Below are 72089 nucleotides of genomic sequence, written 5' to 3'. Positions count from 1 at the left end.
TGCAACTGTAGAAGTGAAGTTTGACCTACGTGGACCAGAAGATCTCCTCATCTAAAATACGCTATAGGTTCATCTGAACCTCCTCTGGAAGCCGCAACATTTGGTGGTGGAATCAAGCCGATCTGAAGGTCGGTTTGTGAGATATTGTTTGCCCTAGTTTGATGATGAAGTTGCTAATGCTGATGCTGCTGATCTAGGGTTTGCTACTGCTAATATAAATCAGATTTATTGTACTATTTCTCTTTGCTGAATTATTGAAGATAAAAGACGATTTTATCAAAGGGTTTCCCCACACATTATGGGGTTTGTCCCTAGCTAGCCACCACATCTTTTGTCTCTTGTCTTGGCTTGTTTTCTGTCGATCGTTTAACGTTCTATCTACACTTTACTTTATGTACATGTGATTTCTAATCTATGGAATGTAATAAGAAAAAAGAAGTAAACTTTTATAAGCATATAACATACCATACATTAACAGATTTCCTAGCTGATGTGTGAATTCATGGTACATCCATTTGTTTATTTAGTTCATATCCTATAATTGGCATGGGTTTTTTAGGTATGGTTTCAACATTTCCTTGTCATTTCCTGGATAGCCATGGTGTAATGGGATTATTTTCTAGTTGAGCTTTGGATTACCAAAAGGTTTTGGAACTGGGTGAGGTGGTCTCAAGAAAATTCCCAAGGGTTGGGGGTGGAAGTGGTTTAATCTTTGGGAATCCCTCGAAAGGTGGGTGGAGACAAACAAATTCCTCAAGGTAATGGTGAAGACACTTTGAGGCATCCAAGCTTGTTTTGGGCTTTGTGATCTCTTGACTAGTTTTGGTGAGATCACGGTAGCCTGAGGGTGAAGGTGGTTTAATCTTTGAGAATTCCTAGTTGTGTATGTCTTGAGATCCCACATCCATGCTTGGAATACGACATGGGAGTGATTGGCTAGAAGAAAGATTTTGTTCAACCCAATCTATGGTCAGGTGGGATGTGGAATTACCTGACTTGGTTGGCTTTTTCATAAGTTAATAAGAGTTATTTTTCCTATTGTAATCTATGAGCACTTTTACTTATTGTTATGGTCATTCGATGGTTTCTCTATCATGGTTAATAATCTGATTATATGCTAGTTATAAGCATGGATTCGTAATGTGATCTAGCTATGACTTATTTAGAATTTGATAAGTATTTGTTGGTTAATGAATGAATGTGATAACAAGTGTTATTGCAACTATTATGAGAGGTAATTAAACATTTTTGGTGATTATTAGATAAGTTTCTGACTCTTATGATCAAATATGCATTCATGACATGTAGTTTACATGTTCACCATATATTTGACTAAATGACTGTCATGGTTAGGTCTGGTTAGGTGATTTCTTGTTTAAGTTTTGTATGAATAGCATTGTCATTATGTCGTTTATCACTCTAGAAATTTTTAGGAAGTTATGGGAAGTGATCTGTAGGTTAGCCTAGCAAAGTGGCTCGGATCTTAGGACCAAACCCTCTGAACTGGAAATTTTGGGCTATAACCGTAGGGAAGGAAGCGTGTGCGTGTGATTGGAGGGATATAACCACACCTTTGCCTTGTCATACATGTGGTTATGGGCCCACATTAGTGAAAATGCTATCCAACTCAGGGCTTGGTCACCTGGGGTGGTTCTTTGGCCCCTAAGTGTCCTGTAAGCCTTGAGGTATATCTGTAAGTTTCCAATTGTTTGACCCACTTAACTAAATCTTGGAGGTCAGGTCATATCATAGTAGATCATCATCTCATGTTTACCCTGGTAGGCTAGTGAAATTGGATAAATCTGGGATGGGGTGGTTACAGATTGGTATCAAATTATGGTTCAAATAGATGGATTGGATGGGCTTGATGCATGTTGTTATGTATGAATTGTCATGGTTATGGATTCCATCCATGAGGTCCTTGTATGTAGTTAGTGATGTCATGCATGATTTTGATATATTGATATGATTAATGTATATATATGTATCGTGCTAATATGGACTTATGTGTGTAGATGAGATAGCCTCCCATGAACTTCATTGAGGTATGTTGATTATGTTTATATTTGTTTATCTGACATGGTATGTTTACAAGAAGAAGAATAGGATCAAATATGACTAGAAGAATGGTGGATTATAGTTCACGAGACTCTCCTTATAAATCCAATGAGCATCCAAGATATGAGTACTCTCTCGACATAGTAGACAATTTGAGAATTTTAAAGGCATAAGTCAGAAGTTGTAAGGAAAATAACAACCAAATCATTCAGTCATAGGAAATACTTACCAAGGAAAAGAGAAACAAGAAAAATTCAAAGTAGTTATCCTTTAGAATTTGTTAGATTTGCAGATACAGGGACAACCATGGATCAGCTATGGATAGGAGGAATGAACTAATGGGGGATATGGTAGCAGGTCTCATGGAGGGCATAGGTCAAACAATGATGACACAATCATAGATGGTAGGTTTTTGGATACACCTGACAAGAGAGGCAGTGGTTATGGGTTCTATTCTAGTTCTAGTTCAGACAGGTATCATGGTCATCATCGTTATCATCCTTACAGGAGGAGTGAGAGGGGATACTTGTTAGATGAGTTTAATAAGGCAAAACCTCCTACATTTGATGGATAGCTAAAGAAACGAGAATATGTAGACGCATGGTTGCTTGGGATGAAGAATTTCTTCGATCTGCATGATTATACAGATAACACGAAGGCTAGGATAGCTATTTTAAGTCTCAAGGGAAAAGCGAACATTTGGTGGGAAGATGTGAAGCATGTCAGAGGCATCAAGACAAAGGATTTGAGTTGGCATGAGTTTAAAAGACTCTTCCAAAAGAAGTACTTTCCAGATAGATACTATAAAATTATGGCTAAGAATTTATATGAGTTGAAGATGGGATATATGACAAATGAGGAGTACATAACTAAGTTCCTGGAGTTGTTGAGGTATGTGCCTTACCTCAAAGATGAGAAGATAAAAGTTCAAATATTCATCAATGGAATACCATTATACTTCAAGGATCAAATTGAGTGTGATGAGCCTTGGTTGCTAGAGGAAGTCATTGGGATGTTGAAGCACTGTTATGAGCAATCGAAGTGTAAGTTTGAGCCTAAGTGAGATTGGGAAGGGAATGAAAATACTAAAGGAAAGTGGCCAACAAAGCAAGCAAGACATTAGAATCCAGGGGAGAAGGAAAATGTTGCTCCTTACAAGAAGTTTAATGTGGTAGGGAAGGGATATGGGCCTCATCTGGGAGAGCAGTAGAATATGGGTGGTGGCAGAGAAATTTTTCAGTGTTGGATTTGTGGAAAGGATCACCGCAAGAAGGATTGTTTGTTGTATCAAGGTAGTAGACCTCGAATCTATAGTGCTCAAGAGGCACCATCCCATCCTTTCTCGTCCTAGCAATAATATCCATCTGCAAACCCGACTGTTAAAATGAATTAGTTTCATTTCAATCCCTAACTCTGGCTAGAATTAAGAATAATATCGTATACAAAGAGATATCAAAAAGAGAAAGGAATATCAAATAGTTGGGGATGTTGGCCATAACATTCCTCAGGTTTATACAACATTTGATAAGTAGGAGGATCACCAATCATCCACTATTGAGATGGAAGGTAAGCTCTTTGGTCTAGTTATTTCCATTTTGATTGATCCTGGATCTAATTATAGTTACGTTAATCCTAACCTATTGGATAAGCATGGTTTGAGAAAATAAGTGCATGCAAATTCTTGGTTGGTATAGTTGGCTACAAGTACTAAGAAACGAGCTTAACATTGGGTGAGATCTTGTGCATTTTATTTGAATGGTATGCCTACATCGGCGCATCTAAATTTTCTTCCATTAGGATCATATAGTATGTTTCTGAGTATGGATTGGTTGTACCTTCACAAGACTAAGGTAGATTGTTATGAGAACAGTATCAAGTGCTTGGATGACAATTTGAGAAAAGAGAATATTGCAGGGAAAGAAGAAGCCTACATCAGTAAGAATGGTTACAACTATGCAAGAAAAGCATAGTTGTAAGAAAGGGGATGTAATGTTCGCAGTGCATGTTTCTAGTGAGAAAGTTAAGGATGTTGAGGATGCAAAAGTCTTGAAGAGGTATCCGATTTTGCAATAGTTTCAGGATCTATTTCTAAAAGAGATTTCAGAGTTGCCTCCTCATTGGGAAGTGGATTTATCTATTGAGTAGGTACCAGGAGCAACACCATCATCAAAGGCACCTTACAGGATGAACACTTCAAAGTTAGTGGAATTGAAGTTGCAGTTGAAGGAAATGCTCAATAAGGGTCACATAAGGCCAAGTGTATCACCTTGGGGTGCACTAGTGTTGTTTCTAAAGAAGAAGGATGGTAGTGAGTCTCAGGTTGTGCATGTATTACAATTAGTTGAACAAAGGTGATGAGCAAGAACAGGTGTATGTACCGAGGATTGATGACTTGTTTGATCAGTTGAAGGGGGAAATAGTGTTATCAAAGATTTATTTGAGATCAAGATATCATCAAGTACACATTAAAGAAGAGGAAATTTGCAAGGTTGCTTTTTGGGTCAGGTATGGGTATTATGAGTTTGTTGTGGTTCCTTTTGGTTTGACTAATGCTTCAAGTACTTTCATGTGTTTGATGAATAGTGTGTTGCATCCTTATCTGGATAAGTTTGTGATAGTATTCATTGGTGAGATATTGATATATTATATGAATGAGGAAGAGCATGCAGAGCACTTGGTAGCAGTGTTAATATTACTTATAGATCATCAATTGTATGCCAAGCTTAGTAAGTGTAGTTTCTTTTAAATAGAAGTTCATTTTCTTGGGACATGTTGTTTCCAAGGAAGGCATAAGGGTGGATCCAGAAAAGATCGGAGCTATCATGGAATGGGAAAATCCTAGGAATGTGGATGAGGTCAGGTCGTTCATGGGGTCAGCATATTATTACAGGTGTTTCATCAGGAACTTCTCACAGATTGTCTATCGTATTATATCTTTGCGGAGGAAAGGAAAGAAGTTTGAACGGATACTAGTTTTGAGAAATTGAAGCAGTTGCTTACAAATGCTCCAGTTCTAAAGATTTCAAATCTAGATAAGGAGTTTGTTGTGTGTACATATGCTTGGAAGAGAGGACATGGTGGAGTCCTCATGTAAGAGGGATGGGCAGTATGCTATGAGTCAAGGAAAATGAATGAGCACGAGAAAAATTATGTGACTCGTGATCTTGAGTTGGAAATGATCATTCATGCATTGAAGGTGTGGAGGCACTATCTTCTTGGTAGGAGGTTTATTTTGATAGTGATCACAGTGGGCTAAGATACTTGTTTGATCAACCTAATATGAATGCCAAACAAGCTAGATGGTTAGTTACTCTTAGTGAGTTTGATTTTGAGATCAATTACATTAAGGGAAATGAGATCAGGGTTGCAGATGCTCTTAGTAAAAGAGTGTAGGTGAATCACAATACAACTATGAGTTCATATGGGGTAGATTTGCAAGAGTGGATCTTGCGGGAAGGGTAGTAGGATTGTAGGTATCAACATCTTAAGCACATGTTACAACAACAGAGTACAAGTGACCAGGATGTGGATTATCATCTCACAATAGATGACTTGGTGAGATTTAAGGACATGATCTATGTGCCAGACAATAGTGAACTCAAGAGACTTATCTTGAGGAAAATTCATGTTAAGCCATATTTGGGTCACCTAAGATATCAAAAGACTCTAGTAGCTATGAAGAAGTTCTACTATTGGTAAAAATCTAAAGAAAGATGTAGGTGAGTTTTTCATAAGGTGTTTGGAATTTAAACAAGTAAAATCATAGTGCAAGCATCCAAGTGCTCTATCACAGTTGATTTTGATTACAAAATGGAAATGGGAGGTCATTTCCATGGATTTCATCACAAGTTTTCCAAGGACACCTAGACAGCATGATTCCATCATGGTTGTGGTTCACAAGTTGACCAAGGTTGCTCACTTCATTCCAGTGAAGTCTACTAATTCATCAATTGAGGTATCTCATGTCTTCATTAGGGAGATAGTGATATTGCATGGTGTTCCTAAGAATATTATATTAGACAAATATTCCAAGTTCACTTTCAGGTTTTGGAAGGAGTTGTTTGTAGGTTTTGGGATAGAGTTGGATTTTAGTACAACCTATCATCCACATATAGATGGAAAGACAATGAGGGTTAGCAAGATTCTGGAGGATATGATGAGGATGTATGTTATGCACCAGTAGTAAAAGAGGGAAGATTATCTTCCACTAGTAGAGTTTGTGTACAATAATGGGTATCATAAGTCCTTGAGGATGAGTTTGCTTGAGACACTTTATGGGCAGAGTTGTAATACTCCCATCAACTGGAGTGATCTAGTGAAAAGGGTATTGATTGGATCATACATGTTGGCAGAGATGGAATATTAAATGTAAGTTATCAATAAGAATATAGAGGAAACATATGACAAACAGAAGAGTTATGCAAATCAACACAGGGAATTCAAGAAGTTTCAAGTTGGGGAGAATGTGTACTTGTTCATCAACCCTAAGAAGAGATCTTTGAGGATTGGATCATGTGCCAAGATGGGACCTCAATATTGCAGGCCTTTCGATATCCTTGATAGGATTGGACCAGTGGCCTATAGACTTGCATTGCCTCCTATAATGAAATTCCATGATGTTTTCCATGTTTAATTACTTAAAAATATGTGAAGGATGTTGATCATGTGATTGACTAATCTATATTGCAAGTGGAGCCAGAAGGATAATTCAATCAGAAATTTTAGCACATATTGTAGCGAGAACAACTCATGCTCTAGAACAAAGCAATTGAGCAAGCTAAAGTGTTTTGGAATCACTTTGGGCATAATGAAGCTACATGGGAGATGGTTGATAAGATGTGGGATTTACATCCTTCATTATTTTTCGGTTGAGGTAAAGGATTTTTGGTATTTGTATATGTATATATGTATATGGTTGTATATACTGCAATGCGTTGTGTTAAAAATCTCCAATAAGTGGTATGATTGTCATGTTGTCATGTTGGTTTTGTTTTTGAGCAAGTTGTTTATTGTAAATACTACATTAAGCTAAGTTTAAAACCTCCATGGCTAGTATGTTTTTGTTTTCAATGGTTTTGTTGGTCATAGATATATTTGAACACCAAGGACAGTGTTCCCCTAAGGGAGAGCGGTTTGTAATAGCCCAGGTTAAAATTTCATGTAATAAAGGATAATAAAGGAAAAATAAGACCAAGGTCATGGGACATGTATTCCAAGTTGAATGTTGGACAAAAACATCACATTGGGGGTCAGTTTTGGTTTAATAATGGCTAACAAAATTGGAAAAGGCACTGGAAATAGAAGAGAGGCAATACTTGGCATTTATTTATGAAAAAAAGGAAAATAGGATAAAAAGGAGATGAAGGGTCACATATTTTCATGAGAGGAAAATTGAAAGAAAATAGAGGAAAATGAATAAAATAGAGGCCTCAATGATAAAAAGGCTTATCAGGATCAATTCACATATTTTTCAGTTTAGTTTTTGATCTCCCTCTCTATTCTCTCACACTCATTCACACATAGAGAATTCTTGGAGCACTCTAGCATTGGAGAAAGAAAGGTAAAGGAAGGACAAGGAAAGTAAAGGAAAATCAAGGAAGGATGGATCAAGCAGCTCCAACAGGAAGATTTTGTAGGTAATAGGTTACATGTGTGATTTCCTAGCTGATGTGTGAATGCATGGCACATGCATTTGTTTATTTGGTTCAGTTACTGTCATTGGCATGGGTTTTTTCAGGTCTGACAATGGTTTCAACCTTGCCTTGCCATTTCCTGGATAGCAATGGTGTGATGGGATTCTTTTATGGTTGAGCTTTAGATTTCCGAAAGGTTTTGGAACAGAGTGAGGTGGTCTCAGGAAAATTCCCAAGGGTTGGGGTGGGATGTGGTATAATATTTGGGAAGCCCTCGACAAGTGGGTGGAGACATGAAAATTCCTCAAGGTAATGGTAAAAAAAAATCTAAGGCATCCAAGCTTGTTTTGGGCTATGTGATCTCTTGACTGGTTTTAGCGAGATTGTGGTAGCTTGAGGATGGAGGTGGTTTAATTTTCTGGATTCCTTAGTTGTTTATGTCCTGAGATACTACATCTATGCTTGGAATATGGTATGAGGATGATTGGTTGAAAGAAATATTTGGTTCAGCCCAATCAATGGTCGGGTACGTGGAAGTCCCTTACTTGGTTGGCTTTTGCATAAATTAATAAGATTTATTTATCCTATTGTAATCTATGAGAACTTGTACTTATTATTATGGTGATTTGATGGTTTCTCTATCATGGTTAATAATATGGTTATATGTTGGTTATAAGCATGGATTTTTAGTGTGCTCTAGCTATGAATTGTTTAGGATTGGATAAGTATTTTTTGGTTAATGAATGCGTTGGATAGCAAGTCTTGTTGTATCTATTATGAGAGGGAATTATACCTTCTTAGTATTCTCAGATAAGTTTCATACTCATGTGATCAGATATGCATTCATGCCCTATAGGTTACATGTTCACCATATGTTTGATGAAATGATTGTCATGGTTAGGCCTAGTTAGGTCAAATTCTTGTTCAAGTTCTACATGAATGTCATTGTTATTATGTCATTTATCACTCTAAGAAGTTAAAGGAAGTTATAGGCAATGGTTTGGAGGCTAGCCTAGAAAAATGGCCCAGATATCAGGGTTGCGCCCGCTGAACTAACATTTTTTTTCTATAACCATAGGGAAGAAAGATTTTGTGTGAATTTGGAGGAATATAAATGCACAGTTGCCTTGTCATGCATGCAGTTGTGGGCCTGGGTAAGTGAAAAAACTATCCAACTCAGGGTTTGTTCACTTGGGGTGGTGCTTTGGCCCCTAAGTGTCATATAATCCTTGATGGATGTTTGTAAGTTGCCAATTATCAGCCCCACTTCCTTAACTAAAGCTTAGAGGTCAGTTCATGTCATAGTAACTCTTCGTCTCATGTTTACCCTGGTAGGCTGGTGAAATTAGGTAAATGTGGGAGGGGGTGGTTATAAATAATATGACACATGTGACTCTTGATATGGATCTTGACAATGATGACATAGAACTTCATGATGATGTGGCATTGCCAAGCTACTTCTTTTGCTACTTTCTTTGCATCTTCATGATGGATCTTGCATGTGTTTCATCTTCATCCTCTAAGGGGTTGATCGATATGGAGTCTTCATGTGATCTAGATCTTTGATATTTTGTGGTAAGATAATGTCCCTTCTCTTCCTCTATTATATCTTATTTGTGGTAAGATATTATCGTATGATCTCCTTCTCTTCCTCTATGAGCATCATCATGTCATGTTAATATGTAGTACCTGCAAGTGGACTCCACTTATGACAAGACGACATCAGTACTAAAATCTTCTAGTCTATCTTTCTTCATGAAAATGATTGATTGAGCTAAGACTAGGCACTAGATAGGGGGAAGACTCAGGGATTCTGAAGTGCACAGTTCTAGAGGCCAGAAGTGATGGACTAAAACTTGAGACTGCATAATGTGCAATTCTGGAGGCTTGGGAAAGATGACTGCACAATTGAGGAGCTCAGTGAGGCAGCCTTGAGCCTTGAAGTTGCCCAATCTTGTAGTACATGAAAGAGAGGCCTAGGGATTACATAATTGTGCATCTTAGGGAGGAAGGGAGACAACTTTAGGCTTGCCAATATGAAATGTGCATAAGGAGACTGAATGGAAGGGTAAAGTGTGCAATTGTGGAGGTAATGAGGGAAATATTGAGCATTGTGATTTTGCAATGTTTAGTCCTTGGAGGCATGAACTATGCATTGCGTGGGTCTAAGAAGTAAGGGATCAACTTGAGGGTTGAAACTATGTAATGCATAATTCCAGGAGGTTGAGTGATGTCAAGTTGATCAGGTAGGAATTTTCTATAATTTTGATTAAGTGTGGGATCAGTGAGGTATAAGTGAGACTAGGATTGAACTTATGAATGATCACACGCACTCAAAACAATTGATGACACAACATTGAATACTTAGTAAACAAGAACAACATGATCCCCTCAATGTGACGACAATATAACAACCCCCAAGTGCAACAGTTAAGATGTAATTTACGACGACAGTGACGACACTAGTATGACAGTGCACGAAACTTTGGGAATGAGTCTAATACATGTCTATATGATAGATAGGACCCATTGGTACCAAATTTTCCTCCTGAAGTGAACCATGACTCTACTTTTACATTGTGCGACACTTCCCACTCCTAGGAAACGAAACTTGCAACAAAAAGAGAAAAGTGTTAACGACACTTGCAAATATGAACAACATTGAGAGAGACACATGCTAGAGAAAATATAACATGAAAACAACACTTACTAAAACGAAAAAAAAAAAAAACAGTCGTAAACATGAAAGTGACATTTACAAAAGCGAAGGTGTGCAAAGGTGACAGTTGGAAAAATCGTTGAAATAGAAGTACAACTGCAACCAAAATTGAGAGACTATCGATGAAAGTGTGCACTGTTGATTTTTCATGTACCTTGGACAATTGGTTTCCCATGGATTAGTCTCTACTTAGGGAAAAGTGTCCAAAATAATTATTTTCCTAAGTGTGACTTTATAAAGTGAAAGTGATTTTATAAGTGGTAAAGTCAATGTTAAATTATAAAGTGAAAAGTGACTTTAGACATAAAGTACAATGTGGGTACTTTATTTAATGGGTGAGTTAAGAAATAGAAAGTGGGAATTAAATGCACATTTATTCTCATCCCTTGATCTAAATGAATCTGAGCCATTAGATCTTAGGGTTGCCCAAAAGTCATTTAGGGAAACAAAAGGGGGAAATAAAAGAGAGATTGCATTCATTCTTCATAAGTAGATTCGAGAAAGGAAGCTAAGAGCTGGAGAAAAGTTATGAAGGAGAAATTTGTTCCAGCAAGCTGGAGGAGCGATTTCTAGGCAAAGTTGGGCATGGAAATCAAGGCATAGAATATAGAAGAAGGTATAGTATGAACAACATTTAATGTTGTGAGTTGCACACCATTCGAGAGAAGTTTTTGAAAAAAAAATGAAAAAAAATCGTACAGTTCGTACAAAGGTACGGAAATCTGTATAGTACAGTATGTACAGTGGTATCCGTACAATACATATTTTCAACTTCAAGTGGCACGAAAATTGAGGCAAAGTGAGCATGGTTTTCAAGGAGTTTTGGGCTAAAGAGATAAGTTGTATTTTGTTGTTTTGTTTTGTCTGCAAATGTGTTTTTCCTGAACTTGAAAGATAGATAAACTTGAAGAGATCTCTAACAGTTTTTCCTCAGAGAAGATTGAAGGGGTTTTCCATGGGTGTAAGTTAACCAAAAATTTGTGTGTATTTTTATGTGTGTTTCTGGTCTATTTATGTCCATGTTTATTTTTAGCATGTGTTGACAGTCCCATGTGTTTTAATCTGGAAAATTCATTTCCATAATTCTATATGTTGAATGTATGTTTATGGGAAAGGGAATTTAACTGAATGGGAGTGATAAGATGAAATTAAAATTGAGTTGGGATGGCAGGAAACATTTTTTTGTAATCAAATTTCAACATGGTATCAGAGCTACAAGCTGATAATTGCAATTTAAAAAGTGGACAGTAGTTTGGGACAACAAACAATAGTTTGGAAATCAAACTAAATTTTTGGACAACAAACTGATATTTTGGGACAGCAAGGTGAAATTTCACACAAACTGAACTTTTGCGACAGAAACGTGTGCTAGAAAGTTCATTTCTCCATTTTATTGGTTTTGTAAATTTTGGATAACAATCATGGTCATGTTATTAAGGATAGAGGATAGACTGGATGGGATATCCATACTATGACATTTGGAAGGACATAATTCAGATAGTGTTTGAGGAGGAAATAATTTGGGACATAGTACGACAAGTGGTTGTACCTCCTACTGCTGCAGATAAACTTGTTGAATTCACAAAAAATAATGCAAAGGAAAAAAGGATTTTGATGAACAGTCTAAAGTATCATGTGGTTCCTCAGGTGAGAGGAAACACATGCATATCAGATGTTGACAGCTCTAACCATTCTCTATCAAAGTACCAATGAGAGCAGGAAGATGTTACTCAAAGAACAATTGAGGAACATTAGGCTAACAAAGGCTAAAAGTGTAGTTCATTATCTTGGCAGGGTCAAACATGTAAGTCATGATTTGACTACTATCGGTGAGGTAATTTCACCCACAGAGTTAGTCAATATAGTTGTAGTATGACTTCCTAAGTCTTGGGAGGTCTTTGGAGATGTTATTACCTCTAGGGAGAATCTTCCCAAATGGGAGAGATTATGGGATGATTGTGTCCAGCATGAGATATGGAAGATCGGCAATGGTGGGGTGAAGATAATAGATGAGGGGAATGTAGCCTTGACAACCAGGGGGAAGAACAAAGGGAAGGCCAAGAAAGGGGCCTCATCAGATGGGGCTAAGGGAAAGGAGAAGAAGAAGATGAAAGATACGGATATGTCCAAAGTCCAATGTTGGGCATGTCAGAAGATGGGACACTATGTTGCTATGTGTCTTGAGAGGAAGAACAAGGGGAAGAAGGGTATTGCAGCTTCAGTAAAGGTGGAGCAGTTTTCTTCACAGTTTGACCAGGACTTTGCATTTATTACTTCTACATCTAGTAGGAGTACATCATTCAATGTGCGGTACATAGACAGTAGGGCTTCCTGCCATATGACAGGTGCTTGGGAGTTCTGTTTAGAGCTTGCAAAGAGGGCACTTGATATTGAGATTGTACTAGGAGATCACCGCACTATGAAATTTTTTGGTGTGGGGATTGTGACCTTTGAGAGGGAATCTTTGCCTCCTTTGAAGGTCATGGATGTTTTGTATGTTCCGAGGATGGAGAAGAACTTGATTTTAGTGTCTACTATGGAGGAGAAGGGATTTGACATCACTTTCTCAGGAGGGAACTTATTGATGCATCCTAGGGGAGCTTCCATCACTTTGGCCAAAGTGATTGGATTCTGCTTTAGGAAACTATACAGGTTCTGTTTTCAGTTGGCAGGAGCATTGGTAAGTATCACATCTTGTAGCACTCACACTAGTACCACCAGTAGTAGAGACTTGTGCGAGTTATGGAATTGGAGGATGGCGCATATGCATCATGGAGATTTGAGAGTACTGAGGGAGATCACTACTGGAGTTCCTGATTTCAGTATCGATCATTATGAGGTCTGCAGAGGGTGTGCTTTGGGAAAGTACACCAAGTTACCATTCCCATCGAGCGACAATAGATCTATATGTATACTAGACTTGATTCATACTGACATTAGTGGTCATATGTCTCATGTGTCTTTGGTTGGTTATGAGTATTATGTTATATTCATTAATGACTACTCTAGGGGGAGTTGGATATATTTCCTGAAGACCAAGAATGAGGTATTCAATCGCTTTAAAGTGTTCAAGTATCTTGTGGAAAAGTAGAGTGGTAGGAAGATTCAAGTCTTGAGGTCAGACAATGGTGGTGAGTACATCGATGGTGGGCTTTTTTACTTCTATGCACAAGAGGGCATTAGGAGAGAGTTCACGGTTCCTCACAACCCCCAGTAGAATGGGGTGTCTAAAAGGAAGAACAAAGCTATTGTTGGGGTTGCTAGAGCGATGATTCATGATCAGGGGTTGCCTTTATTTTTGGGTTGAGGCCTACAATAGTGTTGTTTGTCTTCAGAATAGGAGTCCTCACAGAGTACTGGGGAATATGACTCCAGAGAATTCTTTCACTAGAGAGAAGCCTCATGTGGGACATATTCGTATATTTGGATGTCTCACAGATTCTTATATCCCCAAGGAGAAGAGGACAAAGTTAGAACCCATGGTAGAGAAGGGTATCTTTATAGGTTACAACGAGACTTCGAAGGCCTATCTGATATTCATTCCTTATAAATGGAGAGTGGTGATTAGGAGGGATGTGAAGCTCAAAGAGGAGAGGGCCTATCGGATATCACATGAGTATGATGAGAGAGAGTCACTGACTTCTCCTCAGCAAGGAGGTTAGGTACAGGGAGCAGGGCCTCAGGGTTCTGGATCAACTGGTACAGGAGGTACTTTAGTGTCAGTGACATCTAGGGCACCAGTGGTGAGTTCACCAAGAACTTCTTTAGGGAGTCCACTGGTACAGAGTTCACATGGCACTTCAACTGACATAGGCATAGGTTCTAGTACAGTTTCTTCGAGGACAGGTGTTGGTACAGGCATACCAGGGTCAGTTGGCAAACCTTCAGGTTCACCATACTGGGGGGCAGAGGATGAGGTTCCTTATGGGGAATCTTCTTTAGGGAAGAGGAGGCCCAAGTGGCTTCAAGACACCTTGAAGGAAGAGGAGTCTGTTGGTCCTCCAAAGAGGGTGAACAGGGAGAGTGTGCCACCTGAGTCGTTTTGTAGTTATGTAGCCAAGGCTACGAGTATTGTTAACTATGAGCCTAATAGCTATGAGCAGGTTGCCAACCAGGAAGTATGGAGAGAGGCTATGGTGGAGGAGTATGCCTTTATCATTAAGAACAATGTTTGGGAAGTCGTGCATAGGCTTAAGGGCAAGTCAATTGTGACTTCTAGGTGGCAACATTTAGAAGTTCAAGGTGAGGTTTGTGGCTAGAGGGTTCTCACAAATAGAGGGAGTTGACTATGATGAGACCTTCTCTCTCGTAGATTGGTGCAATTCTATCCGGTCCCTTATTTCTATTGCTATAGAAATGGGTTGGCAGATCCATCGGATGGATGTGAAGACTACATTTCTGAACCGAGTTATAGAGGAGGAGGTGTATGTTGAGCATCAGGGCTTTAAGGTAATTAGGCGAGAGACCCACGTATGTCCATTGAGGTGAGCACTCTACGAACTTCAGCAAGCTTCGAGATCTTTGTATTCGAGGATTGATACTTACTTGCAGCATATGGGTTTCACGAAGAGTGATGCAGATCCAAACCTATACTACATAGTTGTAGGGGATGATCCACTCATTCTTGTGTTGTATGTTGATGACTTGTTCATTACTGGGGCAGACAGACTGATTAGTGATTGCAAGGAGGATCTTGTTATGGAGTTAGACATGAAGGACATTGGGCTGATTCATTACTTTTTGGGGCTTGAGGTGTGGCAGGAGGAGGGGCATATCTTTCTGGGACAGGGGCAATATGCTATGGATGTGTTGAGCAGATTTCACATGGAATACTATAGACCCATGTTTACACCTATGATCACCAACTGGAAGAAGCTTCATGCTTCAAATTCTATTTTGGTGGATCCCACATTGTATAGGCAGCTTATTAGGTCCTTGATGTATCTAGTCAACACTAGGTCAAATATATGCTTTGCAATGAACACACTTAGCTAGTTCATGGTTGAGCCTAGGAGGTTGCACTGGGTAGCTGCAAAGCACATTCTTCGCTACATGCAGGGGACTATTGATTATGGTGTGGACTATAGGTGGGGTGATGGAGTGAGGTTGGCAGGTTACACAGATGCAGATTGGGTAGGTTGTGCTTCTGATAGGAAAAGCACTTTAGGGTGTTGCTTCGGATTGGGTTTAGTAGTTGTGTCATGGTTCAGTTTCTTTGAGCTCTTCTGAGGCTGATTATATGTTGCTAACCAAGCTATTTATGAGGCCATTTGGCTTCGCAAGTTGTTGTATGGCCTATTTGATTAGGAGTTGAGACCGATGGTTATTCACTATGATAATTAGAGTTGCATTAAACTCACGGAGAATCCAGTGTTTCATGATAGGGAAAAACACATTGACATTAGATATCATTTCATCAGGGACTGTGTTCAGAAGGGGGCAATGAAGCTGGAGTATATATCAACATATGATCAGTTGGTTGATGTTCTCATGAAGTCCTTGCCAAGAGGAAAGCATGTCCATTTCAGGGACAAGATGGGTGTGGTGAGAAACACTTTCATCGGTAAGAGGGAGTGTTGATTTTTAATGTACCTTGGACAAGTGATTTCCCGTGGATTAGTCTCTACCTAGGGAAAAGTGTCCAAAATAATTATTTTCCTAAGTGTGACTTTATAAAGTAAAAGTGACTTTATAAGTGGTAAAGTCAATGTGAAATTATAAAGTGAAAAGTAACTTTAGACATAAATTACAATGTGGGTACTTTATTTAATGGGTGAGTTAAAAAATAGAAAGTGAGAATCAAATGCACATTTATTCTCATCCCTTGATCTAAATGTATTTGAGCCATTAGATCTTAGGGTTTCCCAAAAGTCATTTAGGGAAACAAAAGGGGGAAAAGAAAAGAGAGACTGCATTCATTCTTCATGAGCAGATTTGAAAAAGGAGGTTGAGAGCTGGAGAAAAATTCTGAAGGAGAAATTTGTTTCAACAAGCTGAAGGAGTGATTTCTGGCCAAAGTTGGGCAAGGAAATCAAGGCATAGAAGATAGAAAAAGGTAAAGTATGAACAACATTTAATGTTGTGACATGCACGCCATTTGAGAGAAATTTTGAAAAAAAAACATATAATTCATACAAAGGTACGAAAAACTATGTAGTACAGTATGTACAGTCGTATCCATACAATACATATTTTTAGCTTCAATTGGGCACGAAAACTGAGGCAAAGTGGGCATGGTTTTCAAGGAGTTTTGGGCTGTAGAGATAAGTTTTATTTTGTTTTTTTGCTTTGTCTGCAAATGTATTTTTCCTAAACTTGAAAGATAAATAAATTTTAAGAGCTCTCTAACAGGTTTTCCTTGGAGAAGATTGAAGGGGTTTTGCCTAGGTCTAAGTTGACCAAAAATCTATGTATTTTTATATGTGTTGTTGGTCTGTTTATGTCCATATTTGTTTTCAGCATGTCTTGACAATCCCATGTATTTTAATCTGAAATTTTCATTTCCAGAATTATATATGTTAAATGTATGTTTATGGGGAAGGGCATTTTGACTGAATGAGAGTGATAAGGTGAAGTTAAAACTGAGTTGGGATTGTAAGAAACCTTTTTTTAGTCATCAAATGTCAACACGCACTAACTGTCGACATAGGTTGAACATTGCACATGCATTATCTTAATGTACTATGTTATGCATGTTCAAGTTTGTGTAAAAGGATGCGCTCATGAACTTATCACGGACTGAACATGTGTGAGAAAGTGACCTTGACACTTAGAAACCAAGGAGAAGACTTAAACGCTTAGCATAACATTAATTGTTCATGAAGCAACTATATCCTCAAAAGGCTCCAAAATTCATGTGTAGGAAAAAATTTGGAGGGTGTTGATCACAACATCAATTGATTCTAGATGGTAGCCTGTTGTTTTATGGAAAAAAAACTCCCCTCGTATTTGACCCCTTCTTTTCTATGCAAAACATTTTTCCATGAGCCTAAATTTATGCTTGTCAAGTGAGCCATTTGCTTTATACCTTTTCTTGAAGACCCACTTGCAGCTAATCGGTTTGGTTCCCAATGGAGGATCCACCAACTTCCAAGTTCGATTCTTTATCATAGGAACATATTCTTTTTGCATTGCTTCTTTCCATTCATCATGAGAAGCAACTTCTTTTAAGGAATTTGATTCAAAATTTATAGAAAAATTTATTTCACAATCATAAGAAACATCCATATCAATAGTTGAATTAGAATTGTCTACATCACCTCCATTCTATCTAGTAGACCTTCTTGTTCTTGCCTTTCCAACTTCATCAGGATGAACATTTTCAACTCTCTTGGGGATCCATTTTGGAGGAACATTTCTAAGATGGCCCAGGTTGTTCATTTGAGTAAGATGGGGTTGAAGAAAGATTTAGCCTTCTAATTCTCTCAATCACGTAACTCAAAGTTTTTTCTTAATTAGTGGTTGAAGCTTCATGTGGGGGAGTGTGTGTTTTAGAAGGATTTTCCACAAATTTATCTAGGATAGGGATTTCCCCCTTCAAGATGTGGAATCTCACTATAAAATTCTTGAGAATACTTTGCATTATTTAATCTATCAAAGCGATCAAGTTTCCGCTCAACAACATTGTCAGTCTTGGAAGATTCAAGAAAAATGACATCTCTAGATAGTATAAATTTCTGATTTACTTCATCATAGAGACGATATGCTTTGGAGATATTTGAGTAACCCAACAAGATACATTTTCAACTCCTTGTGCCAAGTTTGTTTCTTTGTTCCTTAGGTATAAAGGCATAATAGGCATAACCAAATACCCTAAGATGTCTCATTGAAGGAATGTAACCATACCACATTTCATAAGGAGTCTTATTTTTAGAGCATGAGATGGACACTTGTTCTTAATTTACACTACACATAGAACTACATCAACCCAGAACATTAGCTTTACATCTTTGAAGAACATCATTGAACATACCATATTTAAAATTGTCATCTTCATTCTTTCAGTTACATCGTTTTGTTGAGGATTATAAACCACTATTTTTTGGTGTTGAATCCCATGTTGGCAAAGATAGTTTTCAAGTTCATTTGAAGTATATTATTTTCCATTATCGAATAAAATGTGAGATTGTGTATTGTTTTCAATCCATGCATGACACTTTTTGAGAGTTTCAAAAGCTTCAGATTTGTTCTTCAATAGATATACCTAACACATTCTAGTGTAGTCATCAATAAAATTCCTCATTATTTCCATTTATGGAACAGGCGTAGGGCCACACAAGTCAGAATGAATCAGTTCAAGCTTACTATGTGTTCTAGAATGAGAATCATGAAATGGTTGTTTGTTGTGTTTTCCTAAGATACAAGCATCATGTTGCTAAAGTTTCTTAGGAATGGTGGACAAACCAGTGACACCATTTCTCTTTAATAAGTGAAGACTATCATAGTTTAGAAGTCCAAATCTAGCATGTTATAAGAGATTGGATGGTAGTATACCTTCACCATACTAATAATTGTATGCAAATTTTTGTGCACAAGCAAAGGTTCCTTGTAGCTTCAAGAGTCTTTCGTCTTCTATCACAATCATGACAAGTGAGTTTTATGATTCTTTTCACCTCAACCTTTCCATTAAACATGTGAATGTAGTTCCCTTGATGAAAGATGTGAACCAAGGACAATAAGTTTCTCTACAACTCTGGGAGGTAGAGAACATTATGGAGAAGAAAGTCAGGGAGGCCAGGAAAATTTAGCCTAATGGTGCTAAGTCAAGATGGGTTGAGTTTTGATTTGTCTGTAAAGTATACTACTCCATCTACATTGTCACTAAATTCATCAAAAAAATCTCTTCGAAATGTCTTGTGCCAAGCTAATCCTAAATCAAGTAACCATGCATCTTTCCATGAAGCACATGAAGCATTAAACAAGTCTGCATTTACTCCAATATTACAATGTGCCACAATATAATGATTGGATTCAAACTCTTTGCCTTTCCCTGGATGTGGTGATTTTAATTTCTCTTCATTCCTTTCTTGTCTAATTATGTCTTAAGAGAGATTACATGTGGAAGCATCATGTACATTTTTGTTGCACCATACATAATGAAGATTAGTTCTTCCTCCTTGGCAATGTTTGTCCCTGCTACCACTGTTATTCTTCTTTCACTGTCCTCTTCTACCACCTCTTCCTCTAGAATAATCATGTGCCTGATTCTTCTCTTTATGTGACTGAGTAGTTATCTTCCTCTTCCCAAAATATTTCTCTCTTTCAACAAACTTCTCCACAAGAGAGTTAAAGGAAATATCCTTAAGTTTTCCACTGGCTTGTAATGATTCAAGATAATGAGAATATGTGGGATATAGTGCCCTGATGACAGTTGTGAGAGGAACATCTATTTTAACTTTGGTAGCTTATATATCATGCATAGTAGCTTTGATTTCATAGGCTAGAGAAAAAGGATCATCTTTTAATTCTAGATTGAATAGTTTGATCATTAATTGAGCAACTTCAAGCTCAAGTGTGAGTCATATAATTCTTTCATATTCTTTAAAGATTCAAATGCATTTGCAAATGGTGCAATATCATGGCTCACCTCTTCATTGACTAATGCTGTAATCAAGACATAGGCCTTGTTGTTCTTGTTATCCCATATGGAAAACTCTTTGTCTAAAGTGGGTTTTTCTAGAGGATTTCCACCTTCTCCTTCACAAACTCCTTTCCAAAATTCATTGAAAATGAGGGTATGTTTTATATTTCTGGACCATTCATGGTAGTTCTATTTTCCAAAGAGAACTACTCCAACTATGGATATGAGTGAATGCATATTTACCAATAGTTTTGAATCACCAAACTTTTAACAACTAGAAGTAAATATATTGAAGAAAAAGTATATTAGTCACACATATGCCTCCAAGATTAATAACCCTACTTTAGCCTTGTTCACAAATTATTTTCATTAAATATGGAAAGACAATGCATTCACCACATCAGTTGATTCTTAATAGAGTGCAAAGCTCAAATTTCAATGGATTTGATGCTCCAACAATACAATAACATATCCTACCAACATAACCTCAGGGTGCCGGAATAAAAAAATGGCCCATGGCTAAGGTGTCATTGCATGCAAAAAAGGAAATGTATTCTAGCATACCAATGCTAGGAAATGAGTTTATGAAATGAGCTTGTCTTGGCTAAATGAAGTGAAACACTTGCACTGTATATAATAAATTGACATGACACATGAACTTTAACACATTTATTGTGCAACCGCATATAGATGTAAACGAATTCAATGCTAATAAAACTCCAATGAAACACAAATGAATCAACGTGCAATACAAAGAAACTAACTATTTTGGTCCAATGCAAATATGACTAGTCTCCAACGTATACAAATTTCAGACCACAACATACAAAATGAACCAACTCGATGCAACGTAGACTTAAAAGACTCAAGTAGAGTCAAAGAAATCAATAAACCATATGGTGTTATAAATATGAAACAACAAAAATACAATGCATATGACAAGAATTACACATCTAACATGCCACAAACAATCTCAACAATCATACCATAAATTATGCATAGAGAAGCAAAGAGCATCACCCCAGTCCACAGTATAGTTGATTCAATGCACAACTGTTCACAATTATAAAAAATGCAGCAACATCATTCAAACACACATACTAAGACTTTGAAACAACATTTAATACCATTCCATATTTTTGATTTCTTTGACTAGCATTTGAACCATAAGACGACATCAACACACACACACACACCAAATTATGGATTTTGTTCAACAAGTTCAAAACCAATATAGAGATCGATGTTGCAATGGGATGCTTCAACAACTATCACAGGTTGGCATCATGTTTACACACCAAAAAAAAATCAATGCTCCAAATTTTGCAGAGGATAGAGCAGGGAATCAATATAGATTTTTTAAATTGGGGCATGTAGCTTTGATAGCATGTCAGTCCAGGCATTGATAACTCCACAAATGATTCATTTGCATTAAGAAATATTATTGATATATACATTGAGACAAAGACTCTTGAAATTCATATTCCAATGTATCTTTGCCTTCTTATTTTCTTATTTACAATATTTACAATGTTTTCCTAATCCCTAAAGCTTAGGTGTCAACACAATTTAAATGCAAGCTGCATGATTGGATTGACTACAGACTTTGATCAAAGGGCTGATTTGACATAGGGATGACTTGACCAACATTGACTTCTAATATTTTACTTGTTTGAACATCGTTGTCTTCTAGTTTTTTACTTCTTTTCCCAACATTGAACAAAAGTTGTACCAATTTTCACTAGTATTTTGATTGTAAAGTTGGCACAGATTTCTAGACAAATTTCTAATTTGTGAACCTTGCTGAAAATATTGGTGGGTTTTCTCCCAAGGTTGTCTGTGGCAAAAACTTTGTGTCTATTGTGCATAATTATCTTCTATGGTGTTTATTATTTCTATTGCATTTAGAGTTTATATTTTTTGTGTGTAATTATTCAATGATATTAGTGGCATTAGAAATACTGGTTTAAAATCATTAGGAAGTAATTATCAGCTCAAAATATTGTATTCTATTGCACATGCCATAGAATTTCAACAAATAATACATAAGGGAAATAATATTCTAAATGAAAAAACAATAACAAAAAATGTTAAATAAATTCTAACACTAAAGATAGTAGGGTACATGAAATTAAAAGAACATATCTAAAAAATAAGAAAAGTAATATATATGATAACCATCTATGTGGATGAAGCATAGAATATGAATCTCTAAATAAAATTTGAAGTTGAGAAAAGGTAGGGATGGTTAGGGATATAAATCTAATACCTACTTGTTAACTCTATTTGAAGAAACACTTCAGCATAAAATAAGGGAATCAGACTTAGGGTGTTGGGCATGGAATCCCCCCAAGGCATGTTTTGGGGCTTAAAGCCCAAGTTTTGACCAAGTCCTTTGTAAAAGCTCTGTGAATTGTGGGCATGGAGCACAAAGTCATAATAGAGTCACAAGGTTGTCTACCCTCGTTTTTGTAATGTAATGTCAGCTTGATAGACCCACCCATGGTCCGTGGACCATGGGATTATATAAATAGAGGAAGGCTCTAAGTGTAGAAGATAGCAGATAACTAATAACATGGAGGCATGAGGAATCTAAAAAGATTGAGTCAAAGTCAAAAGTGTGTCTTTGGGTCGTAGAGAAGGAGAAGGCTTTGTAGATGCGTGCGCAGAGGCCTAGTAGTCCGCAGCTGAGTGCGTGGACCCCTGCAGCTAAGTGCACAGGATAGGTCAAGTCTGTAACCATTGGAAGAATTAATAAAGAGAATTTTATCATATTTTTATGTATATTTTCCTGTTTTAATGTATGATTGGGTATAAATTGCAAGTGTACTATTTATTTGTTGCACAAACTCATATGAATGTGTTGTATAAATAAATATAACATAAGACATCCCTTTACATGAAGATAATTGACTCGCATAGAAAAATAAGTAAGATTTCAGGTGCGACTTAAGGGAATAGCGTAGAGCGCTGCTGGAAGCCCCACAACCCCGGGTTAGGGCTGCTCAAAGGCAATTATATCAAGGCACGAAGGCCTGGGAAGTGTGCGAAGGGACTAATAGTTGGACCAGTTCAACCTCTCAGACATCTCAAGGGTGCGAGAACCTGGTTCCAACACCCCCCATACTACTTTGGGTGAGACCTCAATCCGAGCTCCACGGATTGTTGCCGAAATGGCTAGTAGTATAGGGATTTTTTGTCTAATTAACTCTGAACCTGGGTCAAGACCCAACAAGCCAACAAATGGTTCTATTGCTGGGACTAGGATCTAAATAGAGATGTCCCATGTCGTACCATTGGAATCCAACAAAGAAAGAAATTGAAGATTGGTTGGACAGAAAGATTCACGAGTTCGCGGCATAGGAAAATAGGAATTTGTGACTATCAAAGGAAGAGTGGTTAGGCTACTACTTATATATAGAGATCCACGAAATTTTCTTCACATCTTTCCCCACTGAGCTATATGAGTGGATTGCGAAGCTAGCAGACAGCCAAGGAAGGTGTAAGCTCAACAGACCTATCGTGTGGACTATAGAATTGGTGCACAAATTGGAAGCATCGGAGGATAAGATCACGCGTGCCCTTGATCACTGCTCGATCGAATCATAGGAGGATTCATCACCGAGTTCACGGTAGATACTTCAATCAGCTATAGCAAGGCAGAGCAATGCTTCCTCAAAGGGCCGCGAGGTAAGTACATTAAATCTTTGAACACTTGGATTAAAATGCTACTGTGTGAAAATGGATTATGCGAATAAATTGATGGTTGGGGCTACGTGAAGGGGGAGAATCTATAGAAACAAAGGTAGTACAGAACTATAAACTAGCCCCTTGATTTCACCTCTGTGAGGGGGTGAAGAAGAGCTCATGAAGGTCTCACCAAGAAGTGCAATCAATTTGATAAGGCAGAGAATTTTGCACATACCACCCCCACCCACACCACTGCCAGTTTCACCGTCTTCACCCCCATCTTTTCCCATACCACCTCCGCCACCACCACGAAGCAATATGGTGAATGCGATAAAGTTGCCAGTGTTCAAGGGAGTAGGGAATGAAGATCTGGACCAATTTTGGTTCGTGATAAAAGATGTATGGGAAGCACAGGGAATCACGGATGACAATATAAAGAAGGCAATGTTGGTCAGCACTCTATAGGATCATGTGCTAACTTGGTGCATTAGCATTCCAATGACAATTTGAATGCGAGGATCACAAATATCCAATCTATGCTAAACAAAGAATTTAGCAGGCCAAAGTCAGAGACGCAGTCGATCATTGGGTTCAAAGAAATCACAATGCTACTAGGCGAGACCCCTTGGGAGTTGGATCAGAGACTGAAGTGCACAATTTGTGAAGCTAACATGATGTTGATAGATGGACAACACTACGAATGGTTTGTAACATCGTTAATGCCGCATCTAAGGAAAGCGTAGTCACAACAGAGGCTAATAACTCAGGTCGGGGCCTTGGAGGTTGTGATTAGATTGGACGAGACCTCGATACAAGATCCCAACGTGGGATTTCAATAGATTCATGCGCAGTTGAAAAAATTATGCCTTGAGATGCAGAGTTTGAAACAAGACAGGACAGCTCACCTGAAAGTGTGTGATGAGGTATGGTGCGTAAAGCGCAAGGGTCGAGGACATGACAAGGACCACTGCTCGGTGTTTGTGAATTACCTCACGAGACAAGGACCAATGTCATTAAGGCCAGAGGCACAAGTAGGACCAAGCGCGTCACCTACATTATGGTGCACAATTTGTCAGATAGGAGGAAAGCATGCTACAGATAACTTCCATTTATTACAGAAGTACATGCAAAATTCACAACAGTTGTTCTATAATTTTTGTAGATCAGTGGGACATGATAAGTACACCTGTAGAAGTTATGAGATGATGATGGATCAGACTCATACCTATAGAGTTCAGGCCGAAACACGGCCCCTTGACCTGAATGCATGGATGGCGCAAACTAGATTTCAGGGGCACAAACAAGGCTGAGGTGGAGGAGGACCAGGAAGAGGTCACGGAGAACTGATATGTTACAATTGCAGAGGGCCAAGATATTATGCCTGTGATTGTATGAATCCAACGTGGCCATATTTTTTGTATTGTACATTATTTGATCACGAGATAGAGGATTTTCCCACGCTGATAGCAAGGTTGCGCAATAAAGGAGCACTCCAACCTGCCCCAACTCAGAACCTGCAAATGATGAGGTCTGAGCTGCACAAGGAAGACCCTAATGTGAATATTATGCTCTGAAGTGGAATTACAACATGAGATGACAAAGGCAAGCAACTTGAAGAAAGTACTTGGGTTCGCAAGGCTCCAACGAAGGAATCAGAGTTTGATTTGGAGCGTGCTAAGGAAACCTTCATGGAATCCAAGAAGAGCTTCACTCATGCCTCCACTTCAGGAAGTAAAGACAGACCACAGCCGGAAATGGACCCGTCAATGCTCACAAGGTTCCTAGAAACATGCATGAAGTTGCTGCATGACAGCAAGGTTGTAAAGGGGCTACAGGAACTCATAAATAAATGTGTTGGGACCACGCAAGGAGAACCACGCATAGTCCAAAATCTTGGAAAGCACAAAACACGAACGGGAAGGGAGATGAGATTGACCGCACAGATTGGAGAATATGAGATGGATCAAGTGATTCTAGATCTAGGATCGAACGCGAATGTCTTACCAAAGCAGACATGGGAGCACATGGGAAGGCCTACACTGCAATGGTCTCCTATCCAACTGCAAATGGTGAACCAGCAAAATATCCTACCTATGGGGAGATTGTTAGGAATCACAGTGGATATCGAAGGATCAAGCGCACTAGTAGATTTCAAAGTGATAGAGATTGTTGATGACAACAATCCCTACCCCGCGCTATTAGGAATAGATTGGGCCACTGACATGAATGGGGTGATAAATCTAAAGAAGCACAAGATGATTTTTGAAAAGAAGTCTTTGCGCATAGTTGTACCCTTGGACCCTATAGAAGATCACGCTATACAGAGCCGACGCGTGACTACGACAACGATGATGACTTGGACTGCATCTACAAGATAACCATGAGAGAGCAAGACTGGGTGAATCTGACCACGGATGGATGAATCTCATGGGAGTGCAAAAGCTCCTACACATTGGATTCAGAAGAGGAAATAGAACGATGGCAGAACTGGTTACACGAGGTAACCACACTGAAATGTAATATGATGACGAGATTGTTGCATTGCTTATCGATGGAGGTGAGGGAGCTGCCTACGTATGATGGGTTAAGTGTGGTGGATGACTGAGAAAATTTGAAATAGAAGTGTCAGAACATCAAATTTCGAAGCTTTGAAGTGGGTATTGCACGATACGCCCGCGAGGTGGTGGGGTACACACAAAAAAAGTTTTGAGGACCGGTGCGAATGCAGAAGGATGATGCCCATGTGGTTTGGGAAGCCTCAGTTGTGATTGGCAGATAAGATTTCTAGAAAAAATGGTCTTCGTGCCCACCTATCCTGATGGATGCAGGCATATGATGTGAAACCTTCACGGATGCACACAGTCTTCGCGTCAGGAGATACGGTCAATAAGCAAGTGTGGGCAAGGCAATTGCGTGAACGACCTCTCGGGTTGAAACCTCGGAGTATGGAAATACTAAGTTCGCAGAATGTTATCCATGCAGAATCCTTTAACAAAGTATGCAAAGCACTGAAAAAGGTCCACAATGCGAATTGGACTAACTGGGACCTACGCGTACCAATGACTCTATGGGATTATAGGACCGCTTGCAAGAACCTGACCGTACAGGTACCGCTGAGGCTGGAGTATGAAGCAAATGTTGTAAGCCCCATAGAGCGTGAAATACCTAGTTTGCACATAGTAGCACCAGTAGATACGATGGTTCACGGAACCTTGGAAGAAGAAATCCAACAAGGAAATTTTAGGCTCCAAGAACTTGAGACAAAAAGGGTGTGATTAAGGAAGAAAAGTGCTCTGGTAGAAGTGGAAGTCAAGAAGCTGGAGGACAAGATAAAGGAATATTTTCTCGATAAGAAGACTAGGGTGATAAAATAGGATGTGCACAATCACTCTAACAAGTTTGAGGACTATCGTCACGAATTGATCAGTCTAATGCCTTGGCTTGGATTGCACATTGCTAAGCGAATTAGCCAAGGTGGCGTGATGCAGATGATAAAGTGTGCAATGCCGCCAGTAAAAATAAAAGTGATTGATGACCAGATGACACCCTATACAGGTGGGCGACCACCTGACTAGCCATGGGAAGTAGAGTCTTGGCGCTCCTGGCAGTTGAAAGGAGGCACGGGACTATAAACTACTTTGCCCAGGAGCTACGCATAGAAGCAAAGAGTCACAAGGTCCACAACCGCGCAAGGGGGGCTGTGCTACCGCGTGGGTTGGCCTGAAATTGACCGTTGGAGTTACTATTCATGATGGGATGCTTGACTTGAGACCAAATGGAGCGAGCGGAAGGAATTTAAGATGCAATTTATGGGGAAGATTTGGGAAAAGCTGCCACCAAGGGAGCATTAATGAACCAGATTTGGGGGGAGCAGTCGAATTCCAATTCAATAGGCGCTATAAATTAACTAAGAGTTGCCCAGTAAACAACACTTGGTCATTTGTGAATTGATCAATTGTATACCCTGCGTAGCCTGAGCAGAGCCCTGTTTGACCTATGTAGAATGTTCATTGAGCCCCTGAGTACGCGAGTGATACATTTCCGGTCGGACATAATGGCAGCATCTAAGGAAGTTATGGAAATTACAGAGATAACCACCAAAGACGCCGCACAGGCCCTGATTGTGGGGGATGCCCCTGAAGGCATTGGGATTGTGGCAGAAATCCTGAAATCACCACGCATGCCAAGACCAAAGAAAGACAAACAGGCAATGGTTTCCATATGTGTGTCCCCGCGAAACCCGCTACACACTAGGCTAATGATGGAGGAGAAGGGAAAGTTGCTAACATAGAAACCAATGAGGAAGAGGAAGCCCTATAGGACCTTATCATCGAGGAAGATGAGGACGAAGGCATGAAGGAGGAAACTGAGCCTGCGCACCCTCCAACAAAGTTGTCGGCCTATATCCCCCATGGAAGGGGAAGGCTAAAGTGCTCAAGTATCTTGATGAGAGCAAGAGCTCTCTCTAGACCCCACTCCTCCCAGGCAACATCATTTTGTAGGGCATGCACCTTGGACGGATGCCTAGCTTGAAATTTGAAGATTGGGACCTCGCTCACCACACGAAGTTCCCTCACCTAGAGACTACGCATCTCATGAAGCCTAAGCAGAACACCGCAGCAAGGGTTACCGAATTAGAGCTACGAAAGTGGTTGCATAGCGTGGAAAAGGCAGGGCTACATAACCTCCTCTGGGTGCTGCATTTCCACCGTGCCCCAATAACAACTTTCATCATCAAGCAACTGCTTTCCCTGGTGCATGGTGGGTTTTTGTGGCTAGAGGAGCCCATCCCCATCACGAAACATTTGATTCACCATATCACCTGGCTTCCATGCAAAGGAGAGGACCCCACAGATATCTCGGAGGGGAAAAGCAGTGACCTCGCCATCGCGGAGGCCATGAAGAAGAAGTATAAACTGGAAAAGAAGAAGCGGGGCTACGCCATATCCAACATCAATGACAAAGCAATAAAAGTGGTGACCCAAATACTAGCAGATAAGGTTATGCGCAAGTGTCATGCAGACGAGGTACCCGCACCAGTGATAGCACTTGCTGAGCAGTGCACAGAGGGGGTCCAGTTTAACTGATCCGAGTTCCTTTACAAGGAATTCTTGGAGAATTTTCGCGAAGCTCAGGAACAAGGAAAAGCATTCCACTATGTGTGGCTTATGTTTTCCATAGTGCTCGTGGTAGGGGAATTGCCGGAGGACTGTTAATTCCCCAAAATTGGCAGGGATCCGCCGGAGGCCACGAAGTACGCTTCGCTCCCTGCAACAAAGAATGCAAATTGGATCCACAATAGTAAGATATTATTGGTGTTCATGGAGATGAACTGTAGAATGGGGATCAACCACAAGCCATAGTTATCACCCACTGTCTATAAAAACCTGCAAAGTTTTACAAAGTTTAAGGTGGACCTCCACAGCATATACATCAGAGCGCACAAGGACCTGGCTAAACAATGGAGAAAGCTACCCTTTGTAGCCATAGATGATGTAATCTTTAATGTACTAGAGACATGGCCACCAGAGTGGCGCGCTCCAGACATCGCGGCAATAGAGAATTCTGCAGCGCAGAGGAAGAAAGAGGAGGCCAAACTGCGCATGGCACAGTTGGTAGAGAAGAGAAGGAAGGAGGCAATGGTAGCAGAAGCACAGGAGGTGCGAGACGATGCACAAAGAGCAGTTGAACAGAAAAGGTTGTAGCAACGCAGGAGGTAGCCGTGAAGGCGCACAAGGGCCAAAAGTCACCTTCACATGGGCAGGAAGCAAAGGAAGAGGAGGGAGGCGCGGACCCACAAACCGCATCAACACAGTTGAAGCATTAGTGCCCAACCAAGCAGACAGGGCCACGTAAGAAGGTCAAGGCATCGAAGTTGTCTATTGACCCAATCACCCTTACCGAGGGTGATCTGCACAACATCGGCAAGACAAAGCGTGATGTCACCTCCGAGGCCCTCCAGAATTTTGTGCAGGAGAACCAGATTGTGTTGGGGGCCCTCAAAGCGCAACTGTAGGAGTTGTAGGTGTGCACTCCTCAGGGTGGTACCTTTCGACAAAACTCACAATCGGAACAACTACAGCAGAGCAGATGCTGCATGCTCAAGTGACAAATACCATAGTGCTACCGAAAGGGGCACTGGTGATAACAAATGAGGCCAACAGGCCTGCGATTAGCGCATTGAAGGGTATCGGAATCAACATGGCTACCCTCCCACGGGAGACATTATACGTTCTGCAGGATGGGGTTACTGTAGAACTGTGAGCTAGGGAGAGCTGCACGCTGCAAGTACTAAGCGAGCAAAAAATAAACATGGAACAATTGACCTTGCAGTGCGACGAAGTGGTGTCGTAGAATCGGTAATTGGTACAAGTATTGAACGAAGCTTGTCAAAGCATGCCTAAGTTGGCAATCACAGCAGACACACCAGCAGAAGCGCACATCGACAAGCTAGTAGCAGGGGCGCACAAGGCGTGGGAGAAAATGACAAAGGTTCAACTGGAGCTGAACCTTTATATTGCAGAGTTCTGATTAAAGACACAGCCGTCCACCCCTGCGAAAGTTAGAGAACAGCGCATAAGCGCTATTATAGCGGGATTGGACGAGATCGGCAGTGCAGTGTGAGACTGCACAAGAATGTTGGAGCAGTCATTTTAGGTACTCACGAATCTGCAGGAGGACCCCGACATCTAGCGCTTAGAGATAGAGGTGCGAAACTCCAGCAACAGTATGACAGTGTGAAAGGAACTGCGCAGATGGTAGCCCTCACTCAAAGGCTCGCAAGACATAAAGAAGCAGACCTGAAGGTGTGCGTTCAGCCTTCAATCGACGAGGCCTTCACCATCACAGCACAAATTGAAGGCAAGCTTGCCCAAATGCAAGGGACACAGGCACAAATGCAGGGAAGTAGTTCCGACACAGCAGTCTCGGAACAACGCGTCCAGGAGATCCAGTAGGTAGCCGCTCAGTGCGTCACCGACCTTGCAACGGTTTGAGCAGAATTGGAGGGACTCCGTGCAAAGATCTCCGCACCGACAAAGTGACTCGAGGGCGAGTCACGATGTTTGTGTTGGGGGACTGTTGGGCATGGAATCCCCCCAAGGCATGTTTTGGGGCTTAAAGCCCAAGTTTTGACCAAGTCCTTTGTAAAAGCTCCACGAATTATGGGCGGGAAGCGCGAAGTCATAATAGAGTCACAGGTTGTCCACCCTCATTTTTGTAATGTAATATCGACTTGATAGACCTAGCCATGGTCCACGGACCATGGAATTATATAATTAGAGTGAGTCTCTAAGTGTAGAAGATAGCAAATAACTAATAACATGGAGGCATGAGGAGTCTAAGAGATTGAGTCGAAGTGAAAAGTGTGGCTTTGGGTCGTAGAGTAGAAGAAGGCTCTGCAACTGAGTGTGCAGAGGCCTAGTAGTTCGCAGTTGAGTGCATGGACCCCTGCAGCTGAGTGCGTAGGACAGGTCGAGTCTGTAACCATTGGAAGAATTAATAAAGAGAAGTTTACCATATTTATGTGTATCTTTTCCTGTTTGAATGTATGATTGGGTATAAATTGCAAGTGTACTGTTTATTTGCTACACGAACTCATATGAATGTGTTGTATAAATAAATCTAATGTAATACATCCCTTTACGCAAAGATAATTTACTGGCATAGGAAAATAAGTAAGATCTTAGGTGCGACTTAAGGGGATAGCGCTGCTCTAGCAGCGCGGAAGCCCCACAAGCCCGGGTTAGGGCTACGCGAAAGCAAGCATATCAGGGCGCGAAGGCTTGGGTGCATGAAGAAACCTGCGCGAAGGGACTAATAATCGAACCAGTTCAACCTCTCATACATCTCAAGGGTGCGGAAACTTGGTTCTAGCACCCCCGTATACTACTTTGGGTGAGACCTCAATCCGCGCTCCACGGACTATTTCCGAAAGGGCCAGTAGTACAGGGATTTGTTTGGCTAATTAACTCTAAACCTGGGTAAGGCCCCAACAAGCCAACATAGGGTCAAGGGACAACTAAGAGAACAAATAGGAAACATGTTTGGGGTGAGGGAAATTATCATTTTTAAAAGAAATTAAGAAAATTAAATTCAAGAGAGCCTTGATAAAATGGTGACGCATGGGTATTTGAATAATAGGAATGTTGAATTTAAGAAAATGATAGTTTTGTATGAGAATTCAAGAGGCAATACTAAATACTTTTATAAAATAAAGAGCAAGTTATGAGAAAGGGGACCATTTTTTAGGCACCCTTACTCTAGACATATGCCTTAATACTATTTTTATTTTTAGTGACTACTATAGATATATTTGTGAGTTTGGTGTGTAAGGAGGTTTTATTGAGTGGGAACCTCTTGAGTTGAAACTATCACCTCCACACTACTAGTTTATCCATTTTTCATACAACTTCACCATAACTTGGGGGTTCGTGGAGAAGAAGAGTACCCAAGGAGCAAGAAACGAGGATTACCAATGCATTTCCACATTTTAGTTATGTAGAGATGCATAAGCTTCAATAATCAGTAAAATTTCTGGATGCAAGGCTACATTCCAATGCACCCTAATTACTTGGAGTATTCTCTTTTGGTGAATGGTGCATTTTACGGTTATATTTATGTATATATAATTGTAAAATTTGGAACTTCCCATTGATTATATGGTTGAATTTTATTATAGAGCATTAGATATTAGGTGGATAAATACAAACAAATGTTGTATCGTTATTTTGATAAATCCAATCGTTTAATTGTTCTTCATGGATACTCTCTATCAATAATTAAAACTTTATATTTAACCATCCTTACTACAATCTTGTAAATCATTGAAGTGTTTGATTTAACTTATAATGCCAAAGGTTATGATGACCTTTTAATTACAATGTTCAATAAGGGAGTGTTAGAGAATGACATAGGGCAATGCTTCCACTCATATGTTATTACAATCATGTGGAAACTTTTCATATGCATTCTTGGCTTATTAGTGTAAAATTAAATTTATTAATAAGTTTATTAGGTTATATTTTTAGATTGAATATATAAGCATTCAGAAAAATTTGAACAAGAAATCATTGCAATACTATGTATGATGTTTCTCTATATGTCATAAAATATTTGAGGTTATAGTGTTTCCCATTTTTCGTAGACTATTCTAAAACTTTGTTGAAGATATTTACACCCATTATTTCCATCTAAGCTCTTTAGAAGCATGTATATTTTATATATAATAACTACTTTTTATCATCAATTTAACCACATATTGATTCCTATAATTGTATCTTGTTTCTCCATTATGCATCTATAAAGTTCTCTTTCAACCTAGATCTTCATAAAGGAAGTTGTGTATTGAGAAGATATGTACTTAAGGAACCTAACTTGAAAAAGGGAAAGGAAACATATATCAATTGTAAAAAAAAGATAATTTTTTACATGAATAATTCACACCCCTTGTACTTCTAATACAAGTTAATATTGACGATAAAGGAAACTACACACATATTAAACACATGAAAGTGATGGAATCCAATAATAATTCATTACAGTCATTCTTCATGATGTGTGTAATACGTGTTTTGTTGTAAACTCCATAAAATATAGAATTGTAGGTTATTGTTTCCTATATAAAATACATTATGAATATGACATAAACTTGTACCCTTAGGGACATCATCTATTACAAGATTGTTTAAGAATTTAATCTTATTTATTGATTACTTAATTGAAAGGAAATATTTCCTTTTCAATTTCATCTCGTGGTGATAGTATATCAGCCTATATCACTCTATAATCGATAGATATATGTGCACTTCTATCCCTAACCCTTATGATGAAGATAGTGTTAAACATTGCCCAATATTTGTGAATGACCTTCAAATGCATCTATTGAATATGTAAATCTCAAGGCTCATGTTCATATGAAACCATAATTTCTAAAGTTCTTCGAATTATAGATTCTATTTTATCCATAATTATAACTAACAATGTTGACTTGTATTAATTAAAGTGTATCATGACCAAAGAATAGATCTTTCAATCTACTACTCGCTCAATTTCTTAATATTTTTCTTTTAATAAAATAATATAACAAGATTGTATACCCTAGGTTTTATCACAAGGATGAGTGGTGATGTGGCACATTAGACCCCACGGTATGATAAATCTCTAGTAAATATTTAAGATAATTAAATACATTCTCATATTTGAGATCTATTTTCAATAAATCCCATTCATTCTTAGGCAGGTACAACACTTCCCATGTTGGGGATAAGATTATAATCCATCAGTTTCCATGCCTTGCATAAAAATTTATTTGTTAATAGATCATTCCCTTGAAGAAAAGAAAAGATATTACAACACTTAAAAAAACTTCCAAAGGAGCATTCAAATGATCAATGATAATCATAGAATCCTAACACATTCATGAATTGTAAGGAAACACTGACACAATCATAATAGTTAGTTCAAAAATTATGGGATTCATATGGATCATAACTTGATCAAATGCTATATTGAATAAATATTTTCCTCTTGATTGGTGTAGTCTTCCTCTTGATTGGTGTAATGCCAACCACTTAATAAAATTAGTCCAAAATTCCCAAGCAGGTGGAACCATTGTAATTACAAATGGGATCCTAAATCGAATAAATATAATATGAAACCAAGAATTTTTGAGAGATTGCTAATATTTTAGGAATTTCTCCAATGAAGAAAAAGATTAGGGTGGAACATCTCATCTAATTTCTCATGTTATCTTTCTATGCCATAATTTAACTAGTACACAGTTGGGCCATGTAGTGATATGACACAAAGCCATAGCATTTCGAATGAGCCCAAATATGTAATCAACTCAAGGAAAAAAAAAAATTGATAAATTTGAGATTTGATTAGAATGTCGAGACTCAAAACCATCCACCTTATAAATGTGCTACTCGTTCTTATTTAGTGGTCAATAAACCATGACAGCTATTGCATACCAACACTGATGTAATAATGGGAAAAAAATAAATATTTTTTGATTGATATCAAATAAACTAATGCATGATCGGTTATCATAATGAATAATGTAGTGCCCTACTCTAGTTGACCTAAGATTTACATTATCTTGTCTTTAAGACAACATTATGACATAAACATTAGTTTTTGAGGATATCAAAGTTTAATGACCTCATTATTATTATTATTTTATGTGATGATGACTATTGATGTATTTATTTTAATTTCATTATGAAATATGTTCATGGTTATGATATATGTGGTTATTGATGATTCCAATGATGTTCTATCATATTTATATATTTTGATAACTATATTTGTGATCATATGTTACTAACAATTATTTGAGTGTGACAGGTGATACTCAACAATTCTAGTTTGGTTTATTTGAGTACGATTGATGCTAGAATTTAATTTGAAAATAATATGATGTTATGATTACTCATGATATGTTAGTGCTTGCAAGCATAGGTGGCCCTATTGACTCATGATAATAAATCCTAAGACCTAACAAACCCTAGGAGCATGAAGAACGTGTTTTTACCTAGAAGACCATCAATAATAAGCATGAAACTCATGCATTAATAATAATAATTTTTCTTTATTCTTTTTCATGTTTGCTACATATGATACATATTGAAATGAGTACAACAATTATGAATATCAAAAATAGTTACACTTCTCAACAAGATGGAAAACCATTATAAGAAATGCTTAGAATTATTGCAGGCTCAAAGGAATGGTTCGAATGCCCAGTTGGGATGAAACATTATCCTCACATTTGTGTAGTGATCATGCATATGTTCTCCATGTCTTGAGATTTCAAATCTAAGATAGAAAAGAATAATGTGACCTATTTGTTTCTCTTAATAACAAATCTCTAGTTGAGAAATATCATCATGTGGTGGATAACGATGATCAACAACACAAGATCCATATAAGTTCGACATCCATTCTGATCTCAAGAAAAATAATAAACTCCCTGATTATGATGACTTGGTAGCTCAATTTGTAGCATTAAAGTAGCAATGTCAAACTAACTCATACTGAATTAGTAGAAGGAAAAAGAGGTCAAGTCAAGTCCTGCTTAAAAATTATACATTTTATATAGGTCAGCTCCAAAATGGTTATGTATTCTCTCCTGAAAAATGTAGGAATTTACAGGGTAAGTTCCTCAGAAAGAACACCAAAAGGACACCGCTCACAACCAGATCTCAAATCAATACACCAGTATTTTTGATGTGGTTAAAACCCTCAAAGTGCAAGGAGGGAAACAGTCCATGGCCTGTCCCAGCGTGGGTACTACAGGCAATTTATTAATCAAAGAATGAAAATTTACATAAGCTTCTCTCATGCACGGATTACCCGAACAATGACCCTCCATGCGCTTTAAATAGAACTCATGGACCAATCGGGTGTCAAGCCACGGATCAAGTGTCGGTAATACCGAGGTGAGAGTGAACCGTCGGATCACTACATATCGTGACCGTCGGATTGTAAGTTACAAAATGTACAACGGTAAAGAAACACACTTTACCTAACTCTAACCTAACTCTATACTAGACCAAGTTGAACTTAACTATATCCTATGTGTCGGAATATCCTAACATCCCCCCTTAAGAACAACTTGGGATAGGATTGAAGGATTTACAAATATGACACAATAGGAGAAGGAAGGAGGCACTAGAGCCTATCCCCCCTTAGTGACAACTTCCTGAACTCCAAGCATATATCGAAGTTTAGTGAACTTCGCCTCTGTGAGAGCCTTTGTGAAGATGTCTGCAACCTGATCATCTGTTGGACAATATTGCACTTCAAGAACATGGTCATGAATGAGCTTTCTGATGAAGTGCATGTGTAGTTCAATGTGTTTGCTGCGCTGATGCTGGACTGGATCTTTGCATAGCTGAATGGCACTTTGATTATCACACCAAAGTGTGGTTGGATGCTGCTGCTCAAAGCCAAACTCTGATAGGATCTGACGAAGCCACAAGGCTTCCTTACTAGCTTCCACGGCACCACGATACTCTGCTTCTGCTGACGAAAGAGAAATGGCAGCCTGTTTCTTACAAGCCCATGTAATAGGTCCTGAACCAAGAGTGAAGACATAACCGGCAGTAGACTTCCGATCATCAGGGTCACCAGCCCAATCAGAATCAGTGAAACCAACTAACAGAGGAGCTGCTTTGGCACTGTAATGAATCCCAAACTGTACTGTACCTCGAACATAACGAAGTATTCTTTTAGCTGCTTTCCAATGACTTTCACGGGGGTTTTGCATAAAACGAGCAACAAGGCCAACAGCAAAGGAAAGATCAGGACGAGTATGGGTTAAATACAAGAGTTTTCCGACAAGTTGACGGTATAAGGTAGCATCAACTTCAGGAGAAGTACAAGAGACTGAAAGTTTGACTCCAGACTGAAAGGGAGAAGGGGCTGGCTTACAGTCTTCCATGTGAAAATGACGAAGAATATCACAAGCATACTTGGACTGGGAAAGGAAAATACCCTCCTGGGATTGCAAGACTTGAAGACCGAGAAAATAGTGTAAGTGTCCTAAGTCTGTCATTTCAAATTTCTTTTTAAGGCTGGACTTCACATGGTTTATAAGGTTGGGATCACTACCAGTAAGAATAAGATCATCAACATAAAGAACAAGGATGATAAGAGAGTTGCCCACTTTCTTGGTGTAGACAGTATTGTCAGAATGACACCTAGAAAAGCCAGATTCTAAAAGAAAGCTATCCATTTTGGCATACCAAGCCCGAGGAGCTTGCTTGAGGCCATAAAGGGATTTCTTAAGTCGACAAACAAGGCTGGAGTCTGTTTGTATGAAGCCAATGGGTTGTTCCATATAGATTTCTTCCTGCAAGTCCCCATGCAAGAAGGCAGATTTAACATCCATCTGATGGACTTCCCATTTTAAAGAGGCAGCAAGGGAAAGAACAAGGCGGATAGAGTTCATTTTGGCAACAGGGGAGAAGGTTTCAGTGTAGTCAATGCCTTCAACCTGTGAAAAGCCCTTAGCAACGAGACGAGCTTTATGTTTATCAACTTTCCCATCTGGTCCATACTTGGTTCTGTAAACCCATTTACATCTAACAAGTTTGCGTCCCTTTGGTAGAGGAACAAGATCCCATGTATCATTTGTCATCAATGAATGATATTCTTCATTCATAGCTGCTTCCCAATGTGGATGGCCTGAAGCTTCTGCAAAAGTGTCAGGATCATGATTTACTGGAGCTTGAGCCAGTAAAGAAGAGGCTCTTTCAAACTGAGAACGTGTACGTCGCTGATCTGTAGGATCACCGGCAAGATCACCTGCTGCATCCCGAGTAGCACGGACCCATCTTGGAAGTTGAGGATCCTGAGAAGGTGGGGGAGGATTATCATCCTCGCTTTCATCATCTGAAGAAGAAATGTTTTCAAAAGTAGAAGAGATAGGAAGAGGTGGCACATCCGCCGGACTAGGCTCGCAGGCCGATTTATTTTCATCAAATTTTACATCTCTTCTAATGATAACATTTTTGGACTTAAATGGAATAAGTCTATAACCTTTTACATCTTCAGAATATCCAACAAAAGTACATTTCTCACTCTTAGGTTCTAAAGCTTTATGCTTTTCATCTGGAATATGGGCCCATGCTTCACTTCCAAACACACGAAAGTGACTTACATCTGGTTTAATGGAACTCCAAGCTTCTTCTGGAGTGATATTCTCTAGAACCTTAGTAGGAGTGCGATTGATTATATAATTTGCACAATTAATTGCTTCGGCCCAAAAACTAAGACTGAGTCCTTTAGATTGCAGCATACAATTAGCCATTTCCTTTAAGGTGCGATTTTTCCTTTCAGCTACACCATTTTGTTGTGGAGTGTATGGAACAGTATGTTGCATTTGAATTCCATTTTCGGTGCAAAAGTTGATGAATGTGTTTTTAACATATTCTCCACCATTATCAGTTCTTAGCTTAAGAATTTGATGTCCAGATTGTTTTTCAACAAAGGCTTTGAAGGCCAAAAAGGTGTTAAATACTTCGCTCTTGAGTTTTAAGAAGTATACCCAAGTGCGTCTGGAGAAATCATCAATGAAAGTTAAGAAGTACTTGCAGCCAGAGAATGAAGCAACAGGAAGAGGACCACATAAATCACTGTGCACAAGCTGTAAAGGGGCTGAGGCGTGCCAAGAGGCACGTTTGTCAAAACTGTCCCGATGATGTTTTTCGAGTACACATCCGGAACAAACACCATCTCTGCAAGATACCATAGGAAGACCTGTCACCATATTTTCTTTACATAGATGCTGAAGGGAGCGATAGTTTAAGTGACCAAATCGCTCATGCCAAAGTTTGCTCACTTCATCATTATGAGCAACAAATACTGAGGGAAGATTTGATGACCCAAAGTTGTGAAACTTATACAACCTTTTGGAATCATCAGCAAGACCAGTAGCTAGAATCTGTTTAGGATCTTTTAGATCCTTGATTACAACATCATGAGGTGAAAATTCAACAATTTTACCTTCACCTGAATGAGTTATCTGATAGACAGATAGAAGGTTGCAGGATAAGGTTGGAACACATAATACATCATTAAACTGACCATTGTCTAGATGAACAGTTCCAGTCCCTACAACATTAAGAGATCTATCATCACCAACATATATATTTTTGGTGTTACAATCATTTAAAGAAGAAAACATGGCTTGGTTTTTGGCCATGTGACAAGAGGCTCCAGAATCAATGAGCCACTCATGAGAATGAGAAGAAGAAGAAGATACATTTAATGCATAACCAGACTGAGATGATTGACAATGACATGCAGAAAGTGCCATTCCGGAAGTTGAAGTTGAAGTAGGCTCCACATGGATGTTATGTTTCTTCATTGCGGCTTCCAAGGCTTCCATCTTCTTAAAGCATTTAGATTCTAAGTGGCCATCTCGATTACAAAAGTTACAATGTCTATCAGTCTTCTTCCATTTGTTTTTATTGGTCTTATCATTTTGCTGAAATGATCTTTCATTTTGAGGCTGAGATGGTTTAGGACCATTCTTTTGAGGATATGACTTCTTAGGATTCTTTGAATTTGGTTGCTGCTGGGCGGCTAACGCTTTCGTGGAAGAGTTTCCAAGATTAAGAAGACCAAGGTGTAAGAGTTTTTCTTGTTCTCTTATTAAGGAATCACAAAAGGAGTCAAAGGAAGGGGCCTTGTAGTCTTTTCCTTGACAAATGAAAGCTTCCCTTGTAGAATGGAAAGTGGAAACAAATACAGAGTAGGCTGGTCCCAACTTAGTAAGGATGGAATAAATAAGGTTACCATCTTCTTTCTTAACTTTAACACCTTCCAAGAGATATCTAAGGGTCTTGAATTTGGACAAGAAATCTTCAATGCAAGAAAAATTATTAGGATCCAAAGTAAGCAGCTCATTTTCAAGTTGATGGGCTCTAATTTCATTTTTAATCCCAAAAACTTTAGCGAGTTTTTCTAATGCTTCATGAGGAGTCTCAAGTTCTGCAATGTGGAATCTAAGATCAGGAGAAATAGACATCTCTATCAAACCACGTGCTTGATCTTGTCTATTTTCCCATTTTGCAGCCTTGTCTTCATCTTTTGGTTTCTTCTCTTGGTCTGTGGCTATTCTGAAGAGACCTTTACTTCTAAGTAAATCTTCCATGTAGGCTACCCATTGGAAGTAGTTAGTGCTGTCAAGAATGACTTGGCATGGACTTTCCATTTTTTTTTTAAAACTGAAGCTGAAGATGCTGAAAGTAAGTGTTCCAATGGATAGATCTCGAAAAAATAGGCGGTTTTAAAAAAAAACGCCTCTGAAAAAGGCTTCCGGATGAAGAAGTTATGGCTTTTTGAAAAAAAATTGTTGACGTTGCCGGCAAAGTGCGCGAATGTGCGGGAATGAAAAAAATCCGCCCCCACAAAATGGAGACTTGAACCCAAGACCTCTACTCTCTTAAAATAGCTTTGAACCAATTGATCTATACAAAAAATTTGAGAGAGAGAGAGAGAGAGAGAGAGGGGGGGGGGGCCTTGGTTTGCGTGCTTGCCTTGAGAAAGCTCTTTTTCCCTACAAAACACAAAACACAAAACCCAACACGAATATGCAAAGAAAAACGAACCTTGCGGCTCGAAGTTAGCTTTAGCCAAAAAACTAGAAATTTTTTAAAAAAATCTCAAAGTTAGCTTTAGCCGAAAAACTAAATATTTTTCTCAATGTTTCTGATTTTCCGAGATCACACTAAGGTGCAGGGAAAAGAGCATACGCATGAGAAAAATCCTTCCTTTCTGTTTCTGATTTGCCCAGATCGCACAGAGTCGCAGGGCAAAGAGAATACGCAGAAATGAAAGGTATAGATCCGGTTAAAAAAAAGGCTAAATAAACTGAGATCGAAATAAGCAGAGAGAAAATAACAGTAAACTGCAAAAAAACACTGTATACCTCCCGATCTGAAAAATGACGCAGCTAGGGCTACCGGAAACCTTTTCGCGTGAAACGAAAGGGGTTCCTCACTGGAACAGATGCTCCGAACGCAACAGAGCAGTCCTCTCGGCCCGAAAGCAGTCAGAAACAGCGATCTAGGAAACGACAGCCGCATGCAGTTCTACCGGCTTCAGATTTGGATCACCAATGGACGCGGCCCTCAAATAGCTCTAATACCATGTAGGAATTTACAGGGTAAGTTCCTCAGAAAGAACACCAAAAGGACACTGCTCACAACCAGATCTCAAATCAATACACCAGTATTTTTGACGTGGTTAAAACCCTCAAAGTGCAAGGAGGGAAACAGTCCACGGCCTGTCCCAACGTGGGTACTACAGGCAATTTATTAATCAAAGAATGAAAATTTACATAAGCTTCTCTCATGCACGGATTACCCGAACAATGACCCTCCATGCGCTTTAAATAGAACTCATGGACCAATCGGGTGTCAAGCCACGGATCAAGTGTCGGTAATACCGAGGTGAGAGTGAACCGTCGGATCACTACATATCGTGACCGTCGGATTGTAAGTTACAAAATGTACAACGGTAAAGAAACACACTTTACCTAACTCTAACCTAACTCTATACTAGACCAAGTTTAACTAACTATATCCTATGTGTCGGAATATCCTAACAAAAAATGCATGATGATTCATCATATTAAAACAACTATAAATACCAAGTTGTGCTTCTTATTCCATCTCAGCAACTCAGTCAAGCACAGAGATAATAAGAGACTTGGATCTGTAGGAAAGACAACCACTGCACCTACGAAATTAAAGAAAATAAGGAAAAAAAATTGTAATACATTTGTGATTCATTTTTTTTCCTGCAGACCCCAACATTAATTGTTCCTACAACCTTGGCCCTAGGAGAACACCATTATAACTTGTACATGTGATACCTATGGAGAAACTGTAAGGAAAAACTTAGTTGAAGCAATTCGGACATACTTTGGACCTATAGCATATCTATGTAGAAGGCATCAGAAATTCTAATCCGAAGTTCAAAGGTATAATCAATGCCTAAGGTATAGATACCCCATATATGTGATCCACCCCGAGCTCTGGACAATAAGAAGAGGTTGAATCTTTTTAGTTCTATAATTTTGTGATATAATCGTTGATATAGTGTTTTAAAAAACAGTCAAACCGACTCCGACTCAGTTGAGCCAGACCGAGCCAATGCTTGGCTGGGTCGGCTCGGTGGATGAAACGAAATAGTTGGCTAGGTTGTTACCGAGACGGCTGAGCCAGTCATCAACTCTAATGGCTCAGTAACAACTCGGTCAGCTCGGTGACAACCTGATTGGCTTGGATCTTTGAAAAAGATCCTGAAGCACATTTGTCAAAAGTTGTTACAGCTCCTACATTTCAATAGTTGTGTTGTTGTTTATTGCATATTTATATCCCTAAAGTAATCTATCAATGTGAGAAAGTTTTGAAAATTACAAGGTTGAAGTATGGTTATCCTAGTGGTATGAATTAGAAAACTAAAACAATGCATTGAGCCATACAATGTTTTTAAAAAGGTAAACGTTCTAGCAATGCACTGATAGATACATATTTACCTATGATTATTCTGGAGCTTGACTAGAATTAAATCAAGGGTTTTGAGACTTCATTAGGGGCATATTTCTTGAAATCATCTCCAACAATCTAGGTAAAAGCATGAGACATGTCATCCTGTATCAAAGGCACAAATTTGAAGACATTTTTTGATCAATTCATTGGCTTATCATTTGGAAGCTATGATTGGTTGCAGAGAATTGGCATTATTGTTGTTGTAGTCTAGTGATTGTCCTTGGGCTGAGGTAGAAAATAATGTAGATAATCTACAAATCCAGCTCTGATACCATGTAGAAAATCTGTGTAGGTTAACCCGATAATGCAATATAAATCAAATCAGAATACTATAACCTACTTCTACTATCAATTTGTGGAAGCTTAAAGATCGAGCTGAATAATATAACTAGAAGAAGAAGAATCAATGCACAATACACATGAAAATACTTTGGGGAGAGCCTCAACTAAAAACCCCACACTATTTTATTATCATACAAAGTGGAAATACATAGGAATTATACAAAGCCTTAGCTCTCACAGCTAGCCAACTCTCAGTACAATCCTCATAGATGCTCACAGGAAATCTTGGCTTCTCTCCAGCCTTCTTCTCTACCCTCCAAGCTCCTATTTTCTTGCACTGGTCCTTGTGGATGATTCTCCTGTTACCAAGTGGATGATCTCCTACCCAGTGGATGATCACCCCCAAAACTGTGCAATCCTCAAGGATTAAATCCTTGACTGCATGCGTGAGTTTTCTCTTTGAGAAAACACATGCAACTGATAGTACACTGTCCTTGACTTTAATCTCAACTGGGTCTTTCTTAGAATAGACATGCATGAGTTTCTGATGAGGCAATCTTCAGTTAACTGGAGTAGCACTAGTTGAGTGCATGCATGCATCAACTGACTATTAACTCATTATTAGTTCCTCAAACAGTTTGGAACTAATTTAACTGGACTTAACTCAATAAACTGAGTTAACTAATTACAACTCAAATATAACTCAATCTTGTCTCCTTAATTTAAGGGATAACTCTTGCATGACTTCAAAAAGACTTCTAACTTGAATTTCTCCAACTAATTAATTTAAAATAAATTAATTAATTATTTCCAAGTAGTTGTTAAGGCTAAATTTGATTTTAATTCACAATTTAATTCAAGGAAAAATTAGATTGGAATATTCCTGTTGCCATATTTCAACTTTCCCTCTCAACAAGAAAGGGATTATCTACCACCCCGATCCTGTCTCTCTGGAACTCAAATTTACACTTTGACAATGTCTTTGTCAAAATGTCAACATATTTCTCCTCTGTTGAAATATACTGCAACAACATGATCCTCTCGACCTGTCAAAAGCCACGGGCAACAAATCTTCCCTTATGCTTCTCCACACTGCCATCAGTAGCTTGCTTTACCTTGTAAATCCAATGATAACTCACAATTGACTTGTTCTCCAGTCTTAGAACCACGTCCCAAACACTGTCACGAACTATGGAGTCATACTCCTCCACCATAGCATCAACCCAAATCGGCTGTTGCACTACTTCCTCAAAGGAAGATGGCTCAGTCTCAACACATTCCCCAGCAAGGGCCATGTATCCAGTGTACCTCTCAGGTGACTTCCTCTGTCTACACTGAGAAGATGGTGCTCCCACATTCTCTCTCACATCCTCCAACAATCTGTCAGCTTATTAGTCTAAGGCTCCTCCTCCTTAGGAACCAACAGTTCCTCCACAACCTGTAGTTGGAGCTCCCTCTCAAGGGAAACTCACATGGCCTTCTGCTCATCAAACTTGAGATCTCTGCAAACCACTGTCCTCCGACTGGTAGGCAAGTACACCCAATAGTTGTGAGATGTATCAGTGTACCCCACAAATATTCATAACTCTGCTGTCGGCTCAAGCTTCTTCCGTGCATCCTTTGTCACATGGAAATATACCGATGAACCAAAGATCCTGAAGTGACCCACATTTGGTCTCTTACCGAAGAAAGCTTCCTCTGGTGTCTTCATCCCAAGTATACGATGCAGGTTTCTATTCTGCAAATAGACCGTTGTGTTTCATGCCTCAGCCTGCAAGTGAAGTGGTAGGCCTTGGTCATGCAGCATTGCCTGTGCTGCCCCTACAATAGTTCTATTCTTCCTCTCGACCACCCCATTCTGTCGTGGGTTATGACGTGCCATCAACTCTCATTTGATTCCTTCCGCTGCACAGAAGTCCTTAAACACTTGAGAGACATATTCTCCACCATTTTTGCTTCTTAAGGCCTTGATCTTCTTCCCTGACTCTTTCTGAACCAAAGCTTTGAACTCACAAAACTTTTTGAAAGTTTGGTCTTTCTTTTGCATGAAATAAATCCATCATTTACGATAATAGTCATCAATGAAAATCACATAATACCTCTGCTTCGTTGTGGATGCCGTCGAGAATGGTCCACACACATCATTATGAACTCACTCTAAGATAACCTTTGCTCGACTATCTCGATCATCAAAGGAAGACTTTGTGTACTTTCCCAAGGTACAACCTTTGCATGTGTCAACTTGCTCAATATTACCTTTGGGAAGTCCTGTAGATATCTATTGCATTATCTTCAAAGCTCCATGATGAAAATGGCCCAACCACCTATGCCACAACTCGCCAATGTCTTGGCTTTGCACCAATTCTGCTTTCGTACTCAATGCTGCACAATCATCTACCTCTAGTTTATAGAGATTCTTCACCCGAATCCCTATCCTCTTGGTCTGACCCGTGGCTATGTGTCTTATGAATGCCTTTCCTTTACTGAAGACAACATTGTATCCTTTTTCCTCCAACATCGCGACCGATACCAATTTCTTCTTCAGTCCAAGCACATACATCACATCATTCAAGGTGAGAGGAGCTCCACGCTCCCTCTAAAAAGCAACCGTGCCCACTCCTGAAACACTATACCTTCCGTTGTCACCCATCTCTATGTGCATCTTGAGGTCTTTCTCCTCTAAGGCACTGAATAAATTTTTATCACCGGTCATGTGGAATGAGGTTCCATTGTCAAGATACTAGATACAACTCATCATCGATGACACCATGCATGCGATGAGGGTAAAGTCCATTTCGAACTGAGAGGCTAATGCCTCACCTTCCAATCCTTCCAAGGATCCCTTATTGGACTTCTTCGATGGGAAATTAGTCACATAATGTCCCATCTAGTGACAATTAAAGCATCTTACTTTAGACATGTCACCCTTCTTCCCTCCATGAGAATAATCCGATTTGGAATGGGAAGATTTCCCCTTCCCTTTCCTTGCCTTACTTGCTAAGGCTAGATTTTCTTCATCATCATTCTTGGATGAAGAACCATCTCGTGTGCTCCTCCTGATATCCTTCTGCATAAGATCTGACCACATTCATTCCCAATCCGGCAGTTTCTCCCTTCCATTCACAGAGTCCTGGTAGCCATTCCAACTCTTTTGGAAGGCCAAGGAGAGCGAGGCTCACCATATCATCATTGGTAGTAGTTATTCCCACACTTCCAAGCTCATCTCTGCAGGTGGTGAGCTTGTTCAGATATATGTAAATAGTATCACCCTTCTCCATCTTGATTCTTTGAAGCTTATTCTTGAGCGCCAATTTCCTCTAGTCGCTATTGTTCTGGTAGAGGTCCTTCAATGTATTCCACATTGAAAATGGAGTATCCTTTCCATGGAGACTCAAGAAAATATGGTCTCGAACTCCCTCAAGGATGATCCATCTCGCCTTCGCCACACACTTCTTCCACTCAACCAACTCTTATGCATTAGTTGAAGCTAGCTTTGGGATTTCTTGATCAATGAATTCCTTCAAGCCATTGTCTTCTAATATAGCCTCCATTCTATCTTTCCATGCTATGTAATTCGATCTACCTTCCAAGGCATACTCAAGTCTCAAGCCATAAAACGCCATTGGCCAACCTTGAAGTATGATATGAATTTGATTTGCACCTGCAACCCCTAACTTCAAACTTCAAATTCTCTTCTAAATATATTGTTCACAACTCTGATACCATGTAGAAAATTTCAATAAATCTTTCTCTGATACCGTGTAGAAAATCTATGTAGGTTAACCCGATAATGCAATATAAATCAAGGTAGAATACTATAACATACTTCTACTATTAATTTGTAGAAGCTTAAAGATTGAGTTGAACAATATAACTAGAAGAAGAAGAATGAATGCGCAATACACATGAAAATAATTTGGGGAAAGCCTCAGCTAAAAATCCCACACTATTATATTATCATACAAGTGGAAATACATAGGAATTATACAAAGCCTTAGCTCTCATAGCTAGTCAGCTCTCAGTACAATCCTCACAGATGCTCGCAGGCAATCTTGGCTTCTCTCCAGCCTTCCTCTCTACCCTCCAAGCTCCTATTTCCTTGTGTTGTTCCTTGTGGATGATTCTCCTATTACCAAGCGGATGATCTCCTACCCAGTGGATGATCACCCCCAAAACTGTGCAATCCTCAAGAATTAAATCCTTGACTACATGCATGAGTTTTCTATTTGAGAAAACACATGAAACTGATAGTACATTATCCTTGAATTTAATCTAAACTAGGTCTTTCTCATAATAGACATGCATGAGTTTCTGATGAGGGAATCCTCAGTTAACTAGAGTAACAATCAGCTGATGCATGCATGCACTCAACTAATGCTACTCCAGTTAACTGAAGATTCCCTCATCAGAAACTCATGCATCTCTATTCTGAGAAAGACCCAGTTGAGATTAAAGTCAAGGACAGTGTACTATCAGTTGCATGTGTTTTCTCATGGAGAAAACTCATGCATGTATTCAAGGATCTAATCCTTGAGGATTGCACAGTTTTGGAGGAGATCATCCACTTGGTAACAGGAGAATCATCCACAAGGAACAATGCAAGGAAATAGGAGCTTGGAGGGTAGAGATGAAGGCTGGAGAGAAGCCAAGATTGCCTGTGAGCATCTGTGAGGATTGTACTGAGAGCTGGCTAGCTATGAGAGCTAAGGCTTTGTATAATTCCTATGTATTTCCACCTTGTATGATAATACAATAGTGTGGGGTTTTTAGCTGAGGCTTGCCCCAAAGTATTTTCATGTGTATTGTGTGATTGATTCTTATTCTTTTGGTTATATTGTTCAACTTGATCTTTAAGCTTCCACAAATTGATAATAGAAGTAGGTTATAGTATTCTGCTTTGATTTATATTACATTATCGGGTTAACCTACATAGATTTTCTACAAATAATCCTGGCATTGGTAGCTAAGTATGAAGATTGTATTGGACAATGAACTAGGTACCATTTTGATATAATGGATATATTCATGAGCCTACTTTGATCATGTATTGCCTTATCTCTATATTCTAAAGCTTTGTGTTTGGAAACAAGAATGAGAATCTTTAAAATTATGTTTTTTTATAATAATAAAAAATATTGGATGTATTTTTTACAATGACCAAGTCATCGAAATCAAATTGGACGAGTCGATACCAAGTCAGAGCCTTCCCTCGACCATTTCTGAATCGGAGTCGGAGTTTCAAAACATTGGCTGATATACTTCCTTGTGATTAGATATTTGAAGGAGAAGTTTTGAATCCTCTTTGGAATGCTAACTTGGCACAAGAGTATTAATGAACTAAAAATACGACCTTGGAAGATAGTGCTGGACAGTGGAAAATATTTGAATATGGATTGTCTTTGTGCTTGATATAACCCCGGACCTGTGAGATAGTAACATTTGGTGAAGTCCTTGTTGGAGCATCTTTACTATGCAAATCTACTGAAAACATATGTAGAAGTAGATCTTGGAACTAACCTATAAAATTTGTTGTAGAAGACTTATTTAAACCCTAATTGTAGCAAAATTGTTGAAGTTCTCATGGAGTAACCCTGAAGAAGATTCCTTGTGTTGATGAAGAGCTTTGGAGATACCTTTGATGCCTATTGAAGTTTAATTTTGGAGCACATGTAGAGAAGATCCCTTGCAGTAGCCATTGAATATTGTGTTGAAGAATCATTGAAGACTCTCTCATTGCATTGGTTAAAGATATTCTTGGAGATATGTGAAGATGATGTTTAGGACTTATTGAAGATATTTTGGAAGTCTTGAGGAATCACTAAATTTTCTTGAAGTTGGGGGTTGGAGCCCCAGAGGTTGGAGACTTAGAAAAATTAGGTTGGTGTATTGTAGAGAGAATTGGAGCCCTCAAGTAGACCAAGTTGGTGATTGGTGAAGTACAGGTTGGAGCCTTATTTGATTGAATATTGTAGTCTTCATCTAGTGTTGGATCCATGAGGAATTATTTTATAGATTAAAATTTGAATATTGTAAAAGAGGATTGGAGTCTTCATTGTCTTTATCAATAAATTTATTATTTTGTTATACATATAATTCGTGTGTTTTTTTTATAAGTGATCTTAACTGGAATAAAAATATAAATTGTCAAATAAATAGTGATTCACCCCCCTCTTAGTATTTTATTTATCGGTTTTCCAAACATGGTATAACAAGCTGGTAGAATTTTTCATTTTCTCTAGGAACAAGTCAAGAAACTATGCATTGTTAACTTAACACAACAATGGTTAATCATTTGTTGGAAAAAAAAGAGTCGTTGGAATTTGTTGATGTTTATTATTAACCTATGGTACCTGATGAGCCCTGGTATTGCACCAAGAGTGTTACAACTCCCAGGGGCTCCTCAACTCAAATTATCAATACGAGGGTTTGTACAAACTTAGAGGTGATAGTGGTATATTCACAATAGGTTAGGTTCTACTCATGCCACCCTCATTCATGACATCAAATCAAGGTGTTCAAATACCATTCCTCCAACTCAACTATAGTAAAAGCACAATTGAAAATTTATTCTTAACTATGAAAATGAAAATTCCATTTATTCAACTTGTAGATGTTAATTAACATTACATGAAAGAGAAATGGATAATCGAAATGCAGAAGTAAAGCTACTATATCTTGCATAATTCATCAAATCAATAACCTATTTTCATGTATCATTGATCTACTTCACATTTGTTGAAAATCGGAAATCTAACTTGTATCATGCTTGTGAATGAAAAACACTAATTCTACTATGTTTTGCAGTGAGGAAAAGAGGTGGTTGGAGTGGTCTAGGAGCTTCTCTTGATCATCAAATCACAAGTTGGGGTCATTATTCATCTTGAATGAGCTAAGGTTGAAGTGGGGAGAAAAACAGGTGGAGGAAAATGGTGCTACAGGTCGGCTACAGGTGTTGCTACATGAGGTCTTGTATTGCTACAGGAGGACCTGTATTGCTATAGGAGGGGTTCCGAGAGCATTTTTAGGGTGGATATGGTGTCTTGAAGGCATGAAGAGGTGGATTAAGGTAGGAGGGAGTGAATGAAGGTTTGGGAATCCTCCTAGCCAAGCCCAAGACCTCTCAGAGGTTTGTCTTGCACCAATATGAATGCCCACGATGTCCTTAATTGTCTAAATAAAGTGACTGTGGAAACAGAGTTTTGGGAGCAGAATTGAAGGGTGGAAGGAGAATATGGAGAAGTCCAAGTGGATATGAAAGAGGTGCCCTCCCCTAATGATCAATACAAACCTGTAACTAGCCACTTGCATGCATCATTTGATCATTAACACAATGATAAAAACTATGATGGAAAAGATGAGTTGAATTTGAATAACATCTATCCTATTCCACAACACTATTATGATCACTGAACTAACTCCTAAGTTGCATAAAGTAAATATAAATAAGGATACCTAACATCTATTTTTTTCCAATAAATCATAAACAAATTTTAGACTGAGATTGTAAATCCTTACAATCATTCTCCCACAAGAGAGGTGATAGGGAAGGTTGCAATCACAAGTTTTTATAGATTAACATCTATTGCAACAAAATAAAGACATGAAATACTTTAAACTAAGGAAAATAAAGAAATACAGAAGAGGTATTGAACCCTCTAGATTGGGCCCAAACCCAAGGGTTTCGGCCCTCTAAAACTAGCTCAGATGTAGCTTAATAACCAACTTCTCATTATCAGAAAATAGTACTCTCATACATCACATGAAAGTTAACAATGAAATTTTAAAGCCCTGGTCTCAATAGTTACTCCTAGCTGAATCAAAAATTTGAATCCTAATGATCCTTTCAACTCGTTTATTTATACAAGAGGGTAGTTGATAGCAACTCCCTTGAAAATAGGAGTTATTCACTCCTTGATCTCGAAAATTGTGGATCTTTTCCTCATTAATATTCTCATGCACTTGGATTTACTCGGTCGTTAGTGAATTCAAGCTTGTGAGTGATGATTTGGTGATCTCAAATTGAGTTAGAGAGTTGAGGTGGAGAAGCCTCCCTAGATTCCCTCCCAATTGCCTTCATCAAGCCCTTGCATAGTAAATGCCTCAAAAATGCTTCTTTTTTCCCACAAGTTAATCACATTTGTCCACATACTATGAAAAAAACCTTTTACTCTTCTTACTAAGCATATTTTAACCAAAAATGTGAATTAATGTGAGGAAAGGATAGTTTTAAGGTTGGAGGATAGCATGATGAACTTCAAGATATACCTATTGATGGGACTCATCATCACCCCCCTACCGAAGGTGATTCTCATCCTCTGAGAAACTTAGCCATCCATATGAAGCTCATTCATGGCCCTGGTGGCCTCTCTGACATCCCAAGGCACCTTAGTTGGTGTTCCTTCCTGTGGATAAAAACTACATTTGTCTCTATCTTTATCCATACCTTTTTTTCCTCTTCTTGGTTCCCTTCTTCTTGTAAGCCCAGCAACAAAGGTGGACTGAGTTTGAGTCCTATCCATTTTATTTTCAATATTTGCATGATTATTTTGTATAATGGGGTTCTTTCCAAGGCATTCCTTAGCGTTTCAAGAGAGTGATACTCTCTAATTTATAGCCTTTGGGGCAAGGCATGCCACCTTCTCTGAAAATCTTATAGAAAATTTATTCATGGCATCCTAAAAGCGTCCTAAAAATGAAAAAGGGATAGCTCTTAGGTTGCTATGTATCTAGGTGCTAAAACAGAATCAGAGGAAATAAGGTTATGATTGTTGATGACAGCCTTAGGGCTTACTATCTCTACCCTAATATACAAGGGTTCCTTCTCTTCTTTTGTCATCACTTTTTTCACATCCACATCCCTTGCCTCTTCATGATTAAACCAATATGCTAATGTCATTAGTTTCATGTCTCCCAATATTGAATTGGGATCCCAGAAATTCATATCTGTTAGAATGAAATTGTGCATGTAGAATTCAACTACCTTTGCCCTATCTTCCATACTAGCTTGTTTGCAAAACTCAATAAATTGCATGTAGTCTTGAAAATTCAAGGATCCATTTTGTTCTAGTGTCTTAATTTGGAATTGCAGCCACTGTCCCTTGAGGAAAAGAGCATAGGATTTAAATGGCTTCCTACACTGTAAGGCTTCCATAGAGAGACCTACCATAGTGGCAAGTTGTGTTTCTTTCTCTTGCAACTGCTCTCTCAACCTTGTGTTTTCTATCTGTAGTTGCTCCCTCATAATTGACTCTCCTAGTCTCAAATCACTCAACTCCTTACCCATTTTATTGACCTTCACCTCCATGAGGCCCACATCTTTTGCATTCTTATATTTGGAAATTTTCATCCACCTATGTGTTCTTCCTCTCTTTATTTCCAACCCATATAGGAGTGTGACTGCAAACTTTTCAGGTATGATCCTTCCTCCCTCAATAAATTTGTAATATGACCCTAAGATGGGTTGTGTATCAGGTTCTCGAAGCTCTTGGAGGCCCTTTTCATCTTCTTTTAAGGTGATTTCTCCTTCATGTAGCTTCTTTTTCTGTTCATGTAGCATTTCATGTTTCTCCTGTAGCTGCCCCTATTTCTCCTGTAGATGCCCATGTTTCTCCTATAGCTCCTACTTTTCTGCTTGCTCAAGGGAAGCTTGTGTCTTAGGTCTCTTGAATTTCACTGCCCTAGTGGTGGGCCTTCTCTCATATGTCACAGGTGGTTTAATTTTTCCCTTAGGAGAGGTAATCTCCTCAATTTTTCCTTCACTAAGCCCCACTTCTCCCTTTTATTGGGTGACTCCTTAATAGTGATAGGGACCTCTAAAGGAGGTTGTGGTTTCCCCTGCCTAATCTTGGTGCTCTTCCTTGTTTTGAAATATAGGGGACCTTGCCTCAGTTTCCTCATTTTGGGCTTGACAAGTGTGCTCAATGTGGCAACCACTTCTTGCTCTGAATTCCCTGGAGAAATACTTGTTTGATGTCCTTGCTTCTCTTTTCCTTGGGGTTTAGAAGTCTTCTCAGGGCTTCCTTTTTCTTCTACTTGTTTCTCTTCTTATTCTTTCTTAAGATCTGTTTCTTCTTCCTTTGTTCTCATTTCTTCTTCTTCCTCTATTCTTCCTGCCTCTTCTTCTTCTTTTTTTCCTCCCCTACCTCTAGTGTTAGAGGTTGGTGTTTCTCTAGGTGTGATGGCTTGGGTTTCAATGAAGATCTCCCTGTCCATGTCCATAAAATCAATCTAGAGGACAGGGTTCCTTAAGTGGCTCAAATAATCCATCAAAATTAACTTGATGAGGCCATGGTGGGCTATGTGTTGATGCTTTCCTTCCCTCACCTTTTGGCTCATTTCAATGATTGAGTGCAAGAGGAAATGGGGAACACTAAGTCTTTGAGGGAGAGGCAATTTTCTTTGAATCTTAACTCATGAAGTAACCTAAAATGATAGGCATATACCACACTCAATCTCCCTTCACAATATATATATTTGAGGATGTGATAAGCCACCTCATCCCAGGGGTATGGTAGGATTTCTCTTCTTACTCCATTCTTATCTTCTATGGGTTTCTCTCTCTGAATGAAGACTCACACTTACTTCCTTCTCCTCCTTTCTCCATCGAACCCCCAAGGGTAAGGTGGTCACTCTACTTATGGTTTCAGGACTTAAGGAGATGGCCAATCCTCTAACAACAATAGTGGCACTATCTTCCCCTTGAGGATGCAGTGCCATGGAAAATTCATGAGTGATATCATCATCATATCCTTTTAGCAGTTCAAAGAAACCCAACCATTGATGTCTTCTAAAGATGTTCACTATAGGAGGGTGTTGGTGAATCCTCTTGGTGTCTGTGGGTTCTCTTTTATTAAATCCTCCCCCATTTCTTCTACTGCCCCTCCTTAGTGTTTTTTTTTTTTTTTCACTTCTGGTTCACGGATACCATGGTCAGTGGTCCGCTACGTCCAGGATCGGAAGTCTCTAGGGTGGACCCCACTCGAAGGGGGTCACACCCCTCAGCCATCACAGACCTAACCCCAAGAGCTTTCGGGTTTCGACCTTGTGACCTCCCATTGGCGAGGCCCCGGCTTGATCGATTGAGCTAACCCTTGGGGCTAACCCCTCCTTAGTGTTACTAAGGTGTAGAATTCATTTTTTTAAAGCAATATTAGTTGTGGAAACAATGCTAAACTCGTTGTTATCAGTGAGGGAGAAGGATGCTAGAATTGATATCAAACCAACTCCTTTTTTTTGCTTCTATCCCTAACAATTTCCATAATTACCTCCTACCACTCAATTTTCTATTACAAACTATCAATTTCAGGAAGAATTTTCATGCAAGTGGATGGAAAACAAGGAAGGAGGATGTCACTTACTTCTTTTCAAAATAGCTTTGTATGTGCATGAGGGTTTGGAGACAATTTCGGGTCACTATGGCTCCCTTTCACCCTTGAATTCATCTTGTAGCTCCTTCTCAGCCCTCCTGTAGAATTTTAGTATCTTCCTCCTATAGCACCTACAAATAGGGTTCGAAACTTCTCGATGGCACCCTAGGTGGTCTTACAACAATAGTGTGTCCTTCCTCTAACTGATCTTTTTGGAAATGAGCGATGGTGCAAATGAAGTTGAGCCCAGTACATAATATTCTCTTTGTGGTAAAGGCTCAAAGTGCTTTGGTGACATGGCATATACATGAGTTTCATTTTTTGGACCGTTGTCCCCACTCCTTGCAATCATTTCCCCTCTCCTTGTGATTATCACCCCACTCCTTGTGAGCACCACCTCACTTTGAGTTGGCATCTGAACATTGCATGGCTAACTAACACATACTTAAGTTTACTAGTTGAGGGTGGCCAAGTTCACTAACCACCTCTAGCCTATTAAAATTCATTTCTCGACCATTAACATATTTTATCATTTTATGCATAGGGAAGAGGAGAGGTTTGTCATACCTGAGCCTACCTGTGGATCAAATTGCTAGATAAGGATGCATGCTAGAGTTGGCCCTCATAACATCATGATCTTTGAGGGAGTTGATTATTTTGTTTGTTTTTGTGCATGACTACATAACTTGATGATATCATGACTGATAACTTTGTTGTGTGTGAATGTGTCTTCCTTAGTCCAAGCTTATTGGTGTTTCCGGTTGAGTGAATTCTTAAGGATGATGTGTCTCCTCTTTGTTGCAGATATGGAACCAAAATGCTCTTTGTGAGTGAAAAAAATAATTCCAAGGATTCATGTTGTGATTGCACAAGTCACTACACGAGGAATTTCATTTCTGTATCAATCAATTATTCCTCCCTTCAAGTCTCTATATTGCACGTAAGGGTTGAGGGGAAGTGATGAAAGGCATGAGGACTAAATTAGGATCATGAGGAAGTGGTGTAGGTGTTAGAAGAACAAAAAATAGGGATTTCTGTGTTTTTCTAGATGCATGATAGAGTGGAATTTTTTATCAATTTTTTCTAAATGGGGTGGATGGGTGATGGAGTTGACATTGGAGGACCCCCCTTAAAATTTCCTAGAGACAGCATGGCCTTATGGTATGTTTTCCATTGGATCCACCTCTTGTATCCTCACAAGCTCTTCATGTAGCTTTGTAGGACCTCCTGTAGCATTACAGGTCCTTCCTGTAGCATCACAACGAGGAGGTAAAATTGGAGTATCTTGTTGATTGGATGATGGAGAGAGGTGAGCATATGAGTGGAGAATGTGTAGATGAGGTGTATGTATGGAAGTATGGATGGAGACTTGTAGATTCTTCACCATAGAAATAATGCTTCCAACTACGTGGAGTCCTTCAAAAGAAATGCGTTATCATAAATGGTGTAAGAACTCCCTCCTTGTGCTTCTCTTTTCTCTTTTGGTTTTTTTTTTTTGAGACAAGCAGGTTTCCTTTGTAGAGGTTTTCAACCTACATGCTTTGCCTAGGCACCTCAGAGGAGATTTTCACTTGGGATATTTTTATTTTTTTTTCCTTTCTCGTGGGTTTCCTCAAAGAGGTTTTCAACTCAGGAGTGGACGTTAGATGCATCATGGAGGTTTTCATCTAGGCCCTCTTATTATTTTTCTCTTTTTTTCTTTTCTCTTTTTTTTTACAATTTTGGTGGACTGAGGACTATGAGCCTCCCAATCACATTTAACTCTCTGTTGACTGAACTGAAAAATTATTCCTTGGACAGATGTTTCTTGTACAATTTCAACCTATGACCATTGACAAGTAAGGGAATACGTTCCTCATCAATGGTTCTGATTTGGACAGACCCATTCTTGTGACACTTCTCTACTAGGTAGGGACCCAACCATCTTGTCATCAAATTCCCCCTAAAAGCCTTGAATCTAGAATCATACAATAGGGCCCAATGTCCTTCTTGGAAAGTCATTTCTCTGATGTTCTTAGCATGCTAAATATTCCTTTGTAGTTGGATTACCTTAGTGTGTAGGAGAGATTGCATTCTGAATTCATCTAGACCATTGATTTGGAGAAGCCCTTCCCGTTGTGCTAAAGTGATATCCAATTCTAACTAAGGTGCCATCCTCAAGGTGTTGTACTCAAATTCAATAGACAATAGGGCCTTCTTCCAATAGACCAACTCAAAGGGAGTGAATCCAGTGGTGGTCTTCCAAGTGGTGTTGTAGGCCCAAGTAGCTTCCACAAGTCTATTTGCCCAATATTTTTTGTTGCTGCTAACAACCTTTAAGAATGTTCTCCAATTCTCTATTGGTGACTTCCACCTGCCCATTTTCTTAAGGGTGATAGGCAGTAGATGTCTTGTGCTTGATGTGGTATTACTTCATAAGGTCTTCAATCAAACTTGATGTAAATTGTGCTCCTTGATCAGTGACTAATTCCCTCGAAAAACCAAATTTATAGAAGATATTATCCCTCATAAATTTAGCCACCTTCTGCTCAGCTGTTTATTTTACTACTTTTGTTTGAGCCCATTGGTCAACTAATCCATGCATACAATGATATAACTTTTATGTCCTAATGGGGGATCAAAAGGACTAATGAAATCCATGCCCCACTTTTCAAATGGCTCTAGAATCACTTGAGGTTGTAAGGCGATCTCATCCTTGGGTGTTGGATTACCCATCCTTTGGCACAGATCACACCTAGTGGTGTATCTCCTTGCATCCTGATGTAAATTGGGCCAATAATAACTAGATTGTAGAACATTGAAGTTTGTCCTCTTAGCAGAAAAGTGCCCCCCATAGGGCCCATCATGGCATGCTGAGAGGATGTCAAAGACCTCTTATTCCCTCACACATCTTAGGATCTAATATGATCCCAATATGAAAAGGTTTCCCCCAATCTAAGTGAATGGGGTGCTCTTCCTGACAAACTTTCTTTTCTCCCTAGAGGATAGGTTAGGAGGGAACTTTGCAGTAACCAAATAGTTGCCTATATCAAAAAACCAAGGAAAAAGCACCAAGATGGCGAATAGATATGAATTTTATCATCTATCATTTCTTCCTTTCCTGCAGGCAGAGTTAGTCTTGAAAAGAAATTTGTAACCACATTCTCCTTCCCTGGTTTATCAATAATAGTCAAATCAAATTGTTGTAATAACAACAACCATCTAATTATCCTAGCATTGACATCAGGTTTATTCATTAAATACTTAATGGTTGCATGATCAGTGTGAACCAAAGTTTGATAACCAGTGATATAATGCCTAAACTTGTTTAGAGAATGTACTACAACTAAGAGTTATTTTTCAGTGACAGTATAATTCAACTCAACTTTAGACAAATTCTTACTAATGAAATAGATAGCATAAGGTAATTTTTCATCCACATGTCCTAAGGAAACCCCTAGATTGATGGTGGGGGTATCTCTTCTTCTTCTCCCATTCAAATTAGATACCTCAGTGGTGTAGGAGAGATCAGATAGTTGTGCAACAACATTGATGGTGGGCGTATCTCTTCTTCTTCTCCCATACCTTTTGAAAAGAAAATCTTTAATAAGCCTATTGTATATGGGAACATCTTTAATGGCTTGGAGAAGGGTTATCTTAACACACAAATTCTTCAATTCTCCCAAAAGTTCAACCTCTTCTAGGGTGTGTTGGTTAGGGTGGATCAACCTTTCAGGATAGGGAGGTGCATTGACTTGAGGGGCACTCTCTCCCTTCTCTTCTTAAATATCTTCAGGTGAAGAAGGTGGGTGATTTTCTGGGAGCACCCTCCCAGACTGAAGGTTGAGTTCTTGGATTTCCACATAATAAGCAAGATAAGATGTTTCCCCGCTGTAGACTTGTTGTTCCTGCTTATTGTTCGATTTCAGATTAGGTTGAGAGGAGTTTGAGTTTTCTTAGGTGGAGTAGGATGAGTTAATTGTGTTTGAGGTTGGGGTGGAGGTAGTAAAGTAGGAGGTTGGTTTGTTTGAGGCCTCCACCCTTGTGAGGGGTTGCCCCATTGGGAAGATTGGGGTGGATATGGCTGAAAAGGATGGTTGACAAGCTGAGGAGGATATGGAGGAGCATAAGGCCAAGGAGGAGGTGTGGACCATGATGGATGAGTGGAAGGGTACCAAGGTTAAAAAGGTGCATTCTGATTTGGATTGCAGTGAGGATAATGTGCACCTTGGTATGGCTGAGGTACTAGGGGTCTCCTTTGGTTAATGAAGCACAGTTTTTCTAGCCCACTCGGTACTCCTTCCTGGTATACAACCTTTAGGATTATAAAAGAGGAAAATTTGTTTGTTGCATGATTTTCTTCACATACAAGGAATACTTCTATAAAATTTAGTGGGCATTCATTCCTAAGATGTATTTTAGTACATCTAGGGTAGAAAATAGCTAGTTACCTTTCTACTTCCTCTTGTTTCCTTTTGATTCACATAATATCCATTTGCAGGGAAAAGGTGTGCAAAATTTCACTCTTGAAATATTCAAACATATTCCCTATTTCATGTTTGATGGATGTTGTGGAGGGAGAGGAACTGACCAAGTTTTGGCTAGACCTACCCTTCTTCCTAATAGCCCTAGAATAATTCTTGAATATATTTTTGATGTCATGATAAGACAATTGATAGATATATCCTACATATAGCATGTTGAGGGTTTCCATTACTTCTTCCCTGATCCCTCGGAGAAGAACTAGATTGAGTGACTCGGCATCAAGGGTACAGTTGGCCCTCCTATAATTGAGTTGAAACCTTTCCTCACAGTCTTCCAAAGATTCATCGAGTCCAAGTGTCATCCTAAATATTTCCTCATTTTTTTCTTTGGATGTACAGTAATCCCGATATTTATCATTGAAGGTTTGTTGCATTTGGGCCCAGGTAGTGATGTTGCCTCTAGGTAGACTCATAAACTAGTGCAAGGCTACATCTTTGAGGGTAGAAGGAAACAGATATAGCTTCTGCTCATCAAAGGCATAGTAATATGTCCTACAGATAACAACAAACTAAAACATGAAGGTGTCAGGACCTTCAAAGGTTAGGAAATGGAAATGCGGAAGGGTAGTAGAGCTTATATTTTCATTCTACCCTCTCTGTTGGTCTCTCTGATAGGGAATATCTCATTGTTTTTTTGTTCAGCCATGGTTTAGGTAGGTGAGATGGGTTCTTCTTCTTCCCCAATAGGTTCTTCAAAAATTTCAGGTTTCTCACCTAGAGGGTCTTCTAACTCCCCTGTAGTCAGAGAGGGAAGTTCACAGTCACTGAAGAAGAATGAAGGTTGACTGCTTGAGGGTGTGGGGGTTTTTGGAAAGAATTTTCATTGGTTATCCCTACTCCTACAAGGAATGAAAGAACATTTTTTTTTTCACTTTTTCAAAGCAATAAGACTGATGCAAAAAATAAAAATAAAATAAAATAAAAAATTCTCATGTAGAAACAACACCTACTTAGACACTTCCGCCGCAACGGCGCCAAAAAGTGGTGATCCCTAGTATTGGACCAAGAGTGTTACAAATCCTAGGGGCTCCTCAACTAAAATATCAACCTGTGGGTTCGTACAAACTTAGAGGTGATAGTTCTATATGCACAGTAAGTTAGGTTATACTCATGCCACCCTCAGTCATGACATTAGATCAAGGTATTCAGAGACCATTCCTCCAACTCAACTATAGTGAAAGCACAATTGAAAATTGATTCTTAACTATGAAAATGAAAATTCCATTTGTTCAACTTGTAGATGTTAATTAACATTACATGAAAGAAAAATGGATAATCTACCTGCAAAACTAAAGCTACTCTATCTTGCACAATTCATTAAATCGGTAACCTATTTTCATGTATCATTGATCTACTTCACATTTGTTGAAAATCAAAAATCTAACTTGTATCATGCTTGTGAATGAAAAACACTAATTCTACTATGTTTTGCAGTGAGTAAAAGAGGTGGTTGGAGTGGTCTAGGAGCTTCTCTTGATCATCAAATCACAAGTTGGGGTCATTATTCATCTTGACTGAGCTAAGGTTGAAGTGGGGAAAAAACAGTGGAGGAAAATGGTGCTACAGGCCGGCTATAGATGTTGTTACAAGAGGGGTTATGAGAGCCGTTTTAGGGTGGAGATGGTGTCTTCAAGGCATGAAGAGGTGAATGAAGTTAGGAGGGAGTGAATTAATGTTAGGGAATCCTCCTATCCAAGCCCACGACCTCTGGGAGTTCTGTCTTGTACCAAGATGAATGCTCACGATGTCCTTAATTGTCTAAACAGAGTGACTGTGGAAACAGAGTTTTGGGAGAAGAATTGAAGGGTGGAAGGAGAAGATGGAGAAGTCCAAGTGGAGATGAAAGAGGTGCCCTCCCCTACATATCAACACAACCCTACAACTAACCACATGCATGCATCAATTGATCATTAACACAATGATAGAAACTATGATCGAAAATATGATTTGAATTTGAATAACATCTATCCTATGCCACAACATTATTTTGATCATTGAACTAACTCCTAAGTTGTAGAAATTAAATATGAATAAGGACAATTAACATCTATTTTCTTCCAAGAAATCATAAACAAAATGTTTTTAGACTTGTAGGTTTTAACCCCATACAGAAATTACCTGCATATGAATTCTAAAACACAGAAAATAAACAATGCGAGAGCATAACACATAAAACACATATACACAAAGATTTTCCCCTGGATCCCAAAAATGGGACTACCAGATTGATTTTGCATTATGTTCCTTTCAATGTTACAATACATATTTATACATGCCGAAGCATCCAATACCATGGACCAAAAACCATCGCGTCCAAAACCATGGACCGAAAACCATTGCGTCCAAAACCATGGACCGAAAACCATCGCGTCCAAAACCATGTGCAAAAATCATGCACAAAACCATAGGTAGGTCTGCCCAACCTAACATAGAGTGGGGTTACCTGCACCCCTCAAACCCCCTGTGACTCCCCCTGCTACGCAATCGATGCAACGAATGGGGGGCTCTGCCCCCCTTCTAACCCCTCGGTTAACTACGTGGGCTAGTCGTGGAAAGAATATAACACAACCCAACATTCTCCCACTTGTTTTTTTCTTTCCACAATGGGCCACAAGAGAGCTTAGTAATTTATCCAGCCCTACAACACACATTGTTTCTCTACACCAAGAGAACTTCTCAGAGCTCACAGATTTTGTCAATGCATCTGCAGTATTCTTCAAAGTGTCCACCTTTAACAGCAACACCTTTTTGTCTTCTATCATATCCCTCACAAAGTGATACTGAACATCAATGTGCTTTGTCTTTGAATGATATGCAGGGTTCTTTGTCAAGAAAATTTTACTTTGGTTGTCACAGTTTATCCTTATAGCTCCCTGTACTAACCCCATATTTGAACACAATCTCTACAACCTAATAGATTCCTTGCTTGCATGAGTGGATGCCATGTGTTCTGCCTCTGTAGTTGATAATGCCACTACAGATTGTTTCTTACTCATCCAACTGACTGCACCTCCAAATAGGTTAAACACATACCCACTTGTATATCTTCTTTGATCTAGATCTCCAGCCTAGTCTGCATCAACAAAGCCACGAATATCCAACACTCTGTCTAATCCTGGTCTTCCTTGGTAGCACAAACCATAATCACTAGTGCCACGCAAATACATGAAAACTTGCTTCACTATTGTCCAGTGCTCCTTCCCTAGTTTTGACATAAACCTGCTCAATACTCCCACTGCATGTGCAATGTCTGGTCTAGTACAAACCATCACATACATCAAGCTACCGACTTCACTTGCATATGGAACACGAGACATGTCCTCTTCCTCTTATTGTGTCTTGCGACACTGTTCAATAGATAACTTTACACCTACAGGAATAGGAACCTTCAACGGTTTACTATCCTGCATATTAAACCTCTGCAATATTGTCTCGACATACTTCCTCTGGTTTAACTAGAGCTTCCTCTTTGTCTGATCTCTTTTAATTTCCATGCCCAAAATATAGTTTGTAGCACCAAGATCTTTCATGTCAGATTTGGAGGACAAATGGGTCTCCAAATCCTGGATAATTTCTTTGTCATTTCCAACCAGCAACATATCATCCACGTACAAGACCAGATAAATAACACGATCACCAATTAATTTAAAATACACACAGTGATTTTCTATTGTTGGCATTATGAGACAATTGTTGTCCTTGATGGCAAATCACATAGATGACAGATCATAGTGCAGCAGGTCAGCAACAAGGATTTGATGATGAGACTACAAGAATGAAGAAAAATATATATACGCAGGTTCATCATGACCGAGCCGTGTATACACGCGGGTCAGACGTTACAAAGGCGTGTATGTGTATACATTCACTTTCATGCAAGGAAAAGCGCATATATGTTGGAGAACTTACTTTTGGTCCGTGGTAGTTAGTCCTCGGTATTTGAACCTATGGTTTTGGACCATAGTATCTCGTCAGATGTGTTGATCCCAAGTATTGGGTCCATGGTATTGGTTGTTATGGTTTTGGACCATGGTATTGAGCAAGGCCTAAGACTATAAAAGGAGAAGAAGATCATTAGGCATGTGCATTGAAAAAGTCTTGAGTATCTAATGAAGTATGAGATCCAGTATGCAGGTTATGGGTTGATGAGGCATTGCTTGATCTGAGCTAAGGAGGGATCTCACCGGTTAATGGAGAACAAGATCTAAGGATAGATCGGGATTAAATGGTTTGAAATGAACTATCTCTATATGGTTGATTATGTTTATTCTAGAGTTGTATATTGATGCTTGTAATGATCTGAACTGGGTATAACTTAAGTTTGAAATCGCCACAAGTCATGATTGAATATTTATAGATCTGTACGCGGGTTGGCTTTGATGTAAGCGCATATGTTCGCAGGTTTAATTCATTGTAGTAGCGTATACCATTTGAGCTATAATGTCTGAAGTTACAGGTGGTTCCAATTGTTGATGACAGTTTAATGGTGTCAATATTCTGCATATCCAGATTGGTTGATTGTGTTTAGCTTCAGTATTGAAGGATGAGAACTAATATTGGATCAGGATCATAATGACTCATAGTTATGTGATCTGATGGACTAGATCTGGGTGCTAAAACATATATTATCCTTGCATATGTAATGATCTGGGTATGTCTGAAGTCAGGAAGTGCAGCGAAGTTATGAACAAGTAATGAATGACATATACGCTGGTTCGCTTTCGTGAAGTTGCGTATACACGTCGGTTCAGCATTTCCAAGTAGCGTATGCACTCTGATGCATGGTACAGTTGGTTCTGATTGTTGTTGCAGAGTTTTGTTGTCTACTCTGTGTTCTGGTGACTATGTTGTTGACAAGGTTTCAGTGTTTCAGTGATTCAGAGATTGATGATGCTAGTATTGATTGTTTTGTGCTTCAATGATATTTATGGGTCCAGTATGAAAATTTGATGAAACGTGGCCTTCAGATTATAGTGTTGTGCTTCAAGAGTATCCAGTCTGAAAATGTATGAAATGTGGTCCTTGGAGGATGAAAGGAGATTGTAGGTTGGCACCTACGTACTAGTACATCAGCTAGTACAAGAGCAAAGGGGGTGGTAGCTCCCTTCCAGTAGCAGCTGGAGATCGAGTGAAGATTGGAGCATTCAGTAGGCAGGCACCTACGTACTAGTAAATGGATCAGCTAGTACAAGAGCTAAGGGGGTTGTAGCTCCCATCCAGGAGAGTCTAGAAAATGAGAGAGGGTTGTAGCCCTCTGCAGGTAGAAGCCTGCGTACTGGTAAAGGACTGCACCAGTACAAAATATTGTAAAATGAATTATCTTATTGAAAGAAGATAGAGACGACTTGCAGCAGGTGGTTTTCACCCACATTGGGTTTCCACCTTATATCATGGTGTTCATGTGTGCTTCTTGTGTGTGATGATCTGTTCTGTTTTACTGCACCTGCTTACTGTTCATATGGTTAATGAAGTTTTGATGCACTAACTAAAGATCAACATTTAATGGATTAACTGAATCATAAGTATTTTGGATATATGCTAGTTGCTTTAGACACAGTTGCGTATACACGTGGGTTCCCTTAAATGAAGTAGCGTATATGTATCTAAGTATGGAAATGAAAAAGTTTTATTGATCTGATAATACTGATTCACCCCCCCCCCCCCTCTCAGTATTATTTCCAACAATTGGTATCAGAGCAAGTCCTTTGGTAGAAGCTTGATCGCTTGAAGGAGATCCGTGGAACTATGGGAAAGAAGCTTAAGAAGAAAGCACCTAAGAAGAAGAAGACATCTCAGAATAACTATGACAGTGGGAGAATCGATTGGGGATTAGGTGTAAGAAGCTCTTCAGATTCAGAATCAAATTCAGAATCACTTCAGAATGAAGATGAACTATCAGGTATGAATTTGTTATTCTCTGATGTTCCAGCTATCTATCCATGTGGAAAAGATGAAAGTGATAGCGAAACAACTGAATTTGCTCTTATGGGTGAACAAGAAAGATATCAAATAGAGGCAGAATTTAAAAGGCTTTCAAATAAAATCAGAGATCAAAAAGATCTATTGAACAAGAGGGAATGTGACTTCAAAGAAGAAGCTACCAAACTAAAGGCCCAACTAGAGGAAGGAAACAAGGTAAGGAAGGTATTCAAGGACAAATATCAAAAGTTGCAGGATGAAGTAACATCACTAAGAGATGAAGTCAATGAAAGAAGCACAACCATCAAGAAACTTAGAGATAGATCCAGTTACTATGAAAGTCTTGAAGCCACGATCCGCTCACTAAAGGAAGATCTTGAAGAATCAAAGAAGTAGAATAAAGATCTACTCCAAGCTATTGAAAAACAAGAAAACAAAGTCATCAGCTTAAAATCTCAGCTGGAATGTGCCTTCAGAATTCGTCAAATGCAGCAGGATCTGAATGAAGAACAAGAAAAGGAGATACTCAAACTAAGGAAACAAATGGAAGAAGGAAGAAAGTCTGAAGAAATTTTGAAGAAGCAATGTCTGGAAAGGGAGGAACAACTTCAGATTGAGGTAAATATCTTAAAAGGTAAATTAGAAGAAAAGGAGAAATTATTATGATTTCAAGATAGTACTAAAGCCTTGGATGATATTCCTAGTAGTCAAAGGTCTCCTGCAATCAAGACTGGTCTTGGTTTTCATGAATCTGTTGAAGTTGAATCTAGTTCACAAGGTGAGTCAAGGAACTCTAAAGAAAAATCTAAAATTATCAACAAGGGATAAGAGAGATGAGAGGACAACCCCATCAACAATCAAGGAAAGAGATTCTTCAAAGAAAATCTTTTACTCCTAACTATGGAAGTAATAGTCGGCCATTTACTCAGATGAATAATATTGAATGTTATGAATGTCATAATCTTGGACATGTTGTAGCTAGATGTAGAAGAAGAATGGTTCAAGATCATCACACAGAAAGATCATCACATTTCAGGTACTTTAATGGATATTGTTTTTCTTGCAATATGTTTGGTCACAAAGCTGCTGATTGCTACAGGAGGAATATGAAACATGTAAGATGTTATGAATGTAACAAGCTTGGACATATAGCAAAGGAATGCAGGAACAAAGGACAAACATCACACCAAAAGGAGAAAACATAATCACACTTGAAGATATGGAAGAAGAAGGAAGTTCAGTAGAAAGATGTGGCACCGCACAATGTACTCAGATGCAGCACGACACAGACATAACAGACTCAGGGGGAGCTGAAAGTGTAAAACTTCAGTGTCCTGGAACTCATACGCAAGTTTCATAAAGGGAAGTTGTGTATATACGCGAGTTAGACACTGCAAAGTCGCCTATATGTCAATCTGAGGAAAAGCAGTGAGGACAGGCTCAGAAAAAGGATCTTATATGATTCAGTCCATTATTTGCTCTATTGGTTAATAGTTACAGTCTGTTGAGGATGTGTGGAAATGTTTTGATACTTGTAAGATGTTTAGAAGTGTTTTGATCCTAACTTGATGATGATGATGTCTTGATGCTTATTGTTGATTTATGCATGATCAGATCTAACAGTAAACAGATGGCACAGGTTGAGGGGGAGCATATGCCTTTAATAATGTATTGTTGGCATTATGGTTAATAATCCTTGGTGATGATGCTTATATATATATATATATATATATATATATATATATATATATATATATATATATATATATATATATATATATATATATCTTGCTATAATGTAGTTATGAGTTGTCCATCTCATATGATTCTTGGGGTTACATAGTAGATGTTCAGATCAGATTTATGGTTGATTCTTTGATGATGCATATATGGTGCTTACATGGTGATCTTCATCAGGATAAGGAGAAGTACAAAGCTTGAATACAGAACTTCATTACTTGATGATGAGTCTCTCATATGCTGCTGTCGTCATATGCATAAAGATCATGATGCAAGATGTTCCCAAGTAATGATACTTGGATCATGTAGATCTTGATGTTGATGAAATGGCTATGGTGGTTTCACACATGATATAATGTGAATGACTCTGTATGACATATGCAGAATTCTGTTCAAAGGGATGAATTGATGCAGACATACCTTGTTATAGGTTGATGACTTATACTCTACAGGACATTTACAGGTTGTTGATCTAGAAGTGGTTGTACACGAGTTCTATGAGTAATATCCGCGTATATACCCCTGTTTCTATGGATACAGTCACGTATATGTTGGTTTGAAGGAAATCAGTAAGAAGAGTCTGATATGGGTCTGACAGAGACCATCTGGCACAGGTGGATCGGCTGCAGAAGGAGAACATGATTGCTGATGATTGACAGATGTTGCTAATGATAGTTGCCCTTGATATTTGGTCTCTATGTCATATATATCTTCTTTTTATCAAGGTCATGTAACGGCCTATGTTGGTTTCCCCACTATGCCTGGGATGGATAATGTAATGTTCTTGTTTTATCATATGTAAATTTTTTATGTATCCCCACTTGGTTGGGTGGATGAGTCAATATTGGTATATCCCCACTCGATTGGGAGATGGATGTATGTATGATCCTTTGGGACTAGGAAGGTCAATTATGATGTATAGAGTCATGTTCTTTCTTTTAGAACATATTTTTGTAGACCTTGCTTACTGTCAGGGGAAGCATTAACAGCACAATTCAGCAAGAGCAGAGCTTTAGCATGTACTCAATGGGAGCATGGTCAGATTGGTACACCTTGGCATATACAAAGGGGGAGCTCATTTGGAGATTTCAGCAGGTACTCAGGGGCAGTATGGTCAGCAGGATGTTTATCACAGAAAGTGAATATCTTGGTCCACCCTTTGCCCTTGATGTCAAAGGGGGAGAGTGATTTAGTGTTGTTGCCATCAAGTCCAAAGGGGGAGATTGTTGGCATTATGATGCATGTGTTGTACTTGATGGAAACCCACTCATAGAAGAACATCTCACTTAGTTATAACTAGATGAATCTTCAGAAGAGATATCAGATGTGACTGAATGCATGGGATGCAGGACAGCTCAAAGGAATCAGATGATAGTTCTAAGTGTGACAAGTTAGCTTTGCCATCAAGTCCAAAGGGGGAGATTGTTGGCATTATGAGACAAGTGTTGTCCTTGATGGCAAATCACACAGATGACAGATCATAGTGCAGCAGGTCAGCAACAAGGATTTGATGATCAGACTACAAGAATGAAGAAAAAATATATATACACAGGTTCATCGTGACCGAGCCACGTATACACGCGGGTTAGACGTTACAAAGGCGCGTATGCGTATACATGCACTTTCATGCAAGGAAAAGCGCGTATATGTTGGAGAACTTACTTTTGGTCCGTGGTAGTTAGTCCTCGGTATTTGAACCTATGGTTTTGGACCATAGTATCTCGTCAGATGTGTTGATCCCAAGTATTGGGTCCACGGTATTGGTTGTTATGGTTTTGGACCATGGTATTGAGCAAGGCCTAAGACTATAAAAAGAGAAGAAGATCATTAGGCATGTGCATTGAAAAAGTCTTGAATATCTAATGAAGTATGAGATCTAGTATGCAGGTTATGGGTTGATGAGGCATTGCTTGATCTGAGCTAAGGAGGGATCTCACCGGTTGATGGAGAACAAGATCTAAGGATAGATCAGGATTAAATGGTTTGAAATGAACTATCTCTATATGGTTGATTATGTTTATTCTAGAGCTATATATTGACGCTTGTAATGATCTGAACTAGGTATAACTTAAGTTTGAAATCGCTACAAGTCATGATTGAATATTTAGAGATCTGTACGTGGGTTGGCTTTGATGTAAGCACGTATGTACGCGGGTTTAATTCATTGTAGTAGCATATACCATTTGAGCTATGATGTCTGAAGTTATAGGTGGTTCTAATTGTTGATGACAGTTTAATGGTGTCAATATTCTGCATATCCAGATTATTTGATTGTGTTTAGCTTTAGTATTGAAGGATGAGAACTAATATTGGATCAGGATCATAATGACTCATAGTTATGTGATCTGATGGACTAGATCTGGGTGCTAACACATATATTATCCTTGCATATGTAATGATTTGGGTATGTCTAAAGTCAGGAAGTGCAACGAAGTTATGAACAAGTAATGAATGACATATGTGCTGGTTCGCTTTGGTGAAGTTGCGTATACACGCCGAATCGACATTTCCAAGTAGCATATGCACTCTGACGCATGGTACAGCTGGTTCTAATTGTTGTTGTAGAGTTTTTTTGTCTGCTCTGTGTTCTGGTGACTGTGTTGTTGACAGGGTTTCAGTGTTTCAGTGATTCAGAGATTGATGATGCTAGTATTGATTGTTTTGTGCTTCAATGATATTTATGGGTCCGATATGAAAATTTGATGAAACGTGGCCTTCAGATTATAGTGTTGTGCTTCAGGAGTATCCAATTTGAAAATGTATGAAATTTGGTCCCTTGAGGATGAAAGGAGATTATAGGTTGGCGCCTACGTACTAGTACATCAGCTAGTACAAGAGCAAAGGGGGTGGTGGCTCCCTTCCAGTAGCAGCTGGAGATCGAGTGAAGATTGGAGCATTCAGTAGGCAGGCACCTACGTACTAGTAAATGGATCAGCTAGTACAAGAGCTAAGGGGGTTGTAGCTCCCATCCAGGAGAGTCTGGAAAACGAGAGAGGGTTGTATCCCTCTACAGGTAGAAGCCTGCGTACTGGTAAAGGACTGCACCAGTACAAAATATTGTAAAATGAATTATCTTATTGAAAGAAGATAGAGACGACTTGCAGCAGGTGGTTTTCACCCACATTGGGTTTCCACCTTATATCATGGTGTTCATGTGTGCTTCTTGTGTGTGATGATCTGTTATGTTTTACTGCACCTACTTACTATTCATATGGTTAATGAAGTTCTGATGCACTAACTAAAGATCAACATTTAATGGATTAACTGAATCATAAGTATTTTGGATATACGCTAGTTGCTTTAGACACAGTTGCGTATACACGCGGGTTCCCTTGAATGAAGTAGCGTATATGTATCTAAGTATGGAAATGAAAAAGTTTTATTGATCTGATAATACTGATTCACCCCCCCCCCCCCCCCCCCCCTCAGTATTATTTCCAACAATCACCAATTAATTTAAAATACACACAGTAATTTTCTTTGCTTCTGGTGAAGCCAAGTCCCTGTATAAATGTATTAAATTTATGATACCACATCCTTGGTGACTATTTTAACCCATACAGAGACTTCTTTAACTTGCATACCAGTTCTTTCTTACCCTTCATCGCAAAGCCTTTAGGTTGCTTCATGTAGATCTCCTCTTCCAGATCCCCATGAAGAAATGTTGTCTTCACATCCATCTGTTCTACCTCAAAATCAAAAGCAGCAACAATAGATAAAAGTAATCTAATAGAAGCTACCTTGGCAACAACAGAAAAAATATCATCAAAATCAATTCCCGACACCTAGAAATAACCTTTTTCTACCATTCGAGCTTTGTATTTTTCACCTTTCCTTCTGCATTTGTCTTCTTCTTGAACACCCAGTTGCTGCCAATGGGTTTCCTTCCAGCCATCAACTCCACCAGATCCTAAGCCTCATTTTTGTGCAAAGATGCCATTTCATCAAGCATGGCCTCTTTCCAAAGTTTTCCATCCTCTAAATCTACTGCTTCCTTCAACAGTTTTGGGATCATCATCAACAATAGATAAAGAAAAATTTGAAAAAAAAAGTAGATGGTTTATACCTTTCTGGTTGCCTTCTTTCTCGAACTGATCTTCTCACACCTGGAGTTTGTGGCTCTTCATCTTCTGATTCCTCTTCTGCTGTAGAGTATGATTCTTCTTCCTTTAGCTCAAACTCTATCTTCTCAAGTTCCTTTGGTTGGACTTCATGTTTAATAACATTCTTCACCTCTCTGAACACCACTTCTCGGTTGTACACAACCTTCCTTGTTACTGGGTTCCAAAGATTATAACCCTTTAAACCATCCTTATACCCAATAAAGATGCACTTTTTAGATTTACTATCCAACTTTGTTCTTTTCTTCTTTGGAACATGTACATATGCATCACATCCAAATACCCTCAGATGTGAAAGAGAGGGTTTCTTACCAGTCCATACCTCTTGTGGAGTCTTATCCTCCAACATTGATGAAGGTGACCTGTTGACCAGGTAACATGCAGTCTCCACTGCCTATACCCAGAATTCCTGTCCTAACCCAGTGTTGGAAATAATACTGAGAGGGGGGGTGAATCAGTATTATCAAGTCAAATATTCCCTTTTTCAAATCCAGATAATATGCGTTATTTCAGTTAATTAAACCCGCGTATATACGCAACTATGTAGAAGGAAACCCATGTATACAATGCAAACTTATAATTTACTTTATCTTTCAGATGTTGATTGATAATCTGTGTATCAGAATTAAATAACCAGTAACCAGAAACAGTAAAACATAGCAGAGGACAATCACACACAAGAACATAAGATATAAGGTGGAAACCCAATGTGGGTGAAAACCCCCGCTGCAATTCGTCTCTATCTTCTTTTAATTAGGAACTTCTTTTTACAATGTACTGGTGCAGTCCTTTACCAGTACATAGGCTGCAACCTTCAGAGAGCTACAACCCTCTCTCATTCTCCAAATTCTCATAGAAGGGAGCTACAACCCCCTTAGCTCTTGCACTAGCCAAGATACTAGTACGTAGGTGCTGGCCTACAGAAGGCTACAACCTTCTCTTTCTTCCAGGGATCACGTTTCATAAATTTTCAGACTGGATCCATGAACATCAATCAAGAATTTATGCTTCAATCAATCACCTTTTCACCAATCAAAACTGAATAAAAAATAAACACTTCTCTGACAGTTGTACCCAGAACATAGTAACTGTAATCATACACTAATTCTGAACCTAGAACACTGCAGCAATAAACAAAAGCAGCTAGAATATAAATCAAGAGATGTACGCTACTTCACTGTTCAGAAAACTGCGTGTATACGCTTCTGTGTCAAAGTAAACCTGCGTATACGCCTCTTTCCCTTACCAAAACAGCATGTATATGCGCCTTTGCTTCACCGAACCTGCATACAGATCTATAAAGGACAATTCACTCTTTCAAATATTCAGACAGTAATTAACCCAGATTTATAAATCAAACCTGCGCCACATATAACAGATCAAAATCA

This window comes from Pinus tabuliformis, chromosome 8 (assembly GCF_031772625.1).
Source record: "Pinus tabuliformis cultivar Carrire ecotype Pingquan chromosome 8, CPIR1, whole genome shotgun sequence".
NCBI lineage: Eukaryota > Viridiplantae > Streptophyta > Pinopsida > Pinales > Pinaceae > Pinus > Pinus tabuliformis.
Note: the sequence above shows the minus strand (reverse complement) of the source record.